General features: G+C 42.5%; 1 protein-coding gene across 2 annotated transcripts; it reads right to left on the bottom strand.

Moving 5' to 3' along the window:
* Positions 1 to 9,507: 9,507 nt before the first annotated feature.
* CD34 (CD34 molecule) lies at positions 9,508 to 34,271 on the bottom strand. Of its 2 annotated transcripts, none has more exons than XM_017888314.1 (8): positions 33,871 to 34,271; positions 22,751 to 22,933; positions 21,903 to 22,156; positions 20,467 to 20,547; positions 12,506 to 12,662; positions 12,202 to 12,254; positions 11,724 to 11,888; positions 9,508 to 10,969 (listed from the first exon to the last, which is right to left on the bottom strand). In XM_017888314.1, the coding sequence occupies exons 1-8, from the start codon at positions 33,947 to 33,949 to the stop codon at positions 10,784 to 10,786; spliced, it is 1,158 nt and encodes a 385-aa protein (XP_017743803.1). In that variant the 5' UTR covers positions 33,950 to 34,271; the 3' UTR covers positions 9,508 to 10,783. The 2 variants fall into 2 exon arrangements, with proteins under 2 accessions (XP_017743803.1, XP_017743804.1); XM_017888315.1 differs by having other exon boundaries at positions 10,941 to 11,160.
* Between the last annotated feature and the right edge of the window lie 29,161 nt (positions 34,272 to 63,432).

The raw sequence follows: 63,432 nt of genomic DNA, 5'->3' as shown, positions 1-63,432 counted from the left end.
ATATATTTTTTTTTTTTTTTTATTTTACTTTGAGACAGAGTCTTGCTCTGTTGCTCAATCATAGCTCACTGCAGACTTGAAATCCTGGGCCCAAGTCATCCTCCAGCCTCAGCCACCTGAGTGTCTGGGGTGAGAGGTGACAGCCACCATGCCTAGCTGAATTTTTTTTTTTTTTTTTGTATTTTTTGTAGAGATGAAGTCTTGCTTTATTGCTCAGGCTGCTCTCGAACTCCCAGCTTCAAGTGATCCTCCTGCCTTGACCTCTCAAAGTGCTAGGATTACAAGTATGAGCCACCACACCCAGCCAAGATTTCCAGAGACTCTTGGGGGATGGACTGACATTTTTTGTGATCACTTTTCCTTATGAATTCCTGCTCCAACTGAATTCGGGCACTTTCACCTGCCCGCTGACAATGTTGTCCTCTTATCACATCACTCTCATTCATGGTAAGCGGTCCCCTTCTTTCCTTCTTTCCCCAAAGAGCCCCAGGACATAAGGTCATTTTGCATGGAAGACTTTTACTAAAGGTCAGGGCAACATAGGATTGTGACAGCACCACTCAGACCAGGAAGTGCTGAAAATCATCACGCTAGCATGCCCAGCATCCTTTTTCCTGGCTGCTCTGCCTCCCAGAGCCCTGCCTGCAGTCATTTCTCTCTTTCCCCAATTCTTCCCCTCCATCTCTCTACTGCCCTCCACCTCTCCCTGAAAATATCTGATTACTGTTACTTTATTACACAAAGGAAATTTAACTCTTTTGAACAAACATCTCCATTCTGGGCTATTCTCACTCTGAGATCAGAGGAGGAGCTGAGAATTAGATCCTCAGCTGCTTTTCTTAACCAAAAAAGTTGAAAAAAGTGTTTATTCCTCCACAAATGAGTGAAGCACCTCTGTGATGAATCCTGCTCCCCCCTAGAATGAAGAAATATGGCAGTCATTTTTTACATTACATCTTTTTCTTCCTGTTATACTTATGGTAATACTATGAGGGTAGATATTATCCCTTGCCCCCCCCCTTTTTTTTCAGATGAGGAAACCGAGGATGGAAAAGGTTAAAAAAGTAATCTGCTCAAAGTGACATAGCTAACATGTCAGAGCTGGACTCCAAATACAGGCATGTCTGACTCCAAAGCCAGAGAGAGTGACTATGACACCATGTGGCCACTCGGTGCAGCTCAAGCAGGTCTGAAGTGGGTTGCACCCCCAGGGCAAACCTTACTCGGGAAACCTTTCGCGGGGAAGACTGTATGGGTCAGAGGAAGGTGAATTGATTGACTGAAGGCCAAATACATTAAAATAGAGTTAGAGCTAGGAATAGCTACCTATGTATAGCTTCACGTCTGAGACCCAAGAAGAGATGTTGCTATTAATCACTGCTGAATGATTACCCTGATTGCTTCATTTGTTGATGCTGCAGTTGCTGAATTTTACTGTGCTCTGTTTAACCTTGAGTAGGGCCCCCCTCTCTAGGAAGCTAAGGCAGATTTTCTTTTGCTTGTGGAGTGCTGACTTCATATGTAAAACTGCCAACGACAAGTTGGTTGCCCTGTCTAAGAATGCTAGCCAGGTAGCTGAAGCTCTTATAAGAAGCTCAATAAATTGCTATGGGATGAATGAAAGAATCTCTCACTTTAATTTGTCAGTTCTCTTTCTAAGGACTTACCCAAGGCAGTGGGGGTTCAGGGGTGAGTTAGGCAGAACCAGATGAAGGAGCATCCCAGCTGGAAAGCTGCCTGGGTCACCACAATCATAAGGGATTTAAGAATATCACTGGAAATGGAACGAGGTTGCAAAAACTGAACTCTTCCCAGAAACAGTAATGAATGTAGGTGGAGATAATTTTCTTTCCTTTTCTTTTTTCTTTTTTTCTTTTTTTTGAGACAGTCTCACTCTGTCACCCAGGCTGGAGTACAGTGGTGCGATCTTGGCTCACTGCAACCTCCATCTCCCAGGTTCACGCCATTCTCCTGCCTTAGCCTCCCGGGTAGCTGGGACTACAGGCACCCGCCGCCGCGCCTGGCTAATTTTTTGTATTTTTAATAGAGGCAGGGTTTCACCCTAGCCAGAATGGTCTCAATCTCCTGACCTCGTGATCTGCCCGCCTCGGCCTCCCAAAGTGCTGGGATTACGGGTGTGAGCCACCGCTCCTGGCCAATAATTATCTTTTTTAAAGACAGGGTCTCACTGTGTTGCCTAGGCTGGAGTGTTCTGGTGCAATCATGGTTCACTGCAGCCTTGGCCTCTTTCCTGGGCCCAACTGATCCTCCCACCTCAGCCTCCGAGTAGCTGGGACTACAGGTATGCACTGTCACACCTGGCTAATTTATTTTTATTATTTTTTATTTGCATAGAGACAGATCTTGCTATGTTGAGTAGGCTGGTCTTGAACTCCTGGCCTCAAGCAATCCTCCTACCTCAGCTTCCCAAAGTGCTGGGATTATAGGCATGAGCCACCATGCTACCAGAGAAAATTCTTTAATATATCACTAGTGGAACGGTCAGGAGGATTTTGCCACATAATTGCAATGTGACTTTGGGTTTCTCATACCTAAAATTGGGATTATGATACTTACTGTACTTTTCCCCTCCATAAATGTGATAATGACAAAATTACAGCTTTTCTTATTTGTTTTTTGGCCTATTATAATCTGGTCTCTGCCCTCCCCTACTCTCCTGACTGCTTTCACCAAGGTGATAAATCACCTCTTTGTTGAAAATTCCAAACCTCCACCATTCAGTAGTATTAGCCACCATATTCTAGGCTGTCGTCCATGAAATATTCTCATGATCCCAGGCTCAGGATTCTCCTGTCTCGTTATCTGTTGCTGCATAACAAATCACCCCAAAATTCAGAAGCTTAAAACAACATGGAATCGCTCACAGTTTCTTGATTTTTTTTTTTTTTTCTGACAGAATCTTGCCCCATTGCCCAGGCTGGAATGCAGTGGCACAAACACAGCCCACTGCAGCCTCAACCTTCTGGGCTCAAGCAATCCTCCTGCCTCACTTCCTGTTTAGCTGGCACTACAGGCATGTGCCATCATGCCTGGCTAATTTTTTAATTTGTTGTAGAGATGGGGGTTCTCATTATTTGCCTAGGCTGGTCTCAAACTCCTGGCCTCAAGCAATCCTTCCACCTCAGCCTCCTAAAGGGTTGGGTTTATGGCGTGAGCCACCATACCCGGACTCACGCAGTTTCTTAGGGTCAGCAATCTGGAGCAATTTAGCTGGGTGGAATGGTTTACCTGAGTTGTCTGGCTTGGGTTGTCTCATGAGATTGCAATTGCGCTGTTTATGTATTTATTTATGTTTAATTTAAAACTTTTTTTTAAGGATACTCTTCCAAGGTTTTCCAAGCTTCCTCACATGGCTGTTGGCAGGAGGTTTCAGTTCTTCCCCACATGGAACTCCCTGTAGCCTACCATGACATGATAGACAGTTTCCCCTAGAACAAGGGATCAACAAGAATGAGCATGTACCAAGCCAAGATGAAAGCCACCATGTCTTTTATGACATAATCTCAGGAGTGACATGCCATCACTTCCACCCCTCTTGTCTCACAGACCAACCCTGATACAGTGTGAGAAGAGCTGACTACACAAGAGCCTTCCTATGAAGAGGTAGTGTTGTGGGCCATCTTGGAAGTCGTCTACTCCAATATTCTTCTTTGCTGACCCTGAAATGTCAGTGTTCACCAGGATTTCATCCTCACACCTCATCTCTTCTCATTCTCCACACATGCCCTTGATACTCCAGTGTCCCCCAGTACCTTCCATTATCATCTAGATTCTAAAGACACCCATGTCTGCATCTCTACCACATTTCCCTATCAAAAACCTCAGGCTTGCACATTGCCTGCTGGAGCCCAGAGCCTCTCAAAGTCCACGTATTCCATACTGAACTCATCATCCCTCCAATTCCATTGCTCCTCTTGCACTTCTGTCTTGGGAATGACAATGCTGTCTACTCTGTTGCCAGGCAAGAAACCAGAAAGTCACCCCGTTTCTGTCATATCTAATCAGTGATTTCCAAGACTTTTTGAAGTTTTTTTTTCATTTTTTCCCCACCTTTTTATTTTGAAAATTGTCAAACCTACAGAAAGGGTTGGAAGAAGAGTAAAATGATTCACCATTTACTAGATTGCTTTCATGTAGATTCAAAATTGCTAATATTTTGTCTCATATTTGCTTTCTCTCTCCTTCCCCTCTCTCCATATATATTTTTTCATAATACTACTAAGATGCTATTTACCTTTTCATTCTGGTTATCTCACAGATGTACTGTGTATGTGTGTGTGAATATGATGGACCATTTGAAAGTAAATTACACACATTATGGCCCTTCATCCCTAAAGATTCCTGTGTGCATCGCTCAGAAGTAAGAACATGCTCTTACATAACCAAAATGCCATTATTACACCTAAGAACCAAGTCCAGTTGATTTCATCTTTCCACTATGGTCTCCAATTCATTTCTTTGTTTGTTTGTTTGTTTGTTTATTTATTTATTTTTTTTGAGACAGAGTCTCACTCTGTTGCCCGGACTGGAGTGCAATGGTGTGATCTTGGCTCACTGCAATCTTCACCTCCTGGGTTCAAGTGATTCTTGTGCCTCAGCCTCCTGATTAGCTGGGATTACAGGCACATGTCACCTACTTTTGTATTTTTAGTAGAGACAGGGTTTCACCATTTTGGCCAGGCTGATCTCGAACTCCTGACCTCAAGTGATCAGCCTGCCTCAGCCTCCCAGAGTGCTGGGATTACAGACGTGTGCCACTGCGCCCAGCCGTATGTCTGCAGTTTAGCCACTTTTCTTCAGGCCACAGTCTTCCCACCCTTCAATAATGCAGTCACCTCCTAACCCTAACTGATTCCTTCTTCAGTCCATGCTCCACACTGAAGCCAAAGTAAGCTTTCTAAAATGCAAATCTGATATGTCACTTCTCTGCTTCAGACTTTTCAATGGTTCTACATTACCTTCAAAATAAAGAATAAGCTTTACATGACACATAAAGCCTTCATCATCTAAATTCATCTAGAGCAGCACAGTCCAGGAGAAACAAAATGTGAACCACATATGTCATTTTAAATGTTCTAGGATCCACATTCTAAAGATGTTAACAAATATAGCTTAAATTAATTTTAAAATACATTTAACCCAATATATCAAAAATATTATCATAGCAAAGCATACTCAGTATAAAAACTATTAATGAAACATCTTACATTATTTTTTTCTAAGTCCTCAAAATCTATCATGTATTTAACATGTACAGCATATCTCAATTCAGATGCTAAATTTTGAAGGGTTAAAGTGAAATGTATTCCTACCGAAACTATAAGGTCATGTTTAACAACAACAACAACAACAAAACATTTTAAAAGCTGTTCCAGTTTTTAAATTTTAGTTTATTGAATTACATATAGCTGGAAATCCTGTCTCTCATTTGCACCAGCCACATTTCAAGTGCTCTGCAGCCACATGTACCAAGGTGCTGCTGAAATAGTAACATGTCTAGAGCCACGGTTCTCAAAGTGTGATCAAGGGTCCTCTGGGGGTTCCCTAAAACATTTCCAAGTAGTCTCTGCGGTCAAAACTATTTTCATAATAATACTAAAAATCTATTTTCCTTTTCACATTCATTCTCTCACAAGTATACAGTGGAATAGTTCAGAGGCTACCCGTTGTATAATATCACAACAGATTGAATATGAAGCAAACAAAAGAATCAGCATTCTTCCCATCAGCCAGATATTAGAGAGATTTACCAAAGTCTAAAACAATGACACTCTTTTCCTAATTGTTTTGTTTTGGAAAATATAATTCATTTTCATTAAGAAAAGCATTACTTACATTATCCTTACACTCAATGCATTTTGTTCTGTCATCTGTCCCTCCCACATCCACCCAATGTAAAGACTTGACAGAAGGGACTGTGTCTTATCCCAGGTGCCTGGCACAGTACCTGGCTTATAATAAGCACTCAAGAAATATTTTTTGAATAAATGAATAAATTGATGAATAAATGGAAACTCTTCTGTGGGTTCTCTTCTATTGGATAAAATTAAACTCTGTGGTTTAGCTTTAAACATCCTACACAAACTGTGACACCCGGATCTTTCTGGTACTCAGCTTCCCTTAACACATTCTACTTCTCTGACATACCAGAAAACACGTTGTCCTTTGGCAGTACCTTATCTTTCCCCATCACTACATATTGTATGTACTCTTCTATCAGTCTCAAATGTCCTTACTCATTACTGCCATCAAAATCATATTCATTTTTACAGGACCCACTCAGAAACCACCTGTTCATGAGATCTTCCCAGCTGGAAAGAATCCTGTCCACATCTAGATAACAGCACCTCATCTAGTCTTTCCTCAAGTTATTTCTCACTTCCTGCTGTGCATTTTTTTCTTGCTTGTTTGTTTAGATGTGTGTTGTATTATCCCCAAGATTTAAACATTTGGGGTTCAAATAAACTCACATCCTATTCATCTTTGCCTCTGCCACTGTGCACCCAGCACAGTTCCTTGTTATTCTCTGAGTTTCAGTTTCTTTTTCTGAGATAATAGAACCTACTTCACAGGGTTTCTGTGAATATTAAGTAAAATATGCTATTTAAATATTGGCACCGTGTCTCAATTTTCATACAGTAAGGACTCAAAAATGTTAACTACTATCATTGTTAGTGTGATTATTATTTGCAGAAATAAATGGACTGAGCAAGTCCTGTTACCTCTACCTTCAAAACACTCTTTGAATTCTGCTTGATCTCATCACTGCCAATATGATTACCTGCTTCCAGCCATGATCATTCTTCTTGTTATGGGCTCTTTTACTTTCTTATCCCTCAACCTCTATTCTCTACTCAGCAGCCAGCATGATCCTTTTAAAACATAAAGCAGATCATATGACTCTTTTGCTCAAAACCCTCCAGTGGCTTCCCAATCTACAACTAAAAGGCCCCATATAGTCTGATCTCCTGTGTCTCCCCACCCCCCCACTCACTGACACAACCTCATGGCCATCTTGCCCTCTGTCATATGAGGCTTTCTGCACTTGGCGGCTTTTCATCATAGGGCTTTGCACTTGTCCTTTCCCCAGTGTGGGATAATTTCTCCCAGCTTGGCATACAACCTGCTTCTCCACTTCATTCAAGCGAACCTGGGCTCTCCACTGTTATTTTTCTGAAAGTAACCACCATAAGTAAAATACCAACCATTATTCTCAATATATTTTATATTTTTCATAGCTCTCAATATGACCTGAAAACACTTGTATATACTTACTGAGATGACATTGTTTACTGTCCTCTTCTGCTAGAATTATAAGCTTCATGAGTGTTTGCTCTATCCCCAGTCTCAAGAACAGTGTCTGGCACATAATAGATGTTCTGGCACATGTGGCACTGTGTCTGGCACATCATAAGACTTGATGAATGATTGAATGGTGGCTGGGAGCCTCTTCGATGGGGGCTTTAGGAAGAGAAGCAGCATTCTGTTGCACAAAATCGATGACCTGTTACTGGTTTTGTGTGAAGAGGAAGTGTGGGATTAATCTACCTAGAGGGGATGAGATGGAAGTGATCTATTTATCTGGACTTAGATGGTATTCCCATTTATCCATTCAGATGAAAATCTGGCTGAAGATAATTCCACGTGAATTATCTCCATAGTGAACAGTGTAATACCCTACAGCTAATTCTCCTCACTACAGCTAATTTTGGCTCACTGTGGGCACTGAGGAAGCCGAATCTCACGGTCTCCTGTGATCTCTTTGTTCCGGGGCTCCTCCAGGACCTGCTTGGCCGGCCAGGCCTACGATAGCTTATGTTGATGAAAAGCTCCAGAAGTGAAGTCCCAAACCTATCTTCACACTGCCACACTGGCTTCATGACATCCAACTGCAGGAACCCGGAGGACTCGGCAGAAGAGTAGGATATAATGGAAGGGAAAACTACAGATTCAGGACTTCTGAATTCTGAGTGATTGGGCAAGCCACCTCCCTTCTCTGAGCCTTACTTTGTCTTTATACCATAAGGGAGTTTAATTAAATGTATCTTTAAAGTCCTCTTCAACAGTGACCTTCTATAGTTATATGAGCTTTGTGTACAAGAGAAATTGGACTAGAGGATGGGGCAGCCAGGGAGAGAAGCTCAACATGGAGGCGATTGAGCTGAGGCTGAGCAGTAGGACCTCAATAAGGCCAGCAGGTGGCGCCATTGCTGTATCGGTATCCTCAGGCCCAAGGTGGGAAAGTTGTATTTTTCCAGAAAGCAGGCAAATTCTTCAGCGCAAGCTGTCCGGCCGTCAGAAGGAACCAGTTGCCGCACCCCACCCCGCAATATACACACACCCCTTCCTCCCAAAGCCTACATTCACATTCCAACAAACAGGGTGAAATGCATTGCAAGTTGCTAGGCCTGAGGCTGGAGGTGGTTGCAAGTTGCCTTTTCCTCTCCTCCCATGTTTCCTAGGAATCTGAACCCTGAACGCACCCCTCCTACCTGATGACCTAGCTGGGACAGACCCTCACTGGATCACTCTCAAGGCAAGATGTGCAACTAGATGCAGGCCAGCTGGACTTCCCTACTGATTACCATTGTTCTTTGCTCCAATCCTCAGGGTAGCCATCGCCTTCGAGGGAAGACTCTAAACCTCATCATTTCACCTCCCCTGAGTCCTGGGGAGGAACCTATGGTTAGAGAAGTTGGAGAAAAGCAAGAAGGAGATGGGGGTGGAGGAGTGCTGAAGGGAAAGGTCTGGCTTTGTGGAGATAAGAATGGAAGAATCAACCTTTGTTTGGCCCCAGCTGCCTCTGCCAGTGTTGACACACTTGGGAGTGCTTCCTGGAGCTCCTCAGCACTCCTTCCCCAACTTCCCCCTGGTAGGGATTGGGCGGGAGTTGTTCTGGAAGCTGGGGGGAGGTACATGCTTACAGATTTTTTTTTTTTTTTTTTTTTTTTTTTTAAGGCTGCTATCTTAACATTGAGGGTGGAAACCAGCCCCCTCCCTGACTTGACTGTCGGGTCTCTAGAACAGCAATCCCCACATAGACCTTCACTGTGTCTGCTATGACCTGGGAAGCCGGGGAACCGGGGTGGCCTGATAATAGAGGATGCACGGGACATTGCCCCTTCCCTTTGTTTTGCATATTTTTCAGCAGTGATCAGCATGTTCCTCTTCTCAGAAGGGTGTTCATGAAGGGTACAGCTCCTAAGACCCTAGCATACCACCCTCCATTTGGAAGCTCCCTGGTACATTTGGGTCTGCCTTTCTACCACTGGAAATGGGTGTTTCCTCTTCCCATGGAGGAGAATAGTTGGCAGATTTGGCTAAAGGTCCTTAGTATCCTGGTTGGTGCCTGTGTCTGCTGAGGTGCTCCACCCTCTTCCCTGGCTAGTCCTCCCCACCACATCACTGCACAGTCTAGCTAGGTCTAGTGGAGGGTGCTGCTCTTGCATTCAGACACACCCAGCTAAGACAGAGTCACATAACAGATGTGTTTCAGAATCACTTTAATTGCAGTATTTAAACACATCACTTTGTATTCAGAAAAAATATCTACCCAATCCTCTCTTCTCTGGAAAGTCCTATTTCCAACCGTCATTGAAATCAGGATCCCTGCTCAACCCCTCTGGAAAGAAATCAACAGCAAACAAGGACCTGGGTCACCCACAGAAGAGGCAGCTGGTGATAAGGGTTAGGAGCTGATATAGGGCTCTGACCACATGGAGGTGCAGAGCAATGAAGGGGCTCAGGGCGAGGGAGGCAGAAGAGTAGGATGATATGATGGAAGGGAAAACTATGGATTCAGGACTTCCGAATTCCGGGTGATTGGGCAGACTGAGATTGAGACAGAAAAGCATCTTCTGGGGGACTGAGGCCTCATCTCAACCCAGGAGTCGGCAGGAGGGAGGAGGAAGCCATGGAGATCAGAGGATAAGGCCAGGACCCAGCCTCAGAGAAAGAGGATTGTTCAGAAGAGTACAAGTGAGAGGCTCAGCTCCACAACCTGGTCCCATGATCCTGTCCACTTTGATCCAGAGGGAGGAAAAGGAGCCCAAAAAGAGTTTCTGTGTGGCCCCAGAGAGACTAGAACTGAGCTGTTTGTCCTAAAACTTGGGAGGTCCGTTCTAGGCTCCAGCCAGAAAACTGTGCAGGCCTCTGCAAATGGTGGAGGGGGCGCATGGAGCTCAGTGGAACTTAGAGAACAAGAGAGGAGCTGGTGACCAAGTCCACAGTGTCTTGGAGAAGAGGTAAGGGAAGTGGTTCAAGACGTTTTCCTGGCTATATCATTACAAGAGAGCAGGTGCAAAGGGTTACTTTGGTTTCCTCAAAGTAGAGAAAGAAAATATAGGGAAGAAACAGTAAAAATCAAAGCTTCCTGGGAGAAAATTGTAGCCTAGAAAAGCCCATCTTTCCCCTAGGGGTTCCTGTAATGAGGCAGAGAGGAGGGGGGAAGGGGAAGGGGGTCGTGTGTGAGTGCTGCAAGGCCATCAATCATTCCTGGGAGCTTCTCCAGACCTTGGCTTTCCCCCATCACACGTCTACCCAAAGAAGACCAGAGTCTGGCTCCCGGGAGCCGAATGTGTAAAGGACAGGAGTTTACCTGCCCCTCTTCAAGGTATAGGGCCCCAAGAGCAGCCTCTGAGGTGTGTGCAGTGGGGAAGGGTTGGGGCAAGAGATGTCACCTCCAGCATGGAGGCAGCATGTGGTCAGATGCAGAGAGGGGTGCTCTCTTGGACACTGCCCAGCCTTGCCCCACCTAGCCGAGTCACAATTCGGTATCAGCCACCACGTGTTGTCTTGCTGAATGGCCGTTTCTGGAGGTGGCCTGGCCGGTCCCGTTTTCCTGAGCCCCTCGGTTCACACTGGCCTTTCCCTGAGCCTCAGGGGAGGTCCCAGGTCCTGAGCTATAGCCCTGGCCTCCACCGTTCTCCGTGTAATAAGGGTCTTCGCCCTAGACAGTGTATAAATAAAGTAGCATTATCTGGTAAGCAAGATTGTGAGACACTAGATGGGGGGGGGGGCCCAAACAGGAAGTGGGGGCAGGGACGGCAGGTGGGGGGAGGTGAGAGGGAGAATGGGAGGGAGGGTGCAGCTGCATGTGCAGACTCCTTTCTTCCTGAAGAGTGGTCAGGGTTCCAGCTCCTAGAGGAGAAAGGACATAGGAGAGGCACCACACCATGCCACTGCAGCTAGGCAGCCAGCTCCCGCAGGAAAATGGGCACTCCCAAGAAGGGTGGGATGACCTCCCCAGGGTAGGGGACAGGCCAGAGGTCAAGATTCAGACCTCAGCCTTGTCCTCCCTCATCCAGAATGGCAAAAGGAGATTCTCCTTCCATATGCCTCCTTTTGAGCAAAGGGGCACCCACTGGGCATTTAACATGGTTACAAATACAGTGTGGCTGATTTAACAGCCTGTTCTGGTGGCACCAAGCTGAGCTATCCCAGAAAACATAATGAATAGATGACATGAATCATCTGCCACCACACTGAGTAGGTGGGCTGGCACCATTACTGTCCCCTGCCCAGTTTGCTACATAATATTTTGAATCTTCCACCGATTACTGTGTGTGCACACGTGCATGTCTTCATGTAAGCTCACAGGAGGACTTTTTCTGGTACTTCTCCTCCTGCTCCATGACATCCACTGAACTCCCTGGAAACCCACTATCTTTCTCATTTCCTTTGCTCTGGCCCCCGGAACTGACCAGCCTTTCTCCTGTGGGGCTCCAGCTGCGGCGATTCATCAGGAAATAGCCAGTGATGCCCAAGACAGCCAGCAGAGTTCCCGAGGTGACCAGCGCAATCAGGGTCTTTCGGGAATGGCTCTGGTGGCTTGCAACATCTTGCTCAGTGAAACCTAGGATCCCCAGCTTGAAAAGAAGACACATAAGACACAGCCTGTCACTTACCAAAAGTGGAGCCCAGCCCACTCCAGCCCCCTGTGTGTGACTCAACAGTGAACAGATACTTGAGGGCATTGACCTCAAGAATTTTTGAAATGGGATTTGAGACTGACATCTCTTAATTCAGTCACACCCCATCATTTTTGGTTCGAGACTAGAAAGGAGAAGACTCAGAGAAGGATGGTCGGTAGAACTGGGGAAGGTAATGACTTCCCCTCTTACTCCAGGGAGCTCCCCTGTCCCGGCATTCCCTCTGAGACCCATATCTCAGAGAACTTACCTTTCTCAGATAAGACTGGTGCTTTTTCATAAGTTGGAGTTTGCTGGAAATTTCTAGAATTAGAAATAGGGGTTTCTAAATCTAGAAGAGAAACCAGCTTATCCTGCTCCACCCTCCCATGCTGTTCTACAAGATGCTCTGATGGTCAGGGTAGTCCATCTCAGGGGGATCTCTCCCAAATCACCCAAGCCCTTCTCCCCAGCACCTGTGGTCTCTCTGGATCTGGGATGCCCCATCTCCACCCAGGATTCTCTAATCTCAGCCCTACTCCCTCCCAGTTCCCCCAGACAGAGGTGCACCTTACCTGTTCTGTTGGCCAAGACCAGCAGTAAGCACTGAGGCCTCACCTCAGACTGGGCAAGGAGCAGGGAGCATATCTGGGCCCCAGCATCAGTATCAGCCTGCTCCTCCTCACACAGCACTCGGGCCAGGTCGTCTCCCCTGTCCTTCCTAAACTCCGCCTGGGAAGACAGAGAAACATGGAGAACAAGAGATGAAATTACTGCTCTACCCTAAACTGCACCCAGAGTCTCAGGCAATAATTCTGATTACAGTCACACTCTTACCCCATTCACAAGAAGCATCCTTCTTTCTAAAATTCCAACAGAAAAAAAATACTGCTAACTGTATATGTGCAACAACACAATAAGAAAAAAACCTACGTAATCTTCAAGGATGAAAATCCATATCTTCTAGTATCTAAGATGTCAGAGAACAAACTTAAAAAAATTGTCTCATTGAAGCATCACCCATGTACACATATGCAAATTAAACTCAAAGGAAATGACCAACAGAAAATATTAATAATGCAATAATAACTAAGAGAAAATATTCTGTTTCAAGATTACAGCAGTCCCCAACGATGGAAGAAAAGTCAAGGAAAGGAGGAGTAGACAATGAATCTGTAATATACACTCAGTGGAAACCTCAGTGGCCTCCTCCCTCTTACTACCCAAAGGAGTCTCTTGAAGAGCCTTACTCAAACTGAAATGGCATTTTTGTCTGGTCTTCCATCCCTGCTTTTCCACTGAAAGCATGGAACCCAGTTTTAATGACGTTCATAGATTTTTCTCCAGGTTGCTGACTGGGCCATCAGACCCAGGAACTCGGACTCAGAAGAAAAACTCTGATAATTCTTCAACAGTGAGTCAGAATTTATTCCAGCAGCCTCCAATCAGAGTCACCTCCTCCCCTGAATAGGAAAGGAATCGAAACTAAGACTTTCTCTTCAGTCCGGATGGCAGATGGCAGAGAAGGAAATGCCTGAACAGTCCTGACAACTTTCCTGTTAGGGGAAAACTGCTGGGGTGTGTGACCATCATCAGAACTGGGTCTCTGTGGAGAAGAAAGCTTCCTGTTTGCGGGCAGGGCCGCTGCTTGCAACAAGGCCACAGGGTCCTCCCAGTTGGAGTGGAGCCTGGGTATTTTCCCACTGCTGTGACCCAAGGCAGGAAAACCCAGGCTCCTTTGCTCCTACACAAAGCAAGGTCAAGATTGGCCTCAGGACCCAGCTGGAATTTGAAGCAGCTGAGGGAAAATAACTGGGCTTGGATAAAGTCAGGAGAGTGTGGTTAGCCAAACCCCAGGTCACAGAGACACGAGCCCAAACTGGAGCCTCAAAAAACCCCCAGGAAACAAGACTACAGAGAAATGAGTTCTCAGGCCACTGCTGCTTCATTCTTCAGGAAAAGAAGCAATTCTGCAGGTCTCCCAGTAAGTCCTTGATAGACACTCTGCCTCTGGAAAAATCTGTTTTTCTGAACAGCATTTGAACTAAGTAGTCTGAATGCCACACTGAACCAATCAACAGTCTCCACCTCTCTAAACCCAGTTCTCTCAGGGGAGCCTTACATGGCTTCCCCTTGAGCACACCCGCTCCCCAGCACCAAGAGTCTGGATGAGGAGGAGGGGGGTTCTTGCCTGGATGACTCTAGCCTTCTGAAGTATCTCCAGTTGAAATAGATCTGCTTCCCAAGAGAGACAGAGGGACAGGGCTCCTGCAGGTCATAAACTACCCAAACCAAATGGCACCTTCCTACACCTGCTGAGTGCAAGAAGCCACACTTTGACAATTTATCAAGCCCTGAATATAGGACACCACGTGAAAACCTCTGTGCATGTGTCATGTATGTGTGTATTGTATTCGTGTGTCATGTGTAGGGGGGGTGGGGATTGGGAGGTATCTATGAATTCCACCCGGTGAAAGCTTTCAGTTTGCATGTATGGCAATTAAAATAATGGATGCCAACCAGGCGCGGTGATTCATGCCTGCCATCCTAGCACTTTGGGAGGCTGAGGTGGGAGGATCACTTCAGCCCAGGAATTCGAGACCAGCCTGGGCAACACAGGGAAACCCTATCTCTATAAAAAATTTAGAAATTAAACCGGGGTGGTGGCATGCACTTATAATACCAGCTACTTGGGGGGCTGAGGTGGGAGGGTCTCTCCACCCTGAGAGGTTGAGTCCACTGTACTCCAGCCTGGGTGACAGAAACCCAGGCTCAAAAATAAAGAAATGAAAAATAAAATAACAGGTGCCTACGATATCTAGGCACAGTTCTGAGCGCTTTCCATATATTAACTCATTTAGGCCTCACACGACCTACAAGATTGGTAGAGCTATTCTACTAATTTTGTAAGTGAAGAAATGGAGGTGCAAAGGGACTTTAGAGGTTAGAGCTACTACCATGGTAAGCACCATAAGAAAGGTACAACCAAAGTGCTATGGACATACAAAGGAGGATGAGGACACGTCTGGTGAAGGTTAGCAGACACATCTCACTACAGGCCTTGAAGAATGGCTGGAGGGTGAGCAGAGGAAGCCAGTGGGGAAGAGCATTTGGAATTGAGGCACCATCTCCAGGAAGCCCAAGATGGGGAGAGCGTGCATTGTTCCACAACCTTCATTTCAAGGAGAATGAAGAACACTTCCTTCTCCCTGGTATTCACTATCCTTCAAGACTCAACTCAGTTTCTACTTCCTCAATGAAGCTGGTCCTATCTTCAACCAGACTGGGCATCAATCCTTGCTCTGCTCTTTACTGGATTCTTTGCAAGTCATGCAACTAGTCTGACTGTCATGTTCCTCAGCTATACACTGGGTTGTTGTGGTGACCAAAGAGATATTGTATGAAAGTGTCCAGTCAGGTGCGGTGGCTCATGCCTGTAAACCCAGCACTTTGGGAGGCCGAGATAGACAAATCAGATGAGGCCAGGGGTTTGAGACCACCCTGGCCAACATGGTGAAACTTTGTCTCTTCTAAAAAATGCAAAAATTAGCTGGGCATGGTGGTGGGCATCTGTAATCCCAGCTACTTGGGAGGCTTAAGCACAAGAATTGCTTAAATCCAGGAGACAGAGGTTGCAGTGAACTGAGATCACAATACTACACTCTGCACTCCAGCCTGGGCAACAGAGCAAGACTCTGTCTAAAAAAAAAACAGTGTCCAATGTGGTGTTGAGAATCTAGTGGGCACCAGATAAATGGCAGCTGCTACTATCATTATTAATAATGGTTATACCTTATATACCATATCATCTAGAGTCTACATATTGATCACATTCTGTGCATTGTTAACATCATTTTTCTCTGACTAGACTGTAAGACTCCTAAGTGTGTGTGTTGGGGGGAGTGTACATTATAGCATTTACAACCCAGACTGCACAAACCATAGCAGCAAACAAAAGAACTCAGGGAATTGTTGTTCAACTTAACATCCCAACCAGTTGGCTTCGACACAGGGTCCCTCCACCCCTTGCACAGTTTCTTGGACTAGATTCAAAGGAATAATAGCGGCCAGCCTCCCACTCTGGAATCCAACCGCATCAGTGAATTGTGTTTGAGCCCCAAGAGGAGCAGGTGGATCCTGAACAAAGCACAATGCTTCTCCGGACGCTTGGAATAAACATCCTCCCCCAAGAGAGGCTGTGGGCAAACATCACGGGAGAGTGGGCAGGAGGAAGACACAGCCTCACCATTTTGTTCATGAGAATCAGATTTACAAGCTCCTAACTACATCAGCTCACACATGTTTCTTTGCAAACATAATAAACCCATCTAACCTCTCTAGAGTAGCATTCTCAAACTTTGCAAAGACTCTTAACGTCAAGCATTGGGATGGGGATGGGGGTGGGGGAAGGATAGGTATTTTTTTAATGACCTTTAAGATATTTTCCAATGCTGAGATTCTAGGATGAATCATCTCCCCCAACCCCTTTTAAAATCATTTTATCTATTTTGGTGTGAGTTAGACAATGCAGGTGAAAACTCTATTTTCATATAGGAACTGGAATAATGAAGGGACCTGTTTCAAGTCACCTAACTAGTGGAGGCAGTTAACCAAGGATGAGAAGTGAGATTGTTTCCAGATCGCAGGCTTTTTCCAGTAGACACACCATCTTCATCTGTAACTTATGTTTTCCACATGGAAACTGACCTTTAGTGGAGGCTGGAGGCAGCCTGCCTCAGATGAAGTCAATGTGAATAGGAGTAAAGTGAGCTAGCTGAGTAATTACAAACTCTGCAAATAAACAGATATGGTACTAAAGATAGGTATTTCTAAAGAACAAATTGGTGGACAAAGGACTTGGCTAGACCTTTCCCCAAAGAAGATATACAAATGACCAATAAACACATGAAAGTGGCTCGACATCACTAATCATCAGGGAAGTGTAAATGAAAACCGCCATGAGATTCCACCTCATACCCATTAGCACGACTGCTATTTTAAAACCCAGAAAATAAGATGTGTTGATGAGGATGAGAAGAAATTGGAACCCTTGTACACTACTGGTGGGAATGTAAAATGGTCTGGTGATTACTCAAAAATTCAAAAATAGAATTCCCATGTGGTCCAGCCATTTCACTTTTGGATATATCCCCAAAAGGACTCAAATCAGGGTGTCAAGGAGATATTTGTACACTTATGTTAAAAGCAGTATTATTCACATTAGGGAAAAAGCCCAAGTGTCCATCAACGGATGAATGGAGAAACAAAACAAGGTTTATGCATACAATGGAATATTATTCAGCCTAAAAAAGGAAGGAAATTCTGACAGGTGCTACAACATGGTTGGACCTTAAAGACATTATGCTGAGTGAAATCGGCCAGTCACACAACAAGACGAACACTATGATTCTACTCATATGAGGTACCTAGAGTAGCCAAATTCATAGGAACAGAAAGTTCCTGCTCTCTCGGGAGAGCAGGGAGTTGTTTCATGGGTATACAGTTTCAGTTTTGGAACAGGCAGAGAATTCTAGAGATTGGTTGTACAATAATGTGAACGTGCTTACTACTACTCAATGGTACCCTTAAAAGTGGTTAAGGTGATGACTTAGGTTATGTATATTTTACCACAATTAAAAATATTTTGGTGGATTCCTCTGGACAAATGGGTGTAGCATAAAAGTATCAAATAATCTTACATTTTGGAAACTATTTGGGGAACCACAACCACAAAAACTAAATTAAGCTGACACTGCTGCCAGAAGAATGAAAGTTAGACTTAGGAAGACACACACTGCTAATGAGGGTGCTGAAATATGGTAACAGGTGTTTGAAATGAGAGTGGTATCACCTTCCCTTCCCCTGTCTGCCTAGAGGTGATGGCTGGGGGCAAAAAAAGAGTGATTGGGATAGACATGTCTACAGAATGCACATACAGAAGACACACCTACAGAATTCACATAGGGTGAGCTAACATATTAGCACTCACTATGTATCAGTGCAGAACGAGTGTCTGGATAGCTAGACTCATGCACACATATTCCTGTTATGGGCATATATCAGATGCAGGAGAGTACCAACATACATCAAGGATGTGATATTCGGGGAAACCAAATCCTTCCTGCTCTTCACGAGAATATTACGTAGGGCCTGAGGCTCCCAACGTTAGAATCAATACCTTAAGGCCCTCTGACACCGAAAGTACAAATCCAACCTAAGGAAAATTAGGAGGCCCTGCAGCACTCGCAGCTTTTGAAACAGACTGTTTATCAGACAAACAGGGAGTAGGGCTGAAGGAAAGGGCGTCTCGGACACAATCGGCAGCTGTGGCTAAACATTTTGGAACAGGATAGTTGGCTGAGGATAAATTACCTTGGAGAGCAGGAGAAGGCATTGCCACATAGGGGCTGAGGATGAGAAGCCCTCAGGAAGAAAGGGGATCAACACTGGTGGAAAGACCAGGGAAACAAAAGCACTCATATGAGCCGCCACTGAGTTGCTTCATGAAGGGGCAGTGTGGATGGAAGTCTTCTTTAGCATAGGAACTGGAGGGGAGCTGCTCTCTTTTCACATCACCACTCACAGATCCTACCTGAATCTTAGAGGAACATGCAGAGACCTTCTCAGCCGTGGCACGAAGTAGGCCAGACAGCAAAGACCACAGCAGAGTTAAGAGGAATTACTTCTAAAAGAGCAGTAAGTTTCTGGCACTTTTCTCATACAGTGACCCAAGTTACATGTGAACTTTGAAGAGCAACAGAAAGGCAAACGCTCTGCAGTTAACTCTAAATTCCAGGCACAAAGAATTAGCATTCTGGCACGTACCTGTGTGATACACAGCAAAACGTATGCTCCACCAAGTCGATGGAGTTGCAGGGGAAAGATCGTCATTTTCTTTGGCTACGATCAGCAAAGAACTTGACAATTTTTTTTCTAATGAGTTGAGTTGAAAATCAGCATCAGAAGCACACTGCATGTTACTTGTACATTGTATGTTCACGTTTAAGTTAACTATTTTGCAGACTGCATTTAGTTATTCCAGTATGCAAACTTATGTCATCACTATTTCGGTTGCTTTTAGATGTCCTAAGTTAAATTCTTTCAGGTATAATTTTTACAAATTTGTAAGTCAGAGAGACCCAATTGATGATTGTAGTAAAACTACCAAGTTCGAATGGAAAAAATAAGTAATTTATGTCCTCTACAGACTGCGATCTCTCCAATCTATGCATGCCAACACATCACATATGTGATTCCCTTAAATGGATCCCCAACTTGTAAGAAAATGTTTTCTTCTGTAAGTAAATACCACTCTTTCCTTCACCTCGTCCTTCCTCCAGAGCCATGTTACTGTTAGGAAATTAGATTTACTGAAACAAAGGAAAGTCTGCCAGAATCATTTAAATTAACACAATGCCCTCTACATTCTTTCCAATGCGGTAAGACATGAAACTGAAACAAGAGGCATAACTACTAAACAGGAGGAGAAAAACAATATATTGTGGTAGATAACAAGATAGCTCACCTTAAAATTGAAAGGAATGAACTAAAAAATTCCTAGAATCAATAGGCAAATTCAAAAAACTGGCCAACCCAAAAATAATTATTCAAAACTCTATTAACTTTCTAACCTATCAGCGACAATCAATTTGAATATATAATGGGAGATCTATGTGACAAATAGGCCTATGAAATCCATCAAATCTAGAGAAAAAATAAAGCTAAAGAAACAAGATGCTGAGAGAGGCAAAAGAAAACCAGAAAAAATGAAGAAATTTCAGAGCAGTTACAATTCAAATTTTAAAGCATTTTTTTTTTTGCATTTTTTTCTAAAAGAAAAAAAACTTCACACTTTTACAGTGTAATAAAAAAAGATCTGCCTGACTGGATATTAAAATACTATAGCAAAAACATACAATAATTTTGAAAATTTAAAATAGGCAAAAGTATAGACAAACTGAACAAATAAAATATGTCTGAAGAGTATGCCCTAAGACATATAAAAACTTAATATAAGCTAAAAGATACATCCCATGCAACAGAAGAGGGAGTCATTCAACAAATAATGTTAGGAAAAATGGTTACATGGAAAATGTAACATGACGGCAAAATAAATTCTATATGGATTAAAGAGTTACATGTAAATATTTAATAATAATAAATGAACTGACATTTTAGGTGACTAGTTTATATCTGGTGAGTGAGAGGGACTTTCTTAACCAAAAAGCAACTTAAATCTGACTCTCTCAGATTTAAAAGTACTATAGAGAAGGGGAAAATTTAAAAAGTACTATAGAGGAGGGGAAAATAACAAAATTTATTAATAATTAAAAGTGTTTTTGCCTTTTTTGCCCACCAGATGGGGCCTCTTACTTCCTAAACAGAAAGCTGGGTATTAAAAGCAGGTTGACCAAGCTAAACTCCCCAGACCCCTACTCAAATCCAGTGCAATCCAAGAAGGTTTAAGGGTGTTCAGAAGGGATTGAGGAAGGAGACAGGGGGCGGGAGGAAGAGGTTGGGTGGGGAGTTGACTTACACAGCTGGAGGTCTCATTTTGCTCCAGGCAGATGCCCTGAGTCAATTTCACTTCTTTGATGCCTGAACATTTGATTTCTGTCTGTATTAAAACAAAAAACAATAAGAAAAACAAAGTAAATAAGCCAGCATCTTTGCTCCTCATTTCTTTCCCAAGTGCTCTCTTAGGAAGTTTTAAGGAAAAGGAAATTTAAAATTTGTCAGGGGACTAGAGATTTCTAGTAGTCACACTCTCTTCTATTTCACCTCTATCCTCATTATCCTCATCAGATGACAAAACTTTTGTTATTAGCCTGGGCTTACTGGCAAGTTGCTATTTGGAATCTTGGTAAACATTGGCTTGGATGGTGCAGGAATGGGAGAGGGGAGGATATTTTCCCATTTGGGCTGTTTTCTCTCTAGTCAATCACACACTTGCAGGAAGGCCATACAGGCAAACAGGGATAATGGGGTGGACCAGCAGACGCTGGGGATACCTGGTTTTTCTCTGGCCTCCAGGACTCTCCAGATTCCCATTTTGGCTCTTTTTTTTTTTTTGAAATGGAGTCTCGCCCAGGCTAGAGTTCAGTGGCGTGATCTTGACTCACTGCAACCTCCACCTCCCTGGTTCAAGCAATTCTCCTGCCTCAGCCTCCTGAGTAGCTGGGACTACAGATGCACGACCACACCCAGCTAATTTTTGTATTTTTTGGTAGAGACGGGGTTTCACCATGTTGCTCAGGCTGGTCTTGAACTGCTGACCTCAAGTGATCTGCCCACCTCAGCCTCCCAAAGTGTTGGGATTACAGGCATGAGCCACCATGCCTGGCCCTGGCTCCTTTAAAAACAGAAAGCAGACAGATCCCTCAGGCATATCTCCTGACTGAGGTCCTCATATTTTCTGTCCTGTATGCTGAAAGCTGTTGACAGCCATAGGCCCTAAGGCTGAGAAAGCTAGGCTGAGCTCACCATCCCTGGTCTGCCCAGTTCCTGCCATTGCCAATGACCCCCTTTACTGCCTCTCTGTGCCTGGCACAGCCACCAAATCCTCTCATGTAGAGGAAATGTTATTTATCCTAACCATTTTGGGAGAAGCAGCCCCAGCAAATGAGCAATAGTTTCCAAATATTCCCAAAGGAAATGGTGCCCTGGTCAAAGCACCACCGATAGGTACTAGAAAGAATCAGAGGATTGGTTGGATCTCTGAGAATTCCGTTTACTCTCTACTTCCTAAAATGCAATACCTAAGCCTGGATGGGCCTTATTACCTAACTCTACCCCTTTCCTCCTCTTTCTACTTCTCTCAACAATATTTAAACTGTGTATTTCCATGCTGATTCTGACATGACCCAAATCCCACTGGCAGGGATGAGGAGAGGTGTGAAGGGAAAGAGAGAGCTTTGCCTGCATACATATGAAGTGAGGGGCAATCTGCCATTTTTGGCCCTATTCACCCACCTTGATGATACTTGGGATAGGAAAAGACGATGTATACAGTTCAGTGGGAGATGTTGCAAGGCTAGTGCTTGTGGTTGAAAGGTCTGAAACATTTCCAGGTGACAGGCTAGACTTTAAGGTTGTTTCTGGAGTTGAAATGTTGGCTGGGGTGGTGAACACTGTGGTGATTACGGAGGTCTGTGACTGGACAGAAGAGTTTGTGGTTCCATAAACTGAGGTGATCACAGAGGTAGATGTGAATTTGACTGTAGTTTCTGGAAGAGAACAAAACATGGGTGTGTATGTGTGCACGTGCTCATACATACACACAATCTTAGTTCATGATATGGGCATGCATTTCAACACAGAAAAGGGAGTTTGGAGAGTTAACAGTTACTTCGTGTCCCATCCCTGACCAAACTCATTTCAAGCTGTTGGAACCAGAGCTAGAATCCAGAATGTATTAGAGGTGCCCTGAAACTGAAATAGATGCTGATCTACCTTAGAGAAGCCAAAGACCCCCAGTTGGGACCTGTACCCACCTTCTTTCCTTTAGAAGAGATCGGAGATCTCTATGGAGTCATCTGATCCTTATTTTATCACTAAGCTGAACTCAGCTTGAGAGAAGGGGTATGGAGGCATTACTGATCAGGATCAGCTCCCAAGACATGGGCCTGAGAAAACTGTCACTGAAGGAAGAATTATCTAGAATTTACTTCAGGGTGCCCTACGCATGATACTCAAGCCGTTAATACTAGGAACTTGTATAATTTCCTCTGTGGTGAAGGGAGCAGTCTGAAAACATCCTAAATGCTTTACCCAAGCATCACCAGCACCTCTCAGGGATCTGACACAAATGCTCTTTTTACCTGTGATGTTTGTTGTGGCCTCATTGCCATGTTGAGACACAGGGTGTGGGCTGGTACTTCCGAGGGTACTAGGTATTGCAGTTTCTTGGTACGATACATTTGTAGAAACAGTTGAAAATGTTCCCTGGGTAGGTGACTTTGGGGTAACAGTACTGGTGGTGTTGGCACTCATGAACCCAGAGGCTATAGGGAAACAAGGAAGAAGAATCAGAACCTAAAGATATCAGCCTTGTGATATCACCTGACGCAATTTCCTGACTTCAGGCAGAATGTGTCTAGAACATTCCCTGCTGTCCCTGACAATGGGGCAGCAACAAGAACATACTCCTGGACAGTGGACTAATTCCCCACTACTGGATTTGCCCTGAGGACATAGGGAAGGAAAGATTTATATGCATAAAAATGCCTCATACAGTATTATTTATAGGAGGGAAACGTGAGCAACTAAATGAATTACAATAGGATAAGTGATATATGCACTTAATGTACCACAATCATTACATAATCATATAAACAATCATTAGAAAGAAAAAATTATAAAAACTGTAGCAACGTGGAAATATGAGGTGGTGTTCATAGTGTGTTTAGTTATATACTAAAGTATAAAATTACACCTGCGTAAATATTGCGAAGATCTAAAGTGTGCAAGAGGTCACTTGCAAAAAGAGGTTTTTCCTTTTCACTGTATCCTCTTTTTTGGTCACTCTCCATCCGGTATACTAACTCTTGGAATAATCACTAGACTTACACTGTCTCTATGCGATCCCCTTAAAAATCTATCCTTCTCAGGCTTCCCCATTCCCAAACTCCCCTCATCCTTTTGCTCATGGTATTCAAACCCATTTGCCTTTCTTTTTCTTGAGGAATTCAGCTTTTAGGATGCTCTGACCTAGGAATTCAGCTAATGAACCAGAGAACACAAGGTCTGGTTTCTCATCAATGTAGTGGGAAGGTAGACAAGCTTCGTTCTGGCTCTGCCAATAACTAACCATGTAATTTAGTGCATGCAGGTATCTCAGCTCTCTTACCTCTTAAATAAGGGTCTTTTCTGGCTACCTTACATGGATTGTTGGGAGAATCAATGAGATACCAAATGCTAAGTTATTATAGTATTATAGTATAATGTTTTGGATCTCATTTTTCTCTGAAGATCTTCATGAGTGTTCTTGCACATCTCTTCCATATATCTTGGGATACATCCTTTAAAAAAAAAAAAAAAAAAAAAAAAGACAGGGTCTTGCTCTGTCACCACTGCACCCAGGCTGGAATGCAGTGGTGAGATCACAGTTCACTGTAACATTAAGCTCCTGGGCCCAAGTGATCCTCCTGCCTTGGCCTCCCAAAGCTCTGGGATTACAGATGTGACTCACCATTCCCAGTCAGTATCATTAGACACAGGAAGGAGAAGTTTCTTGCCTGAACCCTATGCCTCAAAGAGCCCACACTCTGTCCTGCTTCCTGTGAGGACCAATCAGGATGTCCCCTCTCTTCTAGATCATACTGTGGGAACCAGAAGTCCTAGCGTTTCTTGCTCAAGTGGCACTTTGCTGACATCCACGATGGTCCTCTTCTCCCAGTCCATCCTGCTAAGGGGAACTGCAGCACAAGGGTGTGTACCTCCAAGGCCCAGTGGTGGCCAAATGATGACTGCTTGCAGGGAGAAGAGTTAGTGCTTAGTGCTTAAGCCTGTGGGTGGAGTGTCCCAGGCACACATGCAATTGCCCTGCAATGTGAGCCAGAGTCATGGGTAGAAAGTAGAGAAGGGAAGTGGGCTGGAGTCAGGAGCCATCTTTTCCTGCTCAGCTGCACTGTGGCACTGAATTCCAAGAATCTGAGCATCCCAAATTCAAACCTGGCCTTCCAAGTGGTCATGAAGATATGTTTGTCAAGGGAAGAGGAGAGAAGATATTTTATCACTTAGTTGGCCTGACTTACAACCTTGAAATGTTTAGAAATACAGTATGTAGGCCTCTGTTATACTCTTGCCTTGGGCCTTGTAAATGTTAAGGGTGAACTTGTTAACCGGAGTTCACAAAGGCAGTTCCATCTTCAACGAAAAGCCCCGGAGGGTCCCAGGCCACCCTAAAGCTTGTCTCTAAATTTTCCTGATTGGGATCTAGATCTGTACTTTTCAGCAATTTCCAGGTAAACAGCAAGGTAGAATGACATCTCTTGTTTCCCTTAGGATCAAGAAAGAAGTTAGACTTTTGGTTTCACAGCCATCAACCTGGGGCCAAGAATGCGTTTCCTAAAAGTGATGACAAGGGTTTCACTCTTTCATATCTGCTTCCTTCTGCAACCTGCTGCAAGTAGATTGCTATTAATGGTGAGTGCGGCAATCATGTCTTACTATTATGTGTCAGGTAAGCAGTGGGAAGAAGGAGTATCACTATCTCTGTCTTAGAGATGAAGAGCCTGAATGACCAAGGTGTCTCCCAAAGGGAAGGCCATAGTTCATGAAGGGAAGCAGCAATGGAACACTGAGGTTTGGCTAACTCTTGAGTAGATGCAGCAAGGAGGTTAGGCTGGGTCTAAACTGTCAAAAAATTGGAATTCATCCCCCACATCTCTGGAGAGAAAAGGATGAGCTCCCATCTGGCTTAAACAGGAGGTGGGTTGATCAAAATAAAATTGATTCAGAAGCCAATCCATGTTTCTTTCCTGTTTAGATGGGACCCTCTCACCACTCTGACTTTAAGGTCAGATTCATCTGAATTCATCCAAGGGGGCAATATTCAGACACTGAATTAAAGGATCACCCTCTCAAGGCACCATTCCAAGACTCCTCTTCTTGCCTGCTTTCTACCTCTTCTCCCCCAGCATACTGATTCCTGGGAACCCCATCTGGTCCTCCCTGGCCCAGACCTTTTCTCTCTCCAGAGGAAGCTGGACCTGACTGAGATGATGTCATGCTCTTGAACCCCCTCCCCCGAAGGGCCTCATTCACCCAGACAAACACTTTTGAACTTTTCCAGATGTGGAGCAAGACCTGCTGCTAGTTCTGAGGACAGAGGTGCCTGTTCCAGAAGAGCAAAGCAACTCTGGACCCAAGCCAGCTACTGATCCACTGAGGCTGGGCTCCCAGCTGCAGCAGCCCCTCCACCCACCATCAGGCCGAGCACTATGGAATGAGTAGCGGGATCCACCTGCAAATGAGAAAGGGACCCCAACTTCAGAGTCAGGGCTCTGAGCCCAGGGTGAGCAGAGCACCCTCTGAGACACCAGGGGGACAGGACAAGTGGGAGAGCAGAAAGTCAAAACGGAGTGATTGGAAATGCCTGAGCTGGTGCGGAGCAAGGGGATGCCTTAGCCAGGGGCCTGGAGCCAATCCTGGCATAAACACTGCAGCACAGTAGGGTGAGTACATCCTTTAGGTTTACAGTCTCTAGAGCCCTGGAGGAACGACATTTATGAGAGTCAAGACTGACCACAGATCTCTTTTTATCCTGTCTTCCCACACACATCCATGGCATTAAACCATCAAATACTGACCTTTCTTTATCTGACCTTCTGACTTTCAACTCTGTAGGGGAGTAGCAGGAGTCTACCAGTCAGTGAGAGCTTGTCAGATCCTAAGAGACAATTGATGAAACCTCCACGCCTTTTCATTCTAGATGGGAGGAACAGCCCCTGTCCACAAGCTTATAAGAATTATAGTACAATTTAAAGTTGAATAAAAAGCTCTCTTCTGTTGTTTACTTCTCAGTCCATCCTGATTAACTGTGCCTCCCTAGGGACTCCATTTGACCCTTAGTTACCCTATTTGATCTCAACTGGTGAACTTGGAGCAAGGGAGGAGACAAGGTCTCAAGAAATTAGTAAAATGAGGATTCTAAGAAGCCAAATAGATGTCACAAAATTCATGTAGTAAAAGTCATGCACTGAACTTTCAGGTACTTCTTCAGAGGCAATTACTCTTGTTTTACACATAATTCTAATAACCCTGGTTATCTGATATCCTAGCTAAAGTTGGAACGTAGGAAGAGCCTATTAGAAGCAACAGCTAAAAACTAAGAAACAGAAATAAGTGAAAAGCAGACATAAGTATGAAAACTCACACCAGTTTTCCAGAGTCATTTATGGTAGGAGTGAATAGGTTAGATATCTATACCTTAATAAGCATTGATGATGTCACTGAGTTGCAACATAGCCATGACATTTTCATGATACATCTGAGTCATATAGTCCTTTTCGGGGGGTATTCTAAGAAAGCAAAGACATGTGCAATACATTTTGAAAATATTTCTACCTGCCACTTGTAAATGGAAGATTCTTTTGCTGTTTAAAGTGAGTTTGCAAATCCTCAGCGATCCAGAAAGCTCTGCTACCTAAATAACTAAATCCCCATACTTTAAGAGACTGAATTTTCCTATACTTGGTCTTGCTTTTCACAGTCCTCCTTAGTTTTTTCCTGGTGCTGTTTCCTGATCTCCTAGCCTGCCAGTCTTATTTTGCCCAGGCTTTCATATTCTAGCACCTGGATCAAGAGGAGTATCTTGAAGGAGTTCCTGAGAATCTTAATCCATAGAGTTACAGAACCAGGATGAAGGGACATGCCAGCCTCTGCCGGGAAGTAGGCCATTGGGAGCCACAGACTGTATTGCCAGGAAGGCAGTATAGCCCAGAGACAAAGAGCTCAGGCTCTGCAGCCAGACAGGTCACATTGAAAGGCTTCTTTACCATGTTTTAACTGTGGTTCGGGAAGTTGCTTCAACTCTGTAAACCTCACCTGTAAAACAGAGATAAAAGTAGTTCCTCTGTCTTAGCTGTTAGAGGAACAAAGGAGCTAAGAAGTGGAAGCAGTTATCCTGTCCGGTAAAAGCTTAAGAAATAGTGGATATCTTTTGTTTCAGGCCTCTTCCTTCTGCTTCTCAGAGGGCATGAGATACTTATTTCTGTGACTCATCTGCCACAAAATCATATATGTTGCTTCCTCAGAATAGGTCTAACTGTCACCTCAGTCAGAATATAAATTTCTAAAGTGCCGGAACCATTCTTATTCTTACGTGTTTTACTCTTGGTGCTTAGCACAATCCTTGGAGTTTAGGAAAAGCAATAGGATTGAAGGACAACTGTGGCAGGTGTGTTCCTACCAGCTACCTCTAGCCATAGCGGTCTTGTTCTCATGTTATATTTTAAGGAGGAATTAATTAAATTGGGGACTGTTCATGTGAAGATAACCAGGATTAGGAGAGGTCTAGAAACCAAATCATGTTGTTGAGGGTCTAGTGTTATTTCCTCTAGATGAGGGGTTGGCAAACTATAGCCAGTGAACCTAACCTGACCCACGGGCTGTGTTTGTATGGTCAGTCAGTAAAGAATGGCTTTTCCATTTCTTTCTTTCGTTCTTTTTTTCTTGAGACAGTCTCACTCTGTCACCCAGGCTGGAGTGCAGTGGCGTGATCTTGGCTGGCTGCAACCACTGCCTCCCAGGTTCAAGACATTCTCCTGCCTCAGCCTCCCAAGTAGCTGGGATTACAGGGGTGCACCACCATGCCCAGCTAATTTTTGTATTTTTAGTAGAGACGGGGTTTAGCCATGTTGGCCAGGCTGGTCTCAAACTCCTGACCTCAGGTGATCTGCCTGCCTCGGCCTCCCAAAGTGCTGGGATTACAGGTGTGAGCCACCATGCATGGCCGGCTTTTACATTTCTAAAAGTGTCATAAGATAAGACAAAGTAGAACATCCATCGGAAACCACATATGGCCACTAAAGCCTACAATATTTACTCTCTGGCCCTTTATAGAAAAAGTTTACTGACCCCTGATATGGAAAAGAAGAATTTGGAGAGGAAGAATAAATAACTTTCTTTAAGATTCATGTTATTTATACTGGTTGAGCACCCCTAATGTGAAAATCAGAAATTCTAAAATATTCCAAAATACGAAACTTTTTGAGTGCCAACATGATGCCACAAGTGGAAAATTCCACACCTGACCTCATGTGACAGGTCACAGTCAAAACACAGTCAAAACTTCGTTTCATGCACAAGTGTATTAAAAATATTGTCTAAAATTATCTTCAGGCTATGTATATAAGGTATATAGGAAACACAAATTTCATGTTTAGACTTGGGTCACATTCCTAAGACATCTCATTATGTTTACACAGATATTCCAAAATCTGAAAAAATCTGAAATTTGAAACACTTCTGGTTGTAAGCATTTTGGAGAAGGGATATATTCATTCTGTATATTCATTCTCCTTTTTCTGCAGTGCCAGTGATGGGCAAAGGATCTTGTTCAGTGCTGTGGAGAGTACAAAATGAGAGCTGGATCTCTTTCCTCCATTAGGTGTTAGTGTCATTATCATTTAAAACAATCCCTCAAGGAGTTTATAATCTAGTGGGGCCCACTAGAAACGTCTTCAGGTATTGTCATGAAGGACCAGATTAAATCTTTGCCAGCCCAAAGAATAGAATTAGAAGTAACGATTAGAAGTTATGGGAAGGCCAATTTCACTGCAATCCAAGGAAAAAGCTTAAAATGATGTAGCTATTTATAAGAATGAAATAAGCCACATTGGGAGATAAGTGATCCATTCATGCTTCTTGCAAACACTCAGGAGGCATCCATGTTAGGGGACTGTCCAACTCTGAGGCCTACCATGAATTTGAGTCATCCTAGACTAGAACAAAGGACTGAGCAGATGCCTTCTTAAGCTTCAAAGGCTAAGCTGAGGTGTGAGTATATATAAACCAAGGGTCTGTGGCCTGAGGGTTCCCAGTGTACCGAGATTTCTGTTTTATATTCAAATAGCATGTCTTGGCCGGGCGCCGTGCCTCATGCCTGTAATCCCAACATTTTGGGAGGCCGAGGTGGATGGATCACTTGAAGTCGGGAGTTCGAGACCAGCCTGACCAACATGGAAAAAGCCCATCTCTACTAAAAATACAAAATTAGCTGGGCATGGTGGTGCTGCCTGTAATCCCAGCTACTCAGGAGGCTAAGGAAGGAGAATGGCTTGAACCTGGGAGGCAGAGGCTGTGGTGATCCGAGATCACACCATTGTACTCCAGTCTGAGCAACAAAAGAGAAACTCCGTCTCAAATAAATAAATTAAATAGCATGTCTTGGACCCCATCCACTTACTGTGGAACCCTGATTATTTTGAAGATTCTCTGGGCACCTACATTTCTCCCTGTCACCTCTTCCTCCATTTTACCAGCACCACAGACTCCTGGGTTGTGGCTCCATGGCTCAATGGCTCCCTGTCTGGACTAGTATACCACTTCATCATAAGCTAGCCAAGCACTCTACTTTACTCTCCCCAGAGAGTCACTAACTCAAGGCTAGTGTGTGTAGCCAATATTTACTGAATGGTTGAGGGCATGGAACGAGATTACAGGGCAGCCCAGGGGAGACAATGGCATAACCTTGAAACATTAGACATTACTGTGCTAATGAAGCCATATATTAAAAAAAATTTTTTTTCCTCCCAGGTCTTTTCCATCCTCCACCCATCAATATCCTGCTCCTCTCCGCCCTTTATATGCTCTTCCTGGGCTCTGGAGTCCTTTCAGTTTTGTGTCTCTTGGGCCCACCCAAACACAAGGCTTCACTTTATTTTATCATGCTAAGCAGTTCAGCCTCCTGCCTGCCTTTGCTCATCCAGGATTATCTGGGGTTCTAGGCTTTGTCACCCAAAGACCCCTGAAGACATTTTCTTAAATCAGCTGCCGAGAGATGCTACTCCTGTCTAAGAAGTATCAGTTTTGATTTCATTTTTCCAAATCAGGAAGAAGCCTACTTCCCAATTAAGCCCAAAAGCCTTTTCCATTGCATCTGAAGGAAGTGACTCATTCCCTGATGGGCTCCAAGAGCACAGGTACTAGGAAGTACATCTTTGTATGCATCCCTATTTGTTTGTCTCTCCTTCTTTCCAACATGCATGCATCTTTCTCCTTAGCACAAAGTCCGGCTCTGGGACTAAAATTCATAAATAATATGTTTTCATTTGTTAGCTAAGGAGGGAAGTGAATGTTCTCATTAGAGAAGTCAAAGCCCAGAAAAATATGGAATTCTCGCAGCCCTGGCGACTGTGAGAATTTTCTTTTGGAGGGTGGTGTTGTGTTCTTTTCCATACCTTCTCATTTTAGTTCTCCACACTGCAAGCCATTTAGTTAGATCAACCAAAGTCAATGAGAGAGGGAGGCCCAAGTACCCTGAGGGTGGAGTTGGGTAACCATCCAGCCCAGAAAGTAAACCCAGGCCCTCCAGTTCAGGGTCTAAAGGAAATCAGGCAATGAGACCAACCGTAAGAAGTGGAATTTGTTCCTCATTTTTATTTGTTTTTGTAGGACTCTGCAGCTGAGTTTATCTGCTGCAGTTTGGCCCTTCTTGCCCTGAGCTTTTTGAGACAAAGATTGCAAAGGAAGGAGACGAGGACAAGGGAATGAGGAGGTCCAGGAGGTGGAGCCAAAGGGATAAGAAAAAGAGGCCCCAGGCCCCTGCATGTTTTATCAGCCAAACAGGAATGCTGCTGAAGACATGCATCTGCAAAGGTGGTGCCAGCTGGGTTGGGTCTACAAGTGGGGAGCACTGGGGACCACTGAATTAGTCAGAGGTCCCCAAGGCTGCTCCTCCTCGGTCGCCATATGGCAGAGATTCAAAGGGTGGAGTCCTCTCCCCTCTGGAAAATAGCTGATAAAATTCTTTTCCCTTTTATTTTTCCCCTCTTACATGTAGCCCTAGACAGGATATGGGTGTGGGGGTCAGCAGGCACGAAGGACCCAAAGGAAGAAGAGGAATGCGATGGGGAGGGGCTGGGGGTGTTGTCAGAGTGAGGATAGAGACAGGCCTTGGAAAGCTTGGAGGAAATAGATACCCTGAGCCTGACAAAGGGGTTCCCTAATTACCTGAAAGGCTTCCTGTTCCAGCCAGTACTCTGTCAGTGCTGCCTGGTGGCCCCTGAGTCCCCCACCCTGATTCTGCTCTGTGATCTACCCCACTTCCAACAAAGACAGCCCACTTCTGGTTAGTTGCAGTGCCTGTGTCATGCCACCTTCTCAAAGGGACAGAAAAAAGAACTTTCCACAACAAGCTATTTGTTGGGGTAAATGATAAGAAAACAAACCACAGAAATCCCCTCCACCCTAAATTTTACAATAATAATAGCATTTCTGCAACAGCCCTATGGTAGCACTTCAAGGTACACTCAGTTATCTCATTTATCCCACAATGTATCCCAGGACAGAAAATGACTCCTAGTATTAACAAAACAAAACAAATCCAAGCAAAAACCCTAGAAAACTCTTGGGAAGGGCATAAAACTACAATTGGCTCAAATAGTCTGGCAAGGCTGGGAATGGGGCCTTGTGCCCCATCTCTCCCCACCCAAAGCTGGGATATAGAATTCTCAGCATATCAGTCCAAAGTGTTGCAGGGGTTGTGTTGCTCCCCGAACCCCAAGCTCGGCAGGCCAAGGCGAGACTGACACCCAGCTGAGGAAATAAGAAAAGGGTGGACCTCATTCGGCTGAGGACCAGGTCATCATGAGCTGTGTAGCCAAAGGAGGATGGAGCATCTGATTGGAATCTGCACCACTGGCCAACTCACCCCTATTTTTTTGTTTTTGTTTTGAGATGGAGTCTCGCTCTGTCTCCCAGGCTGGAGTGCAGTGCCAGGATCTTGGCTGGCTGCAAACTCCACCTCCTGGGTTCAAGGGATTCTCCTGCCTCAGCCTCCTGAGTAGCTGGGACTATAGGTGTGCGCCACCATGCCCAGCTAATTTTTGTATTTTTAGTAGAGATGGGGTTTCACCATGTTGGCCAGGATGGTCTCAATCTCTTGACCTCATGATCCACCCGCCTCGGCATCCCCAAGTGTTGGGATTACAGGTATGAGCCACTGTGCCCAGCCAACTCACCCCTGTTATGAGGGCCTAGTCTAGCACCCACTCTAGGGTTTTGAAACCTCAGTGATAGCTTTTCCTTGCTCCGAAGCACATGTCCAGGACTGCCAAACAGGGCAACCCAAAACTTCACTCAGAGCTTCCTCCAGCCCAGGGGCAGCTCTCCCCAGCTGGGCGGACCCAAAGGGGGACAACAGAGGAGACTGGAAGCAATGAGGTCTAGTCCAGGTCACTCTGCAGGGCCATAGTGGGTGGCCTTTAGGATGTAGTGAGAGTGCAGAATTGGGAGCCCTAGAGTGCTGTAAGCAAAAGGGAGAGCAATGTACAAAGCTTCAAGTTCAAACCTTCCAAGTGCAAAGAGATGAGGTGGAGAATGTCATTCCCCAAGGAAATTAATCGAGTATAAATATTTATACTCAAAGCCTTCCCCCCCCCCCAAAGTGAGAGCAAGACCTTAAGAGTAAGGGTATGTGTAGGTGAGTGGGGGGAGTGCTCTAACCCATCTACTAGCTTTAGAACATGGAGCAGGGGCAGAGGAAGAAAACTCCAAAAGGTAACAAGTTTTGGGTTTGTGCAAGGGTGACGGTTTTTGGTTAAGGCGAGCGAGGCTGGGTGCAGAGCAAATTCTGTCTATCTCTACCTCCGCGGTGGGGTTGCTGAAGTGGGAATTGAAACTCAGCTTCCTAATCTTAAATGCAAGGTTTTGGTTTGGTTGGTTGGTTTTGTTTTTCCTTTTCACGGACTGTTCATTCCGAACTCTCCTGGCTTGGGACCTGGAGCCTCATCCCTGATTCGCTTCCCTCGAATTCCTTAATGTCCACTTCTGGCTCTCCCAGTCCCGGTGCAAGGTGGGCACCCCGGCCCCTTCCCATCTATCAGCTCCGAATCTATACTTTCCTAATCAACCAAGAGCCACAAAACTTTTCCTGCTTCTCTCCTCCCCAGTCTCCCAGTTCTGGCTGCAACTTCGCACTCCGCACCTCTGGCAACCAGAAGAGACCCTGGCATCTCCAAAGCACTTTATCTCAGTCCGATTCGCACCTCGGCTAACGCACACCCGCGGGGTGGTGGCCTTCCCTTCCCCTCCCACCCCCGTCGGCTCCCAGTTGAGGCGCTGGCCCCAGGGGAAGCCGCAGTGGGCGGCAGTGCAGGGATTGGGCAGGGGTCCCTTTTCTTGGTGAGACTCTGCTCTGCGGTTCAGCTTCCCAGAGAGACTCAACCCTCCCCGCGGCGAAGCCAAGCGGCCGCGGCGCGCGGGCGGTACTCACGCAGCAAACTCAGCAAGCAAAGCGCGGTCCAGCCCCGCGGCATCCCGGGCCCCGCACGCGCTCCCCTGCGGACCAGCATCCTTCCCGCGCCGCTCCTAGAGAGACGCACGGAGTGGAAGACACTACTCGGCTTGGCCAGGACGCGCTCTTCCCGCCCCCTCCGCCCGGGAGAGGGGTGGGGGATTCTTGCTTTTTCCCTCTCTTCTCCCCTCCCTCTTTAGTCTTGGCAAGGCAGCGCCTCTCCTTGGCTGCTACTAACTTGAGCTCCCCTGGTTGGTCCCAAAGGCGGAGGGCGTTAGGAGGGAGGCTGGGTTGCCGCCGTCGAGGCCAAAAAAGGTGGAGGTTTGTTCGGGCTCCAGACGCCTCGTTTAGCTTTCTGGAGAGGCCCCATCCCACTTCTTCAAGCTCCGCTTCCACTTAACTTTTAACCCCTTTGTGGCAGTCTTGGTGGTGGCCAGGGCAGGGGCAAGTTTCCTCCGATTTTTTCCCCCCTTTTCTTTCCTTTATTTTTAAGTTGTAAGCTAGTAACAATCTTGCAAAAGGAATCTACTGTAAGGACCTCAGTTTAGAAGTGTGAGCATTTCGTTAATCGGGTAAAACTTAACCACAATGTGATACATTTAGTGATAGCCTCACAAGATCCTGTGCTGTGTTGTGAGTGAAGCATCAGGAGTGAGCGGGTATACGTGACTATAAGTATTCATTTTAGCTGTCCAAACCATTCTTGGAGATCCTTTCTTCCTTCCTTCCTTCCTTCCTTCCTTCCTTCCTTCCTTCCTTCCTTCCTTCCTTCCTTCCTTCCTTCCTTTCTTTCTTTCTTTCTTTCTTTCTTTCTTTCTTTCTTTCTTTCTTTTCTTTTCCTGCAAACCTTTTTGTGTTAACTTTTTGTTAACTTGTGTTAACTTTTCCTGTGACCTTCCATAGTTCCCCACCACCATCATCCTAAAGAAAAAGGACTTCCCTGGTTGCCTTCTCCCCAGTTATCCCCTCTCCAGCCCCGGGTCTAAGCCACTAGGGATTTCACCTTGCTGTCCCATCAGAAAAAGGACTTTCTGTGACTCCATCCTCCACCACTTGATAGACCTTGAGCTTCCTGTTCTTCACCAGTTCTTCTGGGTGTTGGTGAACTGAATAGAAGAAACTGAGCGGGGTAGGCAGCCTAGTCTTGAATTAGGGACGTAGAGATCAGAGAAGAGAGAAGCCAGCCTGGGCAGATGATGGCACCAGGTGGGGGATCAGATAAGGCATAACCTGGGAGAGGCTGCTCTGATATCCAGAGTGGAATCATGAAATTATACTCAGTTCAGCCTCTTCCATGAAGTCTGTGCCACATAGTCTAAAGGGAAAAAAGAGAAGCCAGACCAGCACTCTGTGATCATTTATGATTTCTCTGCAGACACTCTAGCATTATAAAAGTAGGTTTACCTTTATTGTCCATCTCAAACCTACTATGCACTTGGGTTGCACCGGAGAAGGATCCAGGTCTAAAAACAAAACCAAAATCTCCTTATTCTGGCCTTGTTGCCTAGCATTCCTTTAAACAGGGAACAAAGTCTTTCATCACACAATCAGAGCAAAGGCCTGATATGCTAATTTGATTGAATATAACAGAATGGTATGAATCTGTTTCAAAGTGCAAATGGTGATTCAGAACTGATCACATAGTGATGTCAAGGGCCCGGGGACAGAAAGAGTGGCATACACGCATTTTAAAATCAGGTATCGGTCCTTGGGACTCCCAATTAACAGGGAAAAGGAGTTAGCTCCAACACTGCCAGGCCCCCCACTCCCCTCAACTTCCTCAGCTCCAGGGGCCGCTGGGTCTACTTCAGGCACCCAGTGTGTGGTTGTGAACAAATGCGGAGTTGTAATCCCTGCTAGATATGAAAGCTAATTTGGTCCACTTTAACTTCCATTTCCAGATTTTTTTTTCTGGTTACTTTAAATACCATTTGTCTCCCATAGCTGGACCACGGGAAACAGGGGAAGTAACGTGTCTTTCTTTAGTATCTGACCTTCTTAACTAGCTTTGGGAGCAAAGAGAGAGAGAACGATTCTATGGAGCAGAGTTTTCTCAAAGCATGGTCTACACAGAATCAAGGGTGAGGGTCAGAATCTGTACTTTGAATAAGTATTCTCCATGACTCATGCACACTGAGGTTCAAGAAGCCCTGGTATAGAAAGAACCCAGGCTGGGTACAAGGAGCAAGGGTGAAGTGGATGTCAGGCTTCAGGGAGGAAAATTAGAAGTAGGGGATATGGGAGGCTGGTAAATCCCTTCCTTTGAGAGACCAGGGCTGTTTCTTCTCTGGCTTGCAAGGCTATGGATAGCCCCAGAACCACAAAGCTGGGCAATGATTGGCCACTCTTCATATTTTCCAGGGTCACTGAGACTCATCACCCCAAGCACACACACCCTTGCCCCAGCCACCCCCAAACACAGGTTCTGGCCACTGGACACAAGGGCACCAAGGGACCCCAGCCTTACATTTCCTCACAGGCCAGATAGAGTTGAGCTGTGTAGTCCCTTCAAAGTTCTAGCCTTTCTGGGCTGCTCCTCAATTCTCTGCTCTCCTGCTTCATAAGCTGTTGCTAAAAGATGTTAGCTACACTGCACAAAGTGGAGGATACAACAGAAAAACACTGAGTGAGAGACTGTCTCAGGCCCTTTATAGACCCTTGGAGGTCATGACCACTTTTACTATTAAACATCCCCTACCTCACCCGTCTCCAAAATACACATGTATCATGTCAATCAACCTAAAAGAGGCCCTCATCCTATGTCAAATATAATGTCTTTGATGTTAAAAAAGTAAGGAAAATGGTTGTTATAATTCTGAATTTTAAAATATATTCATTTTGTTCTTATAATTCAAACTTTATTACATTTACATGAAACTATTAAAGAGTTGAATTGCAGCTTACAAGTTGGCTGAGTTGACGTTTTGTAGGCATTTAATGAAAAATTTGTGAACTTTGATTTTCCAATTTTATATTTTGGAACCAAAACTTTTTTCCCACATTGCAAACTTTTTTTTTTTCCCAGTTTGGCAGGGAGAGATCCTTGGCTGTAGAAATGTTCAGATGTTGGACTGATGCAGTGACAACCTGCGAGTCCCTTTTTCCCTCTTTCCACCTTCTAGTCTCCCTCCAGCGCCTTCTCTTGGCAGAACCTAACCAGAAATCAGCCGACAAGGGAGTCTGGGAACCATTGTCCTGTGGTAAGTCACTATGATGCAATGTTTGCCTCCATGATAGGCAGCCTATTCCAGAGGCCACAGATCAGGAAAGCTCAGACCAAATTATGATGATCAAACCACAAGGGTTATGGAATATATTTGAAGCATTGAGCCAGAACCAAGGGGACAGATTTACGGGAGGTTGATACACTTGGGAATGCAAGCAGGGCAAAAGTCCTGCGCAGTCTCACAGCCTCAATCATGTGTTTCGCTCTGCAGTGGTATAGTTATGAGGACCAGAATGAGATCGAGTAAGGGGATCAGCGTGAGGAAGATGCTTGGAACCAAGGTATACCCATTCTATTGAGAGATGTTTAAGGGCAAGTAGGCTTGGCCACAGGTCTTTGTCAGTGTTCTGGGAATCTATCCTTTTTGCCAGCATTTCTTGGGTAGAGCTTATGGGGGGCCAGAAGGTGCCACCAGTAGGTAGTCAATTTAGGGATGATACGGACACAAACCCCAAGGTGGCATAATCTATGCCTCATGGCTTATGATTTGTTTTTTTCTATCCTTTTCTGCCTGTAAGTAGCACTCTTGTTTGTTCCATCCTTTTGTAGTCTATCCCATTTATTCTGTTTTACATGTCTTGCAGGTTGCTAACTTACTATAGATTGAGAATCCCAAGTCTGAGATTTGAAATACTCCAAATTCTGAAACTTTTTCAGCACTGACATGACACTCAAAGGAAATGCTCATTGAGGCATTTTGGATTCCAGATTTCTGGAATGGGGTTCAACATATAAATGTAACGCAAGTATTCCAAAATCCAAAAAGCATCCCAGATAAGGAATACTCATCCTGTATTTTTAGCACATCTTCTGAATTCTGCCTATGTCTCACAAATGACTTGCTTACTTTGTATCTGTAGTTAAAGCATCTGATGAGTTTCACCCACCTGCTTTTCTTGTCCTCTGTATGAAACTGAATATTCTCACATAATAGAGTAAACACACATTATAGCCAGTATCATAGAGAAAAGTACAGAGGAGTGAGGTTGGGGTTGAGGGAGACAAAATAAATAACTAGCAGAAATCCAGTTTTATGTAGTTTTCATACAGATAACCATTTTCCTAGTTGCATTTACTGAGTAGTCTCTTCCTTCCCTGCTGATCTGACATGCTATTTCTGTCATGTGTCCACATTTCATACATGTGTGGGTCTGGCTCTAGGCTTTCTAGCATTGGTCACTATGGACACCCCAGTGCCTTCTCCATTGCCTTATTTACTGTAGCATTGAATAAGTTCAGATATCTGTAATGCAAGTTTTCCTCTCCCAAATTGTCTTCAGAAATGCCCTGACTATTCTTGGCTCTTTGTTCTTCCAAATAATAATAATATATAATTTTATAAATGCTTATCAGATTTCTTCCAAAGCAGCAATACAGATTTTGATCAAAATTGCTCCATAGATTAACCTGTGGAGAACAGAGTCTTTCCTTCAGAGAACTTGGTGTATATCTCCATTGTTTGAGTCTTCATTAAAGTTTATAATTTTCCTTGTGATGGTTTTAATTCATTTATTGTTGTTAAATGATAAATTCATTTAATTCATTGTTAGATTTATTCCTAGGTAATTTATGTCCTCTAAGACTATGGCAAATACTATCTTCTTTTAATTATTTTGTTTCTGGTGTATGAAATTATAATTTATTGTTTATATTAATCTTTTATTGAGCTACCTTATTAAATTCTCTTATTATATTGAAGTATTTATAGATTCTTTTGGGTTTTATATGTAAATGATCATATCATAAACAAATAGTGATGATTTTATGTTTCCTTCCCAATGCTTCTGCGATCGATTTGTTTTACTTAAGTTAATATACTGGCAAGAACATCTAAGGCTAAAAAGGAGTGGTGATCATGCACATTCTCGCCTCATTCCAGATTTTGAAACATAAACTTCTAATATTTCCACATTTGCTTAATTTTTAAATGTACTTTTTATTTATTTACCTATCATTTTAAAATTATTATTTTATCTTAGAGACCGGGTCTCGCTATATTATCCGGGTTGGTCTCGAACTCCTGGCCTCATGTGATCCTCCCACCTTGGCTTCCCAAAGTGCTGGTATTACAGGAATGAGTTGCTGCAATCGGCCTATATGTGCCTTTTGTCATGTTAAGTTTATTCTCTTCTATTCCTAATTTACTAAAAGATTTTTTCTTTAGTAATGAACTAATGATTTTTTTCAAATGCCTTATCTATACCTATTAAAATTACATATGGTTTTTCTCTTTTAATATGGTAGTATGATAAATTACATTTAAAGATTTTCTAACATTAAATCAACTTTGCATACTTGAGTTACACCCAACTTTGTCAGTTTATTATCTTTTTTATACACTGTAGAATTTAATTTGCTAATACAATCTTCTATTTATGATTTTTGCTTATATAGTCATAAATGAAACAGCCCTATAATTTTTCCTTTTCTTTTCATCATTGTTTGGTTTTGGTATTGGGGTTACGGAATCCATATAAAATGAGTTGGAGAGTATTTCCCTGTTTTTCTATTCTCAGGAAAAGTTTTTTATAAGATTAGGGTGATCACTTCCTTTTAAAATTTGTGGGAACTTGCCTGTAAAATCATTTGGGCCTGGTATTTAATGTGGGATTATTTAACAATACTGCTTGTATTTTTGTAATTGTTGAATTCTCAGATTTTAAAAAATTTCTTCTTAAGTTTTGTTATTTTCCTAGGAAACTGAGTATTTATCAAACCTTTCAAATTGTTGTTGATAAAATTCCTATTTGCTTGTTAATCTGTACTTTACCTAGAGTGTGTTTCCTTTTTAATTTGTACTGTTACTTGTTTGTGAATAATTTGTCTTAATTTGTTACAGATATTTAAATTACAAAAGTTTTCAAATTACTTACACGTATGTATACATATGTTAAATATACTTCTATGTTACTTCCAATGGGTCGGAGGTGATTCTTACATTGTGAGCAGGTGCTCTTCTCTTGCCCTTGAGCAGGTGGGGCTGTTTCTTAGAAGGGAGTGAACTTGGACTGATCAACCAGTGCACGGCACCCAAGATAATACATTGGTGTGTTTCACAGGCCCCTTGGCATGTCAGCAAAAGCAGAAATGGAACGATGTTTAGAACAGAGCTGTAAAATGCAATGCCTTGTGTCCCCCTCCCCTCCAAGCATCATTCGAGGGCTGCCGGCCCAGTTTTGCCCCCTAAGGGACAAGCTTGTGAGTGAGTGAGAAAGATGTGTTGTGTCAGCTAGACTACGACTACTACAGAATTCACAGCTTTTCTGTCATTGCTACAGCTATGGAGACCTAGTGACCTGAAGCCGAGAGCAGTGGCTCACACCTATAATCCCAGCACGCTGGGAGGCCAAGATGGCTGGATTACCCGAGGTCAGGAATTCAAAACCAGCCTGGCCAACATGGCAAAACCTCGTCTCTGGTAAAAATTACAAAACTTAGCTGGGTGTGGTGGTACGTGCCTGTAGTTCCAGCTACTTGGGAGGCTGAGGCAGGAGAATCGCTTGAACCCAGGAGGTGGAGGTTGCAGTGAGCTGAGGTCACGCCTCTCCACTCCAGCCTGGGTGACAAAGTGAGACTGTCTCAAAAACAAACAAACAAACAAACAAACAAACAAACAAACAAAAAAAACCTGGTGATCTGACATATAAGTGGGGAGAAAAACCATGTCACAGTATGATGCTATTTTGTTGTAGCAGAGGTAAAAATTCAGTGTCGGTGGCAATACATGTCTCATATACACACATAATGATTTGTCTCAGTGTTGGAATTGTGGGCAATTTTCACTTTCGTTCTCATTCCAGTATGCAACACTTTTATTTTTCACAATAAACGTGCTACTTTTATAAACAAAAATACATAAAGCTATTGTACTGTGAAAAGGAAAAGATGTGGCAATTATGCATGACTGTAGTTCATTTCTTTGGATTTGTCAGGTCCTGGGTTGTCCACAGGAGCTGTCAGGTGACAGTGGAAACAGCTTGGCCAAAGGGCTAATATGTCAGTGATAAGGGCGACTTGAGTAAAGATTCCTTACACCCTGGGAAGCAGCTCTCTGAGAACAGGTCAGAAACCCATTGTTTGTGGATTTGTGTCTATAATTCTGGTATTGTCTCTGCTCATTTCCCTCTGTAGTGTCTAGGCTTTCAATCAATCTTCCTGATGGTGAAGCCTAACTCAACATTGCTCATGAATATGACCGACAGCATTTATGCTTCCATTAAAGCCAGATATCAAAGGGGGTTCAGGTTACCCTGGGGGTGAGGGTGTCATTGATTCAAGAAAACTCCGTAATGAAGGATTTATTCAGGAAAACAAAAATAGAACTACTTTGCAAAATGTCCTTCCCCACTTGGAAATTCTCTTTCTGGTGCTACCTAAAGGTAGGTATAGGAAAACAATTTTTCTCACTAAAGTGTCCAGAAATCTGCCTCAAGGGGCTGGTTCTTCCTGAACCCAATATTGCATCAGTTCATGGCCCAACAGGCTGTGAAAGCCGGGGACTTAACAGCCTTTGTCTCTGTAAACCCAAATAGAGAGCTTTAATGGCATACATCTTATGGAAGCCAAAGCAAAGAGGATGGCTATTTTTAACTTGAGGCAGGAAAATGTGACTGGAAAGGAAACATCTGTCCCAAACTATTCTCTTGAGCTTTATATAGAGGTCCCATCTATCATGAAACCATCAAAAATAAAATAAGGTGTTTGGTCCTGGCCTGGCTCTGAAAGAAAAGGGAAAGCTTCCTTACTTCACATTTCTCCTGCTTCTTGCCTTTTGAGTTGGGCCTATGGCCTGGAAGAGACCACCTCAGAGGCAGTGCATGGGGGGATGGCTCAAGGACAACCTAATTCCTGTGAATTTTGTGGACTCCTCCTAGTTTAACATCTTCAACCAAAATGGCCCCACCCTTTAAGGTTCAGATTTTGCAGAATCCCCAGCCAGGAGTCACCAGAGGTCTAGTACTAGGAGAGTAAGACCTTCTAAGGTCTTAGTGCTAAGGTCTCAATTTGGAAATAAGGTCTTGGGACCTTAGAAGGTCTTACACTCCTAGCACCAGACCTTTGGTGAGTCCTGACTGGGGAGTCTACAAAATTTCCTTAGCGGTTCTGTCTGTTGGTCCTTAAGCAGAGAAGCCATTCTTTCTTCCTTCTTCCATGGGCAGCAAGAAAGTTCCTTATTTTTCAAAGACACGCCAGTCTCCTGTGTGTCTGGCTGAGGGGACAAAGGGGCAAGGGTGAGGCTGCCAAGTGTCAGAGATGTTTTGCCTCAGTAGAAGCATTATACATCATTCCTGGGCACACAGAGCAAGGTCAAGTTCACCCATCAGAGCCTCAGGATGAATTAAGTGTTGAAGGAGGTAGAGTTGCAGCAGATGGTGCTCAAGTTGTGCACTGCACAAATCCAGGAGCTCCATATGGAATGGAATCTATGTCTATTCACATACACAGGAGATGGAAAAGAGGAGAAGCAAGACAGTGTGTTGTTGGCTCAGGGGTTCTCAGTCTTTGTCTTGGAGAATTGATCAGAATATTCATGGTGTAGTTCTGTGTTCTTTTTCTCATTTTCTCTTCCTCTTTTCTTTTATTTGATTTTTTTTCTCTTTCCTGTTTTCAGTCAAAGATTGGGCCAGGAGAAGAACACTTTACTTTTTGTTTTCCAAATTGAGTAGAGAGTTGCCAGGAGAAATGACAAGGAAAGAATAAGAGTAAAAGAGCATGCAGGGATCCACTCCCTCCCTCTCCGGGTGCTCTCTGCAGAGCAGTGTCTGAGCAGCAGGGCTTGGAGGGTGAGAAACAGGGTTGCCAAATTGCATAAGTCTCTAAAAAGATCCATATGTCTGGGCTGCACCAAGCCTCTGAGCTCAGGGAGGGGGCCAATAACATCATCTGCTGGATGGGAGTGCAGTTCCCTTCCTCTGGGGAGGATTAGATGTCAGCTTGAATAGATGCTGTTAGGCTTTTGATGACCCAGATTGGGAATTCGGGGTGCCAGTGTTTGGGGTAGGGAGGAAAGAAGAGGAGCATAGAGCAGAGCAAATAGGAAAGATGAAGTTTGTAAGCTAGAGTCTGTGAAACATTGAGTAGGAAGGGAGTTAGAAACCCTGGGACATTAAGTTTTCTTTGAAATTTTTTCCCATGCCAGGACATTTTTGGGGAGCCACTGTGCAGATGAATGCCAAACCATTTGCCCACTTCATGGGAAGTCTAGACTCTGTATTCCCACAATTAACTCCCTATAGACAAGGGAGAGCTCACTGTCTTCCCCATCACTTCTTTAAGCTCTAAACTGTAGCTTCCTCTAGGGTAGAGGGTAGCAGATGGTGTACAGCTGTGGGACACATCTGGTCTTGAGGGGATCAGAGGAAGACACAGAGGCCAGTTGAAATCCCAGTGGTTACCCTGGAGGCCTGTCTACAAAGATCAGGGGTGGTACCCCTGACATCTACCCAGATCCCATCTTGGGCAGACTTCACATTTTTCCTTAGTCCCCCATGCCTCCTCTCTACTCCAGCTTTAACTGGATTACAGGGAGATGATTTTGTGAGAGTGGCCAGGCAGCTGCTTCCCAGATGTGTGCATTCTGTAGAAATGGTCATATCCAAACTGGAGAGCTTTGGGAGGATTGGTTGGGGACATTTGGGACAGGGCCTCCGAGGTTCCTCTGAGGATGTATTAACCTATGGAGAACAGGCCCCGCAACCAGCTGAAGACCCCAGGGTAAAGGATTGGGGCTAGAGAGGGATTGGGAAGGTCCTGGAATGTTCTCAGCTCTCCTTTCCAAAACTCTGTGTCCAAACATATGACTTTACTACATTTGCCAGATGACCTGACTCATTTAGCGTGTGTGTGTGTATTTTCTCAACAAATAGAAAATTATCTTCTCTAGGAAGGTCTTGAACCTACCACTTCTCACCTGGAATGTCACTGGTATCTACTCTGGTCTCCCTAGCACCATTCTTGAGTTGCTCCTGTCCATTCTTCACACAGCAGGTAGAGAAAAGTACAGTTGGCCCTCCGTTTCTCTGAGTTCTGCATTTGTGGATTCAAAAATATTCCCCCCAATATTGCATCTGTATTGAAGATGTGCATACTTTTTTCTTGTTATTATTCCCAAAAAAATATATCATATCTATTTACATAGCATTTGTATTGCATTAGGTATTATAAGTAATCTAGAGATGATTTATTTTTATTTATTTATTTATTTATTTTTTGATACGGAGTCTCGCTCTGTCGCCCGGGCTGGAGTGCAGTGGCCGGATCTCAGCTCACTGCAAGCTCCGCCTCCCGGGTTTATGCCATTCTCCTGCCTCAGCCTCCGAGTAGCTGGGACTACAGGTGCCCGCCACCTCGCCCAGCTAGTTTTTTGTATTTTTTTTTAGTAGAGACGGGGTTTCACTGTGTTAGCCAGGATGGTCTCGATCTCCTGACCTCGTGATCTGCCCGTCTCGGCCTCCCAAAGTGCTGGGATTACAGGCTTGAGCCACCGCGCCCGGCCCAATGATTTAAAGTATCCAGGAGGAGATGCATAGGTTATATACAAACACTATGCCATTTTATATCAGGGACTTGAGCCTTTGCAGATTTTGTTACCCACAGTTGGGGGAGGGAATCTTGGAGCCAATCCCTTGTATTTAAAATGAAAACTGGACCATCTCATTCACCTGCTGAAAGCCCTTCAGTAACTTCCTTTTCTTTGAAAATAAAATTGAAAACTTTTCTCTTCTCAGCCTCCATAAGACCTAAGGGGGCTGGACTCCAACCTGCTTCTCCCACCTCATCTGGTAGACCCTCCCCCTTGCTCCAGCTCCTAAAACTCCCCAAGCTCTTTTCCAACCTCAAGACTTTATTTACTCAAGCTGTTCCTTTGCCAAATTGCTTCTCTCCCCTGCTCACTTTCTGCAAAGTGGCTCCCCTTCCTCTTCTGGTCTTCCCTAACCACCCAATTGAAAATAAGCACTTCACCATTCCCTTTATTCCCTCTCATAGTATTTTCTTTTAGAAACTCATCATCGTCCTTATCACATTTTACAGTGACATTCACTTGTTTATTGCTTGTCTTCCCCATTTGATTGTAGGCAACATGAGGGTAGAAATCAGGTGTATTTTGTGCTCTGGTGCAGTGTACACCAAAAATAGACTTTCAACATTTATTAAATGAATGAATAAAGTGTATCTTTATTTTCTTTTGAGTATTCTCCACTCTATTGCTTCCTAAATATGTATTTTACTTCACACATCAGCAAAAAAAAGTTTTAATGTTAGGGACTGATCTAGGATTGTCATATACTATTAGAGTCATTTCATAAAGCAAGGTCTTTTTTGCAACCTCAAGATAAGAGGAGCAAAATGCAGAAAAGTAAAATCCTTTCCATGAAAGCACAGTTGGTAATATGACACAAGTGGTCTTCGTTTTATGAGGACCTGCAAAGATGTTGGCACAAATAGCGCCTGTCTGCTGATTGACATTTGGAAACCTTAGCCCAAACTTACAGCTTGTACACACTATGACCCCACCTGGCCCTGGTAGAGTTCTTAGTAGAGTTCTTCATGACTCTGAATGTCTGTGTGGCCCTGGACAAATCATTTTCCCTCTATGGGGCTCAGTCCTGACCTATCAGGATGCTAGGTTTCTAAGAAGAAAGTGAGGTGGTGGCTGAGGCCCCGCTCAGCTCTAAATATACCCACAAACTGTAATATAAAAGGGAGGCAGAGCTGTGCTTTCTACTGAGGGGACTACGGGTGACCCATGTCTGAGCCATGCACTGCTGCTGGTTGCAGGGAGTAGGGTGGTCATTTCTTTGTGTGAGGGGCAGCCAAAGGAGAGAGGGGAAGCAGCCAGAGTGGGTGGCCAGTTCCTGTCTCTGACCCTCGGGGCAGTGCCTGCAGCTCCTGCCAGGCTCCCACACCTCGGCTAAGAATAGCTCAGCTCTTTCCTGCTGGCCTGCAGTCCTCCGGAGCCCAGAGGAAAGAGAACTGGACTGCCTAACCTCAGGCTAGGCTGTCCCTTCCGGCGATTCTCTCCTCCGCTCTGGGGACAAAGGGCTGCCAGGGATTTCAGCTCTAGCCTCTGACGTTCCCATCTAATAATAGTGCTGTGGGATACAGGGCAGGGTGGTATTCAGGCCACCCTCTAAGGGTTAGCAAGATGGAGGCCTTCAAACTGAAATCAAACGGTTCGCAGTGCTAAGAGGAAGAGTGCCTAGGGAAGAGAAAGTCATCAGGGACTTCAAGGTAAGCTGAGGTCAGAGGAGGCAGCATCAGACTGAGGCTCAGAGTGAAAAGGAGCTTCTGGTTCTGAGTAGGACCAAGGTGGGTCTGGGCACCTGCGTGGACACCCAGTTCACAGCTGGTTCTGAAGCAGGCAGCCTGAAGACTACATTAGGAGAAACGCCCTAATGACAGATGGTTCACTGGTCCAGAAAGCAAATCTCTGCATCAGGGACTGGCCCCGTTCTGACTCCTGAGGTGACATCAGGACCACTACTTAGCCCCAGTGACTAAGGTGACTATATAATTTATCACCCAAACAGGGGCACATTTGACCATGAACAAAGGCCTTTTGTTAACAATCACACCAGGATGGTGTGCACAGGTGGGGATTGTCCAGGGAAAGCCAGGACTTCTTGCTCTAACCACTATACATTGCTGAGTGTCTGTGTTCCTCTCTCCATAGATTTCTCAATAAGAACACATGAGATGCAATCAATTAAAAAGGCGCTTTAGAAATTGTGGCACCACAGAAATACAGGGATTATAACCAAGCTTCCCTGCATTTCACATGTCCTGTCCCTTCTGCATAAATCATGTGGAAGGAAGTTAATTATAGCCGCAGAGGAGCTGTGCTCCAGGGCTAGGAAAGAAAGGAGAACCTTTCTCAGGAAGTCCCATTGCTGGGCTGGGCTGGGGGCTGCCTGGACGGAGAGATAAGCTGTGCTGATGGGTCGGGAGCAGCAGCCTTGGTGGTTTTCTGCCGCCGAAGTCCTGGTCTGCAGGAAACCCCAGGGAGGACCCCTGCATCCTCTTTTATAGCAGAATAATCTTAGTACCTAGTTAACTGTCCACAATCTATACAACTCACTTGAAAAAACAGGCCTAATGTATATTAATTAAGGAGTTTGTAAGGGGCAGATACTCTGTTATGTGTCAGATTCTGGGTTAATTTCTGCAGATTTAACAACAAACAGGACAACAGTCCTGTCTTTTAAGGAACTCACAGTTGAGCAAGTGGAGGCAGAGGGCTAAATGATTTGTGAAGTGATGGAACAATGCTGTTTTGGTGGCAATACCTGTTCCAGAGCCTCTTTTTCAGATCATTGGAGACTTTCACAACCGCCCTTTAAACAGATGATAACTGTCTGTAAAGGAACACATTTGCTAATGCAGTGAAATTTACTGAGAGGCACGATAGAATATTGTCAGGAATATAGGTTTTGGAGTCAGTCAGACCTGAATTTGAATTTTAGCTCTTCTAACTGACAAACTGTGTACTCTTCATCAAGTTTCTTTTTTCTTTTCTCTCTGAATGTGATGAGCAAGTTTCTTAACCCTTCAGAGTTGCCTACTCTGTAAAAGGTAGATAGTAATAGCACCCACTTCATAAAGCAGTACTTCTACATTTTAACTTATGAACAAATCACCTGGGAATCTTGCGGAAATGCAGATTCTGATTCAGCAGGTCTGGCCTAGGGCCTGGGGTTCTGCATTTTTCACAAGCTCCCAGGTGGTGCTGCTGCTTCTGATCTGAGGACCACACTTTGAGCAGCAAGGTCGCAGGATGTTGAAAGATCAACTAAGTGCTGAGCACACATCTAGCAAATAAGTTTAGTGCTCAATAAATGTACCCTATTACTACTGAACAGTAATGTGAAAAATGGTCATTTATCTTCATTCAAATATCTCCCCACATTATCATAAGTTAAAAGAAAATGTCTTAAGTCAGGGAAGCACTCCCTGCCACATCTCTAGGGTACCATATGAGGCCAGTTCTTTTCATCGTCCATGACATTAGGAAGAAGAGAGGAATGGAAGATTCAGAATGTATTTCTCATAGCATATAGTTCAGTGGTAATTTTATGGCCCCCAAGTCCTCCTGATGTGAGGAGTGGTGGGAACTCTTGTTGAACTGTGACATCTCTCCTGCCGAATGTGGATGCTGTGAAAGCAACACTCTCAGACACAATCTGAACAGCAAATACTAATGGTAAAGTGCAGATATCCAAAACATGACTAAAGGCCACATATTTTTGTAAGCTTTGGTGGTTTTAAGATATGGCCCCAAATTTGTTGATGCCCTTAGTATTGAGAGGCAGGCTCTAGGGCCCCCACCCCTTAAATCTGAGCTAGTGTGTGACTGCTTCAACTGAGTAACACAGCAATGCTGCTGTGTGACTTCTGAGACCAGAGCAGAAAGTGCCCTGCAGCTTCCTCCTGTTTCCTTTGGAATGCTTGCTCTCCTGACACACTCCCTGTCTTGGATCCCAGCTGCAGCATGCCACAGGAGAGGCCCTGCCTAGGCGCTCTGGTTGACAGCCTCAGCTGAGCCCAGCCTTTCAGTAATCCCAGTGCAGGCACCGGGCATGTAAACGACGGAGCTGCCAGATGCTTCCACCTCCCAGTTGTTCAAGTTACCCCCAGCCATTCCAGCTTTCCCAGCTGAGGCCCCAGGCATGGTGGAGCAGGGACAAGCCCTTCCTGCTGTGCTCTGACCCACACACTTCATGAAGAGAATAAAATGCTTGTTGCTGTATGCCAGTAAGTTCTGGCATAGAGCAAGCAATTTGTTCCTCAGCAACAAATAATTCAAACATAAACATTATTTTTTTATTTAGTTTAAAAAATAAATATGGTACTTAAGCAGAATACGTATGGAAAAAAATTTTTAAATGTCGTATTTAAAAATTAAAGGTTATATGAAATTAGCTGAGCATAGTGGCACATGCCTGTAATCACAGCCACTAGGAAGCTGAGGCAGGAGAATTGCTTGAACCTGGAAGGTGGGGGTTGCAGGGAGCTGAGATGGCACCACTGCACTCCAGCCTGGGCGAGAAGAGTGAAAATCCATCCCAAAAAATAAATAAATTTTAAAAAATAAAAATTAATGTTAACATTTATCTTGATAAATATATCTTATTTACATATATTAAATATTATGCATATTATTAAATATTATTTATCTGTTATACAGTTATTAGTCCATTAGGTTTTTAAAAGTAAGTATCAACAGCTGGGCCTAGTGGCTCCTGTCTGTAATTTCAGCAACTTGGGAGGCCAAGGCAGGAGGATTGCTTGAGGCCAGGAGTTCAAGACCAGCCTGGGCAACATAGCCTGGGCAACATAGTGAGACCCTGTCTCTACAAAAATAAAATTAGCTGAGATTTTGAGGTTATGTTGAGCTATGATCAGGCCACTGCACTTCAGCCTGAGTGACAGAGCAAGACACTATCTCAAAAAGAAAAAGTAAGCATCAAATCTCTAACAAATTAAATTTAAATTCTGCGATTAAGTATTACATCATTAGCAGAGGGAGAGTACATAGTGGGAAAAAAATCAGTCTTTGGAATCAGACAGAACTGGGTTTGAATTCTAACTTTAAAACTTACTCAGTTGTGTGATCTCAAGTGGTTTATCTTTCTATATCTCAGTATTCTAATCTATTAGTTTATTAATATCTACTGCATAGGGGCTGTGGAAGATATTGAATAGAAGTAATTATAGCACATAAGTAATAATAATTATTGTTGTTATTATTTCCAGAAAGATCTCTCAAGGAAAATGTGCAGTGGTAATTACAAGGTAGTTACAAGGGCAATAAGTGGTAATTGTAAGATGGGAACCTAAACAACCTGTTGTGAGGCAGACAGAGAGGTTTCTGAGGAAGCCACCCCTAATTGAGTCTCAAAATGAGTAAGAATAACTAGGTTAGATATTCTCAGACTTTGGAATTTTTTAAATTTCCAAAAAAATGTTGGGGACAAATCTAGGAAAAAATACTTTTAAAAAATCAATTTTCTAGGATGGTTGCAGTGGCTCACACCTGTAATCCCAGCACTGGGAGGCCAAGGCAGTAGAAATGCTTGAGGCCAGGAGCTCTAGACCAGCCTGGGCAATATAGTGAGACATTCTCTCTGTCTCTTAGAAAAATAAAAAGAAAGCAGTTTTCTAAAATTTTATGTAAATTCAAAGAGCCAATAATAGCCAAGCCAATCTTGAAGAGAACAAAGCTGGAGGTCTTATATTTTTATAAATCAAGATCTATCATAGAGGTAGTAACTAAGGTAATGTGGTTTTGGAATGAGGATAGACAAACTGATGAATGGAACAGAACAGAGTCAGAAACACACTTATCTGTGTTTGGTCACATGATTTATGTCAAAGGTGACAACTCAGAGATGATGACAATACAGAAGAGCAATAGACAGGTGTGCAGAGAAGAAGAAAAGAGTATCACAGAACCCAAGGGATGAAGGAACTTCAAGAAGAAAGGAGAGATCAACAGTGTCAAATACAGTAGGTGTCTATGAAGCTGAAAAATTACTTTGAATTTCACTTGCAATGCGATGTTAACACCTTAAAATGGGCCCTTCCAGTCAAGTGGATAGGAGTCAGATTACAGTGTTCTGCAGAGTGAGTAGAAGTGATGGGTTAGACATAGAAAGCCTGGGCTATTCCTCCAAGAACCTGGGTGAGAAGAGAAGCAAAAAAATTCACAAGTGTATAAGCAACAGGTGTTGCTTATTTATTTGTTAAGGCTAGCGGAGACTTAAGTATGTTTCTAAGCTGAGAAGGTGAAAGTTGAGAGGAAAAAGAAAATACGTGTCATTGAAGATGTATTATATTGCTAGTCTAGAGGAAATTCAGTGTATTCCAGGAGAGAGAGGAAGATTAAGAGTCAAGAACAACAGGTGGATAAACTGAATTTTATGTATCTTTGAATGTCTCCAGAAACTATTATAATAATAACATTTCAGTTAAAATTGCCTCAATGCTTGGACATTCTCAGTTATGTCTCAGAGGTCTTTTAGCTACTTAAAAAATGTATTTTGAAATATTTGGGCATAAAAAAGGCTATAAAGAGCAATGTAAAGTACTTATGAATCCTCCATTCACCTTAAGAAATGCAACATTACCAAAAGAAGTGAAGAATCCTTTGGCTCTCATTTCTGATCATGACTTCTCCTCTCCCCAATATCTTCAAAGGGAATCCTCATCCAGAGTTTGCTGTTTATTATTCCTGAGCATTTCTTTATACAAAACGTATATTTGCACTTATCTCTAAGGGATATATACATTGTCTTACACTTTTGTATATTTTAAATAAATGACATCATACTGTATATTCTGCAACTTGGTTTTATTCCTCAATGTTTTGTGAAATTGATTTTGCTGACACATGTAACTCTAGTTTATTAATTTTTACTGATGTGTGGCATTCCATTATGTGGATACAACATAATTTATTTATTTCTCACCTATTGATATTTGCAGTATTTTTCAATTACAAACACTGACATAATGAACATTCTTGTACATGTTACCACATACATATATGCAAGAAATTATTTATGGTATATACATATCTAGAGGTAAGATTGCTGAGTTGTTGACAAGTGAATATGCTCAGTTTCAGTAAAGCTAAATTCACAAATTGTTCTTTGGTGTGGTTGTTCCTATTGATCAGGTCTGGAAAAGTCTCAGCAATTATCTCTGCAAATATTTCCTTTGCCCCATATCCTCCATCCTTTCTTTCTGGAGCTCTAATTGAATACTGATCAGAACTTCTCAATATATCCTCTATATCTCTTAACTTCGCTTTCATATTTTCTACCTCTTTGAATATCTGAGCTGCATTTTAGCAATTTTTTCATTTCAATTTTTTGTTTTTGATTCAGAGTCTTATTCTGTCCCCGGCTGGAGTACAGTGGCACAGTCCGGCTCACTGCAATGTCTGCCTACCGGGTTCAAGTGATTCTCATGCCTCAGCCTCCCAAGTAGCTGGGTTTACTTGCACCACCATGCCCGGCTAATTTTTGTATTTTTAGTAGAGACAGGTTTTGTCACATTGGCCAGGCTGGTCTCAAACTCCTGCCCTCATGTGATCCACCCACCTCAGCCTCCCAAAGTGCTGGGATTACAGGCATGAGCCACTGCGCCTGGCCTTCATTTTTGTTTTAATGTTTTATCACTTCTTCGCCTTTTGGTTAAGAGCAAGTATATTATCTGTTTTATCATTTACTCATTCAACTAATTATTTCTTCAGTTGTACTTTATTTTAAATCATATATTTTAATTCTAATCTTTGATTTTTATGTTACAAAATACATCACACAGGTACAGGATTCCAAAATTGGATTGCTTCAAGAGATGTTTATATTTTTAGGGTACAGATTATTTATCAGATATATATTGTAATATCTTCTCCCAGTCTGTCATATGTCTTTTTTAAACACGATTTCTTTTGCTCCATAGAAGTTTTCAACTTTAATGTAGTCTAATTCATCAGACTCTTCCTTTATGATTTGTGCCTTTGGTATCTCGTATAAGTTTTTTCCTACATTGTAATCTTAAAAATATGATCTTAGAATTTTATCCAGAAGTCTTAAGTTTTTTACATTTTTGTCTTTAATTCTATTGGAATTAATATTGATTTTGTAATGATGTTGGTATCCAGTATTACTACTTTACATGAGGCTCATTGGTCCAGCATTAATTAGTGATAGGCATACCTCAGAGATATTTCAGATTTAGTTCCAGACCACTGCAGTGAAGCACATAGCTCAATAAATCAAGTCACACATTTATTTTTTTGGTTTCCCAGTGCATATAAAAGTTATGTTTACCCTATACTATAGTCTATTAAATATGAAATAGCATAACGTCTATAAAAACAATGTACCTACCTTATTTAAAAATACTTTATAGCTAAAAAATGCTAATGATCATCTGAGCCTTCAGTGAGTAGTAATCTTTTTGCTGGTGGAAGGTCTTCCCTTGATGTTGATGGCTGCTGACTTATCAGGGCAGTGGTTGCTGAAGGTTGGGGTGGCTCTGGCAATTTCTTAAAATAAGACAACAATGAAGTTCACTGCATTGATTTAATCTTGCTTTCATGAAAGATTTCTCTGGAGCATAAGATGCTGTTTGACAACATTTTACCCACAGTAGAACTTCTTTCAAAATTGGGGTTAATGCTCAAACCCTGCCGCTGCTCTGTCAGCTAAGTTTATATAATATTCTAAATCCTTTGCTGTATTTCAACAGTGTTCAGAGCATGTTCACAAGGAGTAGATTCCATCTCAAGGAATCACTCTTGTTGCTCATCCACAAGAAGCAACTCAACTCCTCGTCTGTTAAAGTTTGATCATGAGATCACAGAAATTCAATCCCATCTTTAGTCTTCACTTTTAATCCTAGTTCTCTTGTTATTTCCATCACATGTGCAGTTACTTCCTTCACTAAAGTCTTGAACCCTTCAAAGTTATCCATGAGGATTAGAATCAACTTCTTCCAAACTCCTGGTAATGTTGATATTTTGACCTCCTCCCATGAATCATGAATGTCCTTAATGGCATCTAGAATGGTGAATCCTTTCCAGAAGGTTTTCGATTCACTTTGACAAGATCCATCGGGGGACTCACTATTTATGGCAGCTATAGGGTTACAAACTGTATTTCTTAAATAATGACTTGAAAGTCAAAATTACTGCTCAATTCACAGGCGGCAGAATAGGTGTTTTTAATAGGCATGAAAACATTCATCTACTTGTACATCTCCATCAGAGGTCTTGGGTGACTAGGTACATTGTCAATAAGCAGTAATATTTCAAAAGTAATCTTTTTTTCCAGAATGGTAGGTCTCAACAGTGGGCTTAAAATATTCAGTAAAGCATCATGTAAATAGATCTGCTGTCATATCTGGGCTTTGTTTTTCCATTTATAGAGTACAGGCAGAACAGATTTACCATAATTCTTAAGGGCCCTAGGATTTTCAAAAATGGTAAAGAAGCATTGACTTCAGCTTAAAATCATCAGCTGCATTAGCCCCTAACAAGAGTCAGCCTATCCTTTGAAACTCTGATGTCAGGCATTGACTTCTACTTAGCTATAAAAACCCTAGATGGCATTTTCTTTCAATGCATGGCTGTTTCATCTACATTGAAAATATGTTGTTGGGTGTGGCCACCTTCATCAGTGATCTCACCTAGATCTTCTGGATAACTTGCTTCAGCTTCCACATCAGTACTTGTCGCTTCACCTTGTATATATGTTATGGAGATGGCTTCTTTCCTTAAACCTCACTAACCAGCCTCTGCTGGCTTCCAGCTTTTCTTCTACCGCTTCCTCACCTTTCTCAGCCTTCACAGGATTGAAGAAAGTTATAGCCTTGTTCTGGACAAGGGTTTGGCTTCAGGGAATGTTGTGGCTGGTTTGATCTTCTATTCAAACCACTAAAACTTTGTATCAGCAATAAGGCTGTTTTGCTTTTTTATGATCTGTGTGTTCATTGGCATAACAATTTTATTTCCTTCAAGAACTTTTCCTTTGCATTTACAACTTGGCTGTTTCATGCAAAAGGCCTAGCTTTTGGCCTTTCTCAGCTTTCAACATCCCTTCCTCTCTAAGCTTAATTATTTCTAGATTTGATTTAATGTGAGACATGTGTGACTCTTCCTTTGTACTTAAACATGTAGAGGCCATTATAGGGTAATTAATTGGCCTAATTTCAATATTGTCATATCTCAGGAAATAGAGAGGCTTGGGGAGAGGGAGAGAGAAGGGAGAATGGCCAGTCTGTGGAGCAGTCAGAGAACACACAAGATGTATCCATTAAGTTCTCTGTCTTTTACGGGCACAGTTCATGACATGCTCCAAAAATGACATTAGTAATGTCAAATATGACTTATCACAGATCACTACAACAGATATAATAATAATGAAAAAGGTTGAAATATTGCAAGAATTTTCAAAATGTGACACAGAAGCAAAGAGTGAGCGCATACTGCTCAACAATGGTGCCAATGAACTTGCTGGATGCAGGGTTGCCACAAACCAAATTGTAAAAAACTCAGTATCAATATGGAGAGACACAATAAAGTGAGGGGTGCCTGTCAGAGTCAGTCTTTTCTTTATCAATCATAAATGTCATTCCAATCTTAGATAAATGTTCCATGTATGTCTATTTATGGATGCTCTAGTCTATTCCATTCATTTATATTTCCATCCTGTGTCAATACTGCACTATCTCAATTACCATAGCTTCAAAATAAATCTTGATATATAGATGGTAGGGGCAATCCCCTCCACTTCATCCTTTTTCTTCAAAAATATCTGGACTATCATTGAACTTTCACTTTTACATATAAATTTTAGAATGAGCTTACCCGGAAAACCATGCTGGCTTTAAAAAATTATAATTATGGCAAATAAAAAGATTAAATTGGAGATACAGGAGAGTTTATGATATTAAGTCTATCTGTATATGAACATCATAAAGCTAATTGTTTAAGTCTTTTTTTTTCTTTTTTTTTTGAAATGAAGTCTTGCTCTGTTGCCCTGGCTGGAGTGCAGTGGTGCCATCTTGGCTCACTGCAACCTCCATCTCCCCAGTTCAAGCTTTTCTCCTGCCTCAGCCTTCCCAGTAGCTGGGACAACAGGTGTGGGCCACCATGCCCAGCTAATTTTTGTATTTTTAGTAGACATGAGGTTTCATCATGTTGGCCAGGCTGGTCTCAAACTCCTGACCTCAGGTGACCCACCTGCCTTGGCCTCCCAAAGTGCTGGGATTACAGGCATGAACCACCGCGCTTGGCCTGTTTAAGTCTTTTTTAATGTCTCAAAACATTTTATCATTTTCTACCCCAAATGAATGCAGTTTTGCTGTTAGATTCATTCCTGGGTAACTACTGCTTGCCATTACCAGTGGTATCTAAAAAATTTGTTGTATCGTATAGGAAGAAACCAATTTTTGTACATTCATACAATCAGTAACTTGGAACTTGAATTTATTTTAAATATACACAATCAAATCAACAGTGAATATGACAGTTTTGTCTTTTCTTTTACATTTATTTATTTCTTTTTGTTTTCTTGCTGCACTGGCCAGAACAGAAAGCATGATGTTAAATAGAAGCAATGAATCTGGACATCTTTGGTCTGTTCTTGATCTTAAAGGAAATATTTCCGACATTTCACCAGGAAGAATCATTTCCTTTAAGTTTAGACCAATGGTTCTCAAACTTCTGTGTGTATCAGAATTTCCTTGACCAGTGAATCACAACAATCACAGATTGCTAGATCCCAGCCCCATGATTCCTGATTCAGTAGGTCTCAGGTGGGATCAGAGAATTTTCATTTCTAACAAATTTCCAGGTGCTACTGATACTGCTGGCCCAGGGACCACGTTTTGAGACTCACTGGATTAGACATCAATTTTGTTGGAAACTGACTGCTCTTTTCAATTCTCTTACCTATTCTTCCCTTCCGCCTTGGTAATAGAACCCTGAGTTTTGGTTGAGAACATTGCAGCCCAGGGAAAAGACTGCAATTCCCAGACTTACTTATTGTTAAGTGTGGCCATGTAACTAAGTTTGGGCCAAGAAAATTAAAGCCAAGTTTTGTGTGAGATGTCTGGGAAGACTCCTTAAAAGAGAGATGTTCAGGTTATACATTGCTATGAAGGAAACTGCATAACCTCAGAGGCTCAAAACAAACATTTAACTTTGCTCACAGTTTCACAGATCAGGAATTCAGAAAGGGTCTGGCTGGATGGTTTATCTCTGATCCACATGGTGTCAACTGAGATAGCGAGGGCTGGGGCATCCACTTCCAGGATGACTTCTTCACTCTTATGTCTGGCACCTCTGTGCTCCTTGATCTCTTTTCACATGACTTCTCTTCCTCCAGGGCCTTTCTATGGAGGTTGGGCTTTTCCCACAGCATGGTGGTCTCAGAATAGTCACCTTGAGCCTGGCTGCTAGGAGGAAGGAAGCAGGAGCCATGAGTCCAGTTAAGGGATATGCCTGGAATTGGCACAGTGTCATTTCTGTACACTTTATTGGTCAAGGCAGAAAATCTTTCAATATTCATGGGAGTAGAGAAATAACTCCATTCTTTGGTGGGAGAATGGAAAGGTCACATTGCAGAAGAACATTCGGGATGAGAGATATTGCTGTGGCCATATTTGGAAAACAGGAACTGCCACAGGAGGGATGGAAAGCAGATGTATGATGGCTGTCTTGGACCATGAAATTGAAGCCAAGCATTGTGATGGCCAACTAGAGAGAAGCCTAGGTCCCTGATGATACCATAGAATCACTATACCATCACTGTTGTTAGTCTTTGAATGCCACATGCATGAGAAAGAAATGATTTTTTTCTCTTGATATTTGAAGGAAATTTCTGTTATGTACAGATGATTGTAATCCTAATTAATACAATACTCTTTTTAACATAAACCAGTGTTAACCTTTGTTAAATTTTTTCCAGAATCTATAGCGGTAATCATAGTTTTTTCTTTAATTGGTTAGTATAGAAAATGATGGTAGTACATTTTTTCAATTTTGTGCATGTATGAGAGAGGGAGGAGGGAGACAGATTTAATACATTGCTGGCTTTGATTTTCTAGGCTTTTTTTTTTTTTTGAGACAGAATCTCGCTCTGTCACCCAAGCTGGAGTGCAGTGGCACCATCTCAGCTCACTGCAATCTCCACCTCCTGGGTTCAAGGTATTCTCCTGCCTCAGCCTCCTGAGAAGCTGGGACTACAGGTGTGCACCACCATGCCTGGCTAATTTTTGCATTTTTAGTAGAAACAAGGCCTCAGGTGATCGACCCACTTTGGCCTTCCAGAGTGCTGGGATTACAGACGTGAGCCACCACGCCTGGCCGATTTTCTAGTATGTTGTCTTGAATTCTGTATCTCTGCTTATTAATGGGTTGATATGTGATTTTTCTTTCTTACTGTCCTAGTATGCTTTTGCTTCAAAGTTCTATCAGCCTGGTAAAATAAGTGGTTAGTATTTCTTCTTTGTCTATTATCTGTAAGTATTTATATATATTGGAATTACTTGTTTCTTGACTGCTTTACAGAACTCACCACTAAAATGTCTGAGTCTTGGGTGAGAACGTATCTGTGTGGGTAAATTTTTATCCTTATTCAACTTATTTAACAATTATAGCAATATGCAGATTTTCTATTTATTTTTTAGTCAGTTTGATGTGCAATATTTTCTCTTTGACCGAAGTTTTCAAACTTCAACACATGTAATTGTTCAATAATCTCGATATTTAAAACTATCTTCTATGTCTATAATTATGAGTGATGTTAAAATTCCAATATTCATTATTTTCCTTCTTTCTTTTTTAAAAAAATTAAAGGAAGGAGACCACCTCTCTTATTGCCTCATACCTCAGAAAAAGAAAGAGGAAGTAAAAGTTAAAGAAAGGCAAAAATGAGATCAATAGTCAGACAGCCCGGTGCTGCAACCCAGGCCTGGTCTAGTAGTTAAAAAATCAACCCCTGACGTAACTGCTTGTATTATCTATAGATTCCAGGCATTGTGAAAGCATTGTGAAAGCATGAGAAAGCATTGTGAAACTTTCTGTTCTGTTCTGTCTTGATTACTGATGCATGCAGCCGCAGCCACGTACCCCATGCTTGCTCAATAGATCACGACCCTTTCACATGGACCGCCTTAGAGCTGTAAGGGGCAGGTATTTCTCTCTCGGGGAGCTTGGTTTTTGGGATGCAAGTCTGCCAAAGGTCCCGGCCGAATAAAGTCACTTCCTTCTTCAACCCAGTGTCTGAGGGGTTTTGTCCAAGGCTCGTCCTGCTACAAAATCAATCTAGTTACAAAGTGTCAGTCTTTAAAATCTCAAAACATCAACTTTTGGCTTTGTTCTCTGTGTGCATTCTGTTGCTCTTTTTGCAATTTTTTAAGACATTTAACGTATTCATTTCCATTCTTTTGTGTTTTCTAATATAAATATTTAAGTCTGCAAAATCACCACTGATACCACCTTTTCTGTGTTACACATAATTGGATATGTAGTATTTTACTATCATTTAAGCTTATGTTTTTTCCAATTTCCACCTTGATTTATTCTTCAGTACATGGATTTTTTAGAAGCATTTTTAAATTTTCAAAAATCTTGGGTTTGTTATCTTTTTTAAAAAAACCACTTAGTTCCATTTTGGTCAGAATAGATGGTGTCTATGATATGACAACTTTCCTACTTACAGAGACTTGTTTAATGACCTAATAATACATGTTCATAAGTGTTGCTTTACTTGAGCAGGTGTACATTTGCCAATTGGTAGATTCAGAGTATATATATGACTACTGGAATAAATGTTGATAATATCATTTAAATCTACTGGTAGCTGATTGACTGCTTAATCTATTAATTTAATATTGTTGTGATGATTGCATTAAAATATTTCACTAAGTATGGAGATTTTTGATGTTTTCTTTTCATAGTTCTGTCGATTTTTGCTTTATATGTTTGAAACTATATTATTAGGTATAGAATAGGATAGAATTAAAACAATATTTAATTATCTTAATCTTCAGTAAGCTTTTTGCATTAAAGTCTATCTTGTTTGATATTAATATAAATACATGAGTTTTTTTCTATTAATATTTGCCTGAATTACTAACTTGCCTCTTACTTTTGACATTTCTGCATCTTGTGTCTTTACATTTAAGATGTGTCTTTTGTGAACAGTATAAAGCTGACTTTTTGTTTTAATCATCTCTGTCCTTCAATTGGTAAGTTTTTAGTCTACTTGCAATTATTATAATTATTTATTCATTTAGATTTATTTCTACCATTGTATTTCATGTTTCCTATTTGTCCTACTTTTGAACACTCTTCTTTATTTTCATTTTTTTAGATAGGTCATTTTTCTTAATTCAATTTTTTTCCTCTTACAGTAATTTGGAAGTTCAGTGTTCTAGTTCAATTATTTGAGACGTTAGACTTAAACTTTTAGCAGTATATTAATCTTAACAAAGTCCAAAATTAATACCTCCATTTTTTTTCAAACATTCAAGGATTTTCCCTTTTGTCTTACATGATATTGTATTCTGTTAATTGAGATCTATTTTCATTCATTTTTCATCAGCAAATATTTATTGAGTGCTTACTATATGCCAACACTGTCATAGTAGCACACAATACATCAGTAAACAAAATCTTCCAAAATAAGAATTCTTAACGCCCACCCTTATGAGGTCAGCCTATAGTTAAGTGTTCTAGGGGTACTTTTTTTTGTCCCTACTCCATTACACCCCCGAAGTCCAGATGCAAAAAGAAAAATTTCCTTGTGATTTATCTTTATATAAACTGACAGAAATAAACGCAGAAATAATTAAATTGCACATACACACACATTTGTAAAATATATATACATATATGTAAATGTGTGCATATCCATGCGTGCATATAAACAGACACAGATTTCATCAAAATATATCCCTATGTAGTTTAAAGACAGAGTTGATTATCAAAAATGAAAGGGGAAAAAAGCAGAAAAAGAAAAAAAAGCATACCTCCTAATTACCCCTGTCTGCATCAGCCACATTCCTCTCTTTTTACAAACTCTTTTGGCATTTACCTCCATATTTGTTTTAAAAACATGCTTACATGACCACTTCCTGATTTTTTATTTCAGTCATTACAAGTAAATTCCCGAGGTTGGCAGACCAGGTTTAGCTGTTTTGCTTTACCTCCTCCATTATACCATTCACTCTCCTGCCCCACAAAGTTAATTCCAGAAATGACAATAGGTGGTTCATTGTGCACAGTTATATCCTAATACTGATGTGGACAATCTTTATTTTGCATTTACTATTTTAAATTATACAAACTCTATTTATAGGTGAACAAAGTAACTTAAATATTTTCTGCCTTTTCTGAACTACTTTTTATTTTCCCTGCTAATAAACATAGTCTTGAGTTTTTACTTGGTGTGGGTTTTGTTCATCTATATAGCTGAGTGCTTGATAAGTCTTTTGTCTCTGGAAACACGTATCTGGCCATTCAGGGGTGTTAAAAGAAAAACTTCAGACAAATTCAATTTAGCAGAATTTATTTATTTATTTATTTATTTATTTATTTATTTAATATGAGACGGAGTCTCACTCTGTCACCCAGGCTAGAGTGTAGTGACGTGATCTTGGCTCACTGCAACCTCCACCTCCGGGGTTCAAGTTATTCTCCTGCCTCAGCCTCCTGAGTAGCTGGGATTACAGGTGCGTGCCACTACACCTGGCATTTTTTTTTTTTTTTTTTTGGTATTTTTAGTAGAGACGGGGGGTGGGTCTCACCATGTTGGTCAGGCTGGTCTCGAACTCCTGACCTCATGATCCACCCGCTTCTGTCTCCCAGTGTGTTGGGATTACAGGCGTGAGCCACTGCACCCAGCCAGCAGAGTTTATTTAAGCAAGAGTGATTCATGAGTAAGGCAGTAACTAGAATCAATAGAGGTAGCACAGAGAGCAAAGTGGAGCTCTCTGAAAGTGGAGCTCTTTATAGGCAGGAGGAAGTGACACACAGAGATAGTTTGCTTGGATACAGCACTGCATTTGCCTTATTTGAACATGGTCTGATTAGCTGGCAGCCTGTGACTATTAATTGTTGCAAGAATATTCTTAAGGTGGGTTGCCATTTGTGTACATGCTGAGGTTGCAGTTTGCTATGTAAGAATTCAGAATACAGAGGCAGCTTAGGCCAAATTTAATTGAATTTAATAGAGGAAAATATCTTGAACTATTTTGTTGTCTGGGTATTGAAACTTTCTGAACTAGCCCTCTGGCTTTCTTTTCTTTTCAATAATATTTTCCATCTTGTGTTTTACTCTAACCTGGGTGATTTTCAACTCTTTTATTACATTTTGTTTTCTGAATGTTGTTTCTTTTCTTTTTTGTGTTTTGTTTTTGGCATTCTGCGTTGTTTTTGGTAATATCTTTTCTTCTCTCATCCCTTTGAGAAAAGAAAATATATTAGTATCTTTCCACATCTCTGTGAGAATATTAATGATAGTTCTTTTAAAAAATGTTTTTTTCTTCCTGCATAGTCTCCATTTTTTCTAAGTTGCTTTACCACACTGTTTACATGGTTTTTGTTTGTTTGATTTGGTTTATATGCATCATGATAGAGACTTTCTTTGATAGCTAATGGCCCTTGGATGTCTGTTCATATTTACAGGCTATGGGAGCACCAGTGACCTGATTGGAAGCTCTGAGAGTGAGGGTTTGGGTTGCGGCTGAGACATATCTTTGGGGAACTCCTTGGCATCAGTAGCTTTGGATCTTCCTCTTGCGTTTGTCAGAGGCTCCAGGAAGTTTTCCATTCTCCTGTCTGGGATGTTTAGTGCTAGCTGCATATGTCCTGGGAACTAGTGAGAGAACAGGCTAAGGATGTCAGCATTCAATTGATGCTCTGTTTTCAGAATTATGCACCTGTCCTAAGCAGGGCCTGATGTTTGGCAGTCTAGTGATTGTCTTACATCCTTCAGTGACTAAATCTCTGGTCACTTTTCTGCATTTGGGAAGGGACCGTTACCTATGGTATGGGAGGAGGAACAAGTAGGAGGGAGGTGGAAATGTGGAGATTAACTGCTTCTTAAAATGACCTGCAATCAATTATCTCATTTTTAACTTTACCTTCATTTCCTAGAGGTTTCTCCTGCCAGTTCTAAGCTTTTGGGAGATTTTAAAATTAAAAGTCTGTTTTTTTTTTTTTTTTTTTTTTTTAATTTCCCCAGTATAGGATTAGGATTCAGCCTTCTAGAGTTCTTCTAAGTCAGTTGCTGCTCTTTGATATGTTTTTAAGCTTCCAATGTTTTACCATTACTGATTCTCTCCTGCACCTCTTTATTCCTGTGAATTAAAAATTTTCTTTGCTCCCATTTTAGTGGGGTTTCAGAAAGGGATAACAGTAAATGATAAAATAATCCTTGTATGCATCCAGAAGTAGCATGCATTTTTTCTGATTCTCCTTCAGTGAGTAAGCACGGTTCTTCAATAAGTGTGGCCCTATGGTTCCACCAACAGTGCTCTCCAGAGGTCTTGGTTCAGGTCTCACAGAAAAAAGGCCTTATTTCTTTTCCTCTTTTTTATGGTTTAAATCAAAACTTCTATTTGACCAACTGAAAAAATTCCTCTGGACAGCTTGGCATGGAGCACTGATTTATAAATCTGATTTCTTATTCCTTTAGGGATTTCTTTTACATTTTGAGAGCTCAACTTTGTATTTAAAAGGATGGATGTCTCTCAGGACTGGCAAAGGTTACTTAGGCAGATAATGTTATACTTAT

This window comes from Rhinopithecus bieti, unplaced genomic scaffold, assembly GCF_001698545.2.
Source record: "Rhinopithecus bieti isolate Rb0 unplaced genomic scaffold, ASM169854v2 scaffold_15813, whole genome shotgun sequence".
NCBI classification, from domain to species: domain Eukaryota; kingdom Metazoa; phylum Chordata; class Mammalia; order Primates; family Cercopithecidae; genus Rhinopithecus; species Rhinopithecus bieti.
Note: the sequence above shows the minus strand (reverse complement) of the source record. Positions and strands in the feature narration are given on the sequence as shown.

Excerpts from the sequence above, each read along its gene's own strand:
- CD34 (XM_017888314.1), bottom strand. The coding sequence starts at position 33,949 with ATGCTGGTCCGCAGGGGAGCGCGTGCGGGGCCCGGGATGCCGCGGGGC. Across the intron at positions 22,157-22,750 it reads GGCCACAACAAACATCACAG|AAACTACAGTCAAATTCACA; the intron begins GTAAAAAGAGCA and ends GTTCTCTTCCAG. Across the intron at positions 10,970-11,723 it reads GCCCCACAGGAGAAAGGCTG|GGCGAAGACCCTTATTACAC; the intron begins GTCAGTTCCGGG and ends TACACTGTCTAG.